This window comes from Scardinius erythrophthalmus (genome assembly GCF_964197995.2).
Source record: "Scardinius erythrophthalmus genome assembly, chromosome: 9".
In the NCBI taxonomy this organism is placed as follows: Eukaryota; Metazoa; Chordata; class Actinopteri; order Cypriniformes; family Leuciscidae; genus Scardinius; species Scardinius erythrophthalmus.
This window is the reverse complement of record NC_138229.1, coordinates 21,320,617-21,392,705: the sequence shown is the minus strand read 5'-3', so window position 1 is coordinate 21,392,705 and position 72,089 is coordinate 21,320,617. Positions and strand designations below refer to the sequence as shown.

The 72,089-nt window shown below is 36.9% G+C and overlaps 2 protein-coding genes across 2 annotated transcripts; one reads left to right on the top strand and one right to left on the bottom strand.

Moving 5' to 3' along the window:
* Positions 1–41,602: 41,602 nt before the first annotated feature.
* Positions 41,603–53,441, top strand: slc7a14a (solute carrier family 7 member 14a; the record flags this gene model as incomplete). The annotated part of the gene is made up of 7 exons (XM_081373484.1): positions 41,603–41,906; positions 43,562–43,798; positions 45,848–46,065; positions 46,190–46,336; positions 47,641–47,849; positions 51,110–51,987; positions 53,065–53,441. The coding sequence occupies 7 exons, from the start codon at positions 41,603–41,605 to the stop codon at positions 53,439–53,441; spliced, it is 2,370 nt and encodes a 789-aa protein (XP_081229610.1).
* Positions 53,442–58,479: 5,038 nt separating this feature from the next.
* cldn11a (claudin 11a) lies at positions 58,480–61,104 on the bottom strand. Its single transcript, XM_081374083.1, has 3 exons — positions 60,635–61,104; positions 59,911–60,075; positions 58,480–59,524 (listed from the first exon to the last, which is right to left on the bottom strand). Exons 1-3 carry the CDS (start codon positions 60,858–60,860, stop codon positions 59,268–59,270), a joined length of 648 nt encoding a protein of 215 aa, XP_081230209.1. The 5' UTR covers positions 60,861–61,104; the 3' UTR covers positions 58,480–59,267.
* Positions 61,105–72,089: the final 10,985 nt, after the last annotated feature.

Below are 72,089 nucleotides of genomic sequence, written 5' to 3'. Positions count from 1 at the left end.
ATGATCCTTCAGAAATCATTCTAATATGCAGTTTTGTGCTCAAAAAAACATACAAAACATGTATGATAGTTGGAAACGGTTGTGCTGCTTAAGCTTTTGTGGAAATCGTGATACGTTTTTCCCTGGATATTTTGATGAATAAAAAACCCCTCAAAAGAACAGCATTCATTTGAATTAAAAATCTTTTTGTTTGTTTATATATATATATACACACACACACACACACACACACACATGCATAACATATATACTGTCATTTTGATTTCACAATTTAATGCATTCTTGTTGAGAAGTTATTTCTTTTTAAAAATCTTACTGACCCCAAACTTTTGAAAGTGAATGTAGTGTGTACCTAATTAGATTTTCTTTCAATATCTATCTGAATTGTTATATCCCCTCATTAAAACTGTATAATTCCTAGCTTTGCATAGCTACAAATATACAATTTTGAATGGATTAGCAGTGTTTGTCTTTCCAGTGTTCCAATGAACAATTGACTCATAAAGAATCCCAGTTAACCAAAATTTGACACTGTCTTAAACATTGTGCCCAATAGCTGCCAACAGTCAGTTCTGTGGTATTTTGTTGACGTGCCAGCTTTGAAGGTTGAAACAAAAATGGCATTTTGCATGTCAGTCTGAAGTTAGCAAGCTTTTTAGCTTTCAATAATGTGCTTCTGATTATGATTTTTCTTGAAGATGCTTTGGCAGAGGCTTCAGTCAGCAACTTGGGTGTCCTGACTTTGATGCACTGCTTTATGTGATTTATTATTTTCACAAGTCTTATGACATTATATTTTTGCATTTCCCCTTTAAATTCCCTGAGTGGTCTCCTGTATTTTCATATTTATAAAATACTGTAGCCACTAGATGTCAGTAAAGCACAGTAAAACCACCACTCCAGATTTGCCCAACCTGCTTTTAATTAAGAAACTTACTTTTTTCCTTTTAGCTTTCCCCTTGTTTACATATGAGTCTGCTAACAGAAGCCCTGAGGCATTGCCAAATGGTTCCTATATAGAAATTATGTTCTGCTATACATTTCAGAGACGGATTGTGAATTGAAGTGCTCTGTTTACATTTCTCTGAAACAAGAACGTCATTCTAGGGGCCAGAATAAGATGTAGATTCAATGCAGATGTAGATGCCTTTCTGTCCATATGGTCTTATATGTACATATGTAAAACTAACATCCATTAGTTTTAATGATGCACAAATCCAGTGGTGAATCTTGTTGGTCCTCACATGTTCTGCTGCACATCGCTTCCAGATGCAGAAGAATTGGTCCTTTATTTCTTAGTCATTGTTTCATAGTGGGGAACATACAGAGCTGACAGCTGTTCTCACAAGTGAAGATGATCAAATTCAATATAGGAGTGTGTGGTTTCTTTCTTTAAAAAAAAAAGGGTATTATAATATCTTGAGATTTTGCTGTTTGTATCCATTATAGCAGGGACTTCAGATCTAAGGCATCTGCACTGTATGCTTAAACTGTCTGGTGCTCTAAATAGACTAAAATGATTTAGATCATCTTTTTTTTAACCAAACTTTTTCTCCATTTGTACCTTTTTCTACAAAGTTCAAACTAAAATGCATAAAAAGGTGCATCAGTTCTATAATCTTTAACATTTTTTTTAAATGAGAATGATCTAATTGTTGTTTGTCTTTAGTTTAGTTGTCTTTTTTCTTTTCTTTTTTTAAGCTAGTTATGACTTTAAGTGTCATTAAATTAATGGAGCAAGATTCCCTGATGTGTGTTCTGTTAGAGAATAACGCTGTCCTTGACCCCGCTCTCAAAACCACCTGCCATCTGAGGTCTGTTTACTTATGACCCATGATTTAAACTCGTCATCCTGAAGAGTGGAGGAGGTATTTTTCTTATACAGGAAACAAGGACATCTGAGTAAGACTACAAACTAAAGCAATAACAAAGCCCAGTTCCTCCTGTTACTGTATTTGCCTCTGAATTATGAGCCATCATTGTGCTCCTGTGAAGTTAGAGCTAATTCACCAGGCCCTAATCACCTCACCATGATCCCAGACCAGTGATAACCTCACAGCAATCAGGTACTGCAACAAATTTGGTTTGAGCCCAAAGCACACTAGATGCTGTGATTAGGCTACTATACTTGATGCTGGAGTTTGGTTGCATCCTGCAAGCAGCTGGTTTCCCAGATAGACAGATTCAGACTTTTAAATGTGGCCATTTCACTTATTCAGAATAGCATAGCCTACTCTTACTACTCATAAAGATATGGCAGAAATGTTATTGGAATACAGTAGTCAACATTTGAAGAGGATCAAAAAAAGTTCATCAAAGTTGTACTAAGACAAGAACGGGTATTGTTCAAAATTCATGTGTAACTTTGATGAAAGGTTTTGATCCACTTCAAATGTTTACTATACAGTAGCTGAATGACAGGGCCATTTTTTTTGTTTTGTTTGTTTTTGTGAAGGCCAGAGCGTCCCTGTTTTCATATACTGCGTGTTCGGAGTGGGTTTCGCGTACAACTGAGGGAACAGAAAACCCGGAGTGGAGCTGGAGCCGGATGATTACAGAACACTTTGTTCCACTCCACGCATTTGTGTTTTCTCCAGTCCCGGCTTTCGGCGCTTGTTGACGCGGGAAGTTTGCCGCTATGGCTTTTTTGGAACGTTTTTCATTCGTTGGCGGAGAAGATAGGAAGGAACTATCTGGCTACTGTGGCTATGTGTCTAACTTTTGACAGAAACGTAAGTTAACCCACCATAAATTAATTTACTGTTTATATAGGCCTAAATCAGGGGTGCCCAGTCCTGTTCCTGGAGGTCTACCCATTTGCAGAGTTCAGATCCAACCATGAATCAACACACTTGATTTTCAAGTGCTCCTCCTTGGACAGACAAACATGTAATCCCGTAAACTCAGGTTATTGGTCAATAAGTCTGTCGGGTCGCAAAAAAGAAACAGAAATATACATAACTTACTTTTTTGTTCATTAAAATTAGATTAAAAGTCATATTTGGAGGGATATTTATACATTCAAATGTTTGGGGCCAGTGCGATTTTTTGATTTTTTTTTTTTTAGAATGTAATACTTTAATATACATGGACGCATTAAACTGAACAAAATTGACGGAAGTCTATTTTTTTACATTGTTTAAAACATTTATATTTTAAATAGATGCTGTTCTTTTGAATGTTGTATTCATCCTGATGCAAGCAACAAAACTGCTTTTTAAAAATGTAAATGATACGTTTCTTGAACAGCAAATCAGCATTCAGAATGATTTCTGAAGAATCATGTGACTGGCGTAATGATGCATATAGAAAATAATTGTAATAATATTTCACAATAGTAGGCTACTGTTTTGGACTGCACTTTTGATCAAATAAATGCCTTGGTGAATGGATGTGTAGCCTGTGGGATAGCCTTAGGGATGTGCGTTATTGACAAAAAATGATATCTCGATATTTTGGGGGATTTTGTTGATAACAATAACTAGACAATATTTGCTGAGATTAATTTTGTGCTATATCCTTGGCTGGTTATAGCAATTGTTCTTGCTCAGAGACACACAATGGTTCTGCTCTGGATTTGTTTGAAACTATTTTTGTTGACGAAATTGTTTATTGAACTGTTGTATATAATCCATAACATTTACATTTGGAAAAACAAAACAGCACCCTCACTCTGATATTACTTGTGATATTAACATGATATAAATACAAGACAAAAACTCACACTGAGGCTTTTTTTACCCCCATTCTAACTGCATTCTAATAGGCCATACAGTGAAAGCATAAAGGCGTGTTACATTTTCGACGACCCATATTGCATACCTCTAGTATGTGATATAGTAAAAGACGGAGAAAGTAGAAACATTGAAAGGGTAGTAATGGATCATATCATGTCAGTAAGTCTTTGCATTACGTGTGTCCTGATATACAGCAAAGGGATATTGTTTTTAAACCTGTGCTTCTTTTGAAGTCATTACTCTTGATTTAAATGGGACCAAGGGAATCACAGTAGCCCACTCTGTTATATGAAAATGCCCCTTTTATTAAAACATAACTTACTGGAGGATTAAACTCATATCCTGTACATTCCTGTGGTATGCACACATTTAGTCATGTTCCTTTCACTTATCAGTGTGTCCTCATAACTGCTTATGGTTTCTTTGGAAAGGACGCTGCAGATGATGCTTGAGTAAGCACATTTCTAGGCTTTTTGCCACAATACTATACAGTATAATGTAAGACTTGGCACTTGTCTCCATATTCCACTTTGAGTAACAAGATTTTTGGGACACACTGGGTTTCAGAACTCTTTTAAATGTGTTTCCATTTCTCAGTGACTCATGTAGAGCACATCACTTTACCCAGTCTTTTAAAAGGACTCTGAAATACACACACACACACACACACACACACACACACACACACACACACGTTACAACAACACACACAAAACATGTAAGGGTCCTACATTATTAAAAATAAAGGTTCTGTATTGGCATTGATGGTTCCACGAAGAACCTTTAACATCACTGAGCTTTTCCGTTACACAAAATGTTCTTTATGGTGAAATAAAGGTTCTTTAGATTATTAAAATGTTCCTCACACTGAGAAAAAATGGTTCAATAAAAGACTCTTTGGGAAACCAAAAATGGTTATTACATGGCACCTCCGTTTTGAAACCTTTATTTTCAAGGATGTACTATATTCCCCGATCCTATATGTGCTGATTTCCATTCTGACCCCCAGTTGGCCAGTCTGTCTTGGGGTCAAGAGCAGTGGGTGTATGATCAACCAAGGAGTTCTTGAAAGAGAAAATATGTGGGAAATGGGAGGATGAGTGGATGGATCTGTTATAGATCTGATGGTGTTATTTAAAAGCTGAGGCCACTTGGTTTGCTTGGGGCGTTGTTCTTTTATCTGGACAGTGTGTGTGTCCATGTGGGGGTGAGGGGTGACATGTCCTCTGGGCTTGTAACAGACTTGACACTTCCCTCACCCCCTCATTAGGTTCCCTTTTGAAGTGCGCTACCAGGAAACATGAAAGGTGAAGCACCAGATGATAAGCATGACAGCTAAAAACAAGGTTGCTTTTTATATACGTGGGAGGCTGAGGCCACAAATTTGAACATATGTGATTTTTGTTTCATTTAAATGTGCAAAAGACTTTTATGACATTATAAACGTTAAAGAAAAGATTATACTTCTAGGTCATTAATCAAATAAGTACATCGACCTTGTGAACTTCTTCCATTGAATAGCCTATGTTCTTTGGATTACGTCAAATCATGCTGAAGAACATCCGGTTTAACACAAATTTCCCTTCTCCCTGTATGATTGTTGAATCTATATTTGTGAGGAAAATGGGAATGGCAAAACATCTATGCTCCACCCTGGAGAGGTATTCAAATTAATGAGAATCGGTGTTCCTAATTTTTTTGGGAAGACAGTTGAAGCAGTGAAAAAAGGTCCACTGCAAGGTCACGGCTTTGATATCTTAAAGGGGCATTCCACCCATTTGAACATTGTTTTTTATTTAAAGTGGGTCATATATGTAGTCGAAATGTCAAATAAATTTTGAATTTGGTGCCTTCGTGATCGAGGAAAGACAAAAAATAACTTCAGGACGCATTTGTATGAAAGACAACAACTCCCACAATGCACCACATTGCACAGCTCCGCAAGCCACTCCCACTAATCCAGAAAGCGCATATCTGCCTATAAGAGAAATCACTCTTCCGTCTACAAGGCTAGCTACCACCAGAGCTTGAAATTCATTTCACATTCACACAAAATGTCTAGTTAGTTAGCGAACTCATTAGTGCATTACTCTTCCTTTGTATTTCTTTCGAAAAGGTGAATTATTGCATGGTACCTGGATGTTCAGTCAGAACATATGCGGTGCGAAACTAGGATAGTTCTCAACACAAACGTCCGTGTCCTCGTCTGATTCAGAGATTTCGTCCAGGAGAAATTGTCATCGTTGAAATTCTTTGCCGCTGACGGACTCTATCTCTGTGTTCGTAGTTGCATCTTACAGTCTATGAGTTGCATAGTGAGATCACCGGCGCCACCAGTCCGCCCTAACTCGAGCCAGTCCGGGCTCCTCGTCCGCGGCAGGCAGGTCTTCTGCCTCGGCTGCTCTTCGCTATAATGCGGCTTGTAAAGGTAGCCACAAACACCTGATTCAAGCATCAGACTTCCGAAATCCTCTTCTTCTATATCATATTGAGCACTCTCCTCCGCTATTGTCATAACTGTACATCTGTCTCCACAGCGCCTGTTAGCTTAGCTTCAAACAAGATGGAGGATATTGCTTTCAGTTTCAGAGAGTAAAGTCCCACCCACTGATCTGTAATAGGTCTGTAGCGTGAGCGGTTCCCGCCCCTGGGAGAGATGAGGAACTAGTGCTTGTAGTCTCAACAGAAATCCCCCCTCTTACACTTCCTCCTACAATGACGCAAAATGACGATTTTTGCGTCATTGTAGGAGGAAGTGTAAGAGGTAAATAACAGATTCCTCCCGTCTCAGGGGAAAATGAGAGAGTGTTGCACGACCATTCAATAGTTTGACTGGGTTTCTAACAATGCAAAGCTTAATGCAAATGGGTGGAGTCTCCCTTTAAGATATTTAGTTTTCAAATGGTTTTCTGTAGTACGTGTAAAGTATGTTAAAAGAGTTTAAGCCTTGTTTGATATAATGCCCACCCGACCGAGCACAAGTATAATTGTTAACACACTGAGAACTGTTTTTCTTTTAAATACAACACTTATATAAAGGGCTTAATCAAATCAGTGTTATTTAAGTTGTATCTTCAAGACATTCTTAAAATCCTTTTTCTTCTCTCTGCTGTCTGTGCAGGTGTATAAACACCTCAGATGGCGAGAGGCTTTATTTGTCAGGATGTTCTGGACAGAATGATTTCATGGGCTGAGAGCGGCTCAGACTGGATCTCCAGCTGTATTCAACAGTAGTACAATGTGATCCTCGTGAACTCTAGTGCAGCTCCTGTTTGAAGAAGCCTCCAGGCATTTCCTGAGGAGGTGTGGTGTCGCTTTCCAAATGACATGATCGTATGTAACTGACCTACTCTCTGCTTGATTAAAATCCTCAAAACCCTGGGTTTTTTCTAATACAGTAAAAAAAAAAATTGTTTTGCTTAATTTTGGGACATTTTTTTTTAAAACTCCAAACAATTTCTGAGTTTTTTCCTTTCAAATTTGGTTTAAGTTTTAGTACTTTTGTTGTGCTTTTGCCATTTTTATTAGTCTTTTTTATATATAATTCGGTTTAGCTTTAATTTATTTTATGTTTTAATTTCAATAATTCTAGTACTTCAGCTTAAACTTTTATTTCAGTTAGTTGCCAAGGCAATTTTTTTTGTTTTTCATCTAATATTTATAAAAAATATTTTTAATCTTATTTCAGCTTTATTTCAATTAATGAAATCCATTTCTAAAATAGTTTTCGTTAACAATAACAACACTGAAACATGCACTTTTATGTGTAAAACTAATTTCACAAATGAAAATGAAGGATGCACCATATATTTGTGCCATTCTAATTATTGGCTGATATTTAGAATTTTTAAAAAGTTTCTTAAATTGCAGTTTTCTCTAAGTATCGACCAATATTAGGTACTTAATTGCACATGCTCATTTCCTCTATTTTGCCGTTATATCACGCTCAGTTAAAAGTTACTCTTTAAAAACAGTAATAGTTTAGTTACTCTGTTAAATGTAATCTTTAGCAAATCTAAGAACGAAAATCCATATTTCATACTGTACATTATATTGCTGTGATGCCTAAACTCACTTGTAGCTTTTGAAAGGATTGGCTGAATTTTTGTTTTATTTTATTATTATTTTTTATTTATTTGAACAAAGTAGTATGCTGGCTATCTTTCATTTATCAGTCATAATGAGAAAATAATTATTGCCTGAATTACAAATTTTTATATCTGTGAATCTATAAATATGGTCTTTATTCGGTCACTGCAAGAAGTATTTCTGAAGCACTGGTATATGCTTTCATAAGATGCCCTTCAAGCACATATGGCTCTGTGTGAATCAATAAGCATGGTTTCAGGGGGAAGAGAGAGGTATAGACAGAAGGGAATGATGGAAGCTTGTATGAAAACAGATGAGACAGAATTTCTCTAATAGCTTAAAGGAGGCTTTGAGCGTGGGTTTGGGCAACACCACTCCAGCACACAACCCCCTTATTCTCAAGCTTCTCATTCTAGGCGAACTGCACTAAAATAAGTGGTATTTTGTCTGTTTATCTTAATAAATCTGCTGCAAACAGGTGGTCCTGGGCGTGCGTACGCACAGATTTGTGTGGCAGAGAGCCCGGAGTACTGCAGGTATTTGGAAATCGAAGCAATTCTTGCCGCTCGCTATTCTCAAGTAAAGGATGTGGAAGTTGACTGGTGCTCTTTTATATATTAATGAGATTAATTAGGTGGTGTTTACAAGGTGGAGATCTGAAACCATTTAGCTGTGCACAATTTCAATTTGGGATTTGGGATGTTTTTTATACATACTATGTGTGGTTCTCTGAATCACACATATGCAGATTTGAGAAATGATCATAAGATCAAATGTAGGATGATTTCTATGCCACATTTTGTAATTGAGGCCCCTGGAGAGCAATAATAAGCCATGATTTCCTCAATTTCAGGTTTTACACAGAGTTATTTTGTGTCTGATAGACAGGCTGAAAACCATCAGCTGCTGAGACGCATTTGCTCAAAATATCACAGATTGATTTTGGTGTGAGAGGTCTCATCTTTTACTAATCCTGGATTTATAAAACACATTTCTACTGTTGCTTTCATAGGCTACTATTTGGAATGATCCCTATAGAGTGATAGTCTAAGCTGTGGTTTACTCACATGATGTGGTTTGGGCTGCTGTTTGCAAAAAAAGGTCAATAACAAGACTGAGTCAAAGTGAAAACACTACAGCAGCACAACTCCTACGTTTGGAAGCCGCTTAGACATGGGGAGGACAGATTTGTGAGTAGAAAGAGATAAAAGCTAGTTAAACAAGGTCACTTTCATCAAACGCTTACGTGAAGACTATCTCTGAGACTTTATATTGGCTTTTTCTCCATGAGACGTGTTTTTCTTTCATAATTTTATTATTTTCATGTTTACGGAATGATGGAGTGTGTGGAGAAAGTGCTGACAGGGTTGAACGTCTCCTGTGAATAGCTTGGAGTAATTCTCCATCTGAGAAAAAGAGAAAAAAAGAAAACCCATGAGAGTGATTAAACACGGAATATTTCAATGTTTTCTCAAATAAAACCTCTAATCTCTTTGAAGAGGGTCCAAGTTCAAACTATATCAGTAATTCTTACATTTGGCAGTGCTGTGAAATGCAGGTGAGGAATAGCTTGTAGCTTTCTAAGGGCATCTTGCGTAAGACTGCTTAAGTGTGGTATGTAAGACTATTTTTCTACTTTAAACTAGTTAGGACTGCCTTGCGAACTCTGTTTGGACTCAGACTGAATGAAATGTTCCTCATGGTGGCAAAATCAACCGCACATGTTAGGCTCTGTGCTTGTTTGAAGAGCCGAGTCGTGCAGAGTTAAGAAAATACCAGCTCCGGGATACTGTGTCACTAATAAGATTCGTGAGGTTTCATTTAAAATCATTCATTGTATTTATCCAGTTAATCAGGTCATTTTTAAAAGATTTAAGAAAGATATTGATTTGAAATGTCCTTTTTGTAATTTAATTGACGAGACTGTCTGTCATCTTTTTTTTGATTGTATTTGTACTCAATTGTTTTGGTGTGACTTTAAGATATTTTTTAAGGGGATTTCTGGAATTGACATTACTCTGGAGGATAAGACTATAATATTTTTCTACGATAAGCCTTTAGAAAAGAAAATTTGTTTTGTTCTTAATTTGTTTATTATTTTAGGGAAATATCACATTCATAAATGTCGATGGGCAAAAACTACACCTAGTTTTATACAATTTAAATTCGAGCTCTGTCAGTATCTTAAATCTTTGGAGGGTGTGAGGAACACCAAGGCAAAAAAGACTATAGACTATTGTAAAGCCTTGAAATGTTATCCTTTTTAAGACCTTTGTATTATTTTGTGGTTAGAGAAATGGATTTGATTTCAATACCCCTGTGTATATAGTTGTTTACTTTTGTTATATTGCTTTTTTATTTTATTTACTTGTATTATTATTAATATTGATATCTATATACTATATTTTTATATTTTTTATTTTATTTTATTTTGTATTTAATTGTTGTATGTTTTGTTACTGAATAAAGCATTTTAAAAAAAAAAAAAAAAAAAAGAAAATACCAGCTCCGGAATACAGTACACCCAGGTTGAAGGCCGCTGCTCTCGTGGGAGTGGTTCATATTTTTGCTTGGCCTTGACAGAACGTCATCGCTTTATCTGCGAAAGGTAATCGCCCCGGGAAGCGTCATGTTAACGGATCATCAGATACGTCGCTTATGATTACAGAAACAGAATGTGCCTAGCGGTTAAGCTTCACAGTGTGACGCTAAGAGATTTTCCCTGTGTATAAAGTGAGACACATGACTCTGTTTATTTGTGATTCAGAATGTAATACCCATCTTATTTAATGCCAAACATAAAATTCTACACATTTGTTTTCTGATGATAATCTGCTTATCTTTAAGTGGTTATTTGAGTGAAGTTATGGTTATTATTTTTCTAAACAAATGCGAAAATTTCGATTTAGTCAGCAATAAATCTTTTGTCAAAATTTGTGTTATTCATCTTATCGTGAACAAAATTATTAATCAAAGTGTCATAACTTGATCTTCTGGTGATGCATGTCTGACTTGTCCAATCTCCAATTTCACCCACTTAAACCCCACCCCTTTTTACAGTTACGCGTATAGATCAACAGCTGGTGGACAGAACCAAGGCCACACCTGAAATGTATTTCTTTTCTGATAATCAGTTTCACTTGCTACTTCCGTTTTATCGCCACTTTGGATAAACTATTAATCAGACTCTACTGGTATGTCTCACAGTTTTGTAGAAATGTATTCCTAGACAAAGCTACTTCCATTTCATCGCCACTTTAAACAAACTAGTGCAACTAGTGCCAGACAAACAGTGTCTGAATAACTCTGATAATTCAGACATACTTTCAGATGTTGTGTTTTAGGTTCACTTAACTTAAGAAAATGTCAATATGCTTTAGCCCAATGCCCCATGTTCTGTCATCATTTACTCACCCTCATTCCATTCCAAACTGTAGAACTGCCTATACTATGTGGAATATTAAAGAAAACATTTATCTGAAATATCTCTGAAAATCATATGGACCTGATGCCTTTTTATGTCTTTTTAAAGCTAACAGCTTTAGTCCCCATCCACTGTATTTGCACGGAAATGAACGACCAGCACAGTATTCGAAATCTCTTCTTTTTTTTTGTTCCACAGAAGAAAGAAAGATATACAGGTTTGGAACAACATGAGGGTGAATACATGGCAGAAGAGTTTTATAAGGGCCAGGATGAGACCATTTAACCAAATGGGCTTATGTCTACATCAAACGAATCTTCTTGGCATATCCGAGCAATTCAAGGGGATAAAACAACTTTTTCCACAGGGGCAAATGGATGCATCTCCTTCTAAGAAAGGTGTTTTGGAACAGAGGGAAAATAATGTTGTCTGCATGTTTGGCCTTGGAGGTGTTTTCATGCTACATGTGACATGTTTGCAATGAAGCTAATTTCTAAGTATATTTTCAGTCCCCAAAAATGCTTAATTCTAAGAACTATAGGAACCCTTTTTCTACACAGTACAGCAGGCACATTCTCTGGTGATTGGAAGTTTCCAGACACATCAAAAATGTTTTGAAATGATAAAGGATATCCTTCTCACTGCAGCAGCCTGTGCACACAAAAAGTGCTAAAGGTTGAGAATTGAGAGGGTGTTGAGCAACTACACTTCTTTTAGGTTTGAGCCAGGACATTGTTCCTAAAGCCTGAAAACAAAATAAAAAAGCAGTTCCAAGTAAGTTACAGAGCAGTGTGCTTCATATTAATAGTGTAGATAATGTTTAGTCATGGAAAAAGAGGCCAGCTGGAATATTCCGGACAGCTGCGGAATGAACTGACCAAACATCTCTCACTGTTCCTGCCGTTGTTGGGAACCTCATCACTGTCGACACTGAATAATAAACATCGGTCAAGCGTGAAAACAATCGGACCGTTTGCATCAGTATTTGTAAAACATCTTCAAGCATGGGAGTGTGGGAATATGAAACCTGGACTGCTAAAGGCTTTACGATAATTAGACTATTGTGTCATTTCATTTTTTGCCACATATTTGCCTCTTTTCTGATCTTTCATGAAGGTTTCATGTCTGACTCATGCAGCACAGCAGAAAGAAAGATGAGTGAGTGAGAGATTGAGGGCTGAAATCCCCTAATTGAATTAGAAACGTCAGGAATTCTTTGATTGGGGTGAAATCCCTCCTGACCCTGGGGTACTGCTCCGAACAGATGTGTTTGAATGAGGCTTTTGAACAGGACGTCCCAATGGAATCTGCCTTTATTCTCTCAATTACCTCCATCTAATTCTTTATGACAGAAGTTGCAGTCTTCACCTTCCTTAATAAGAATAAATGTGTCATGCTTAAGAATTTTATTTGTATGGTAGCTTAAGGAGAACTGATGGGTGCGCTTGAAAAGATTTTGTTAAACAAACACTATATTAGACTATATAAAAATTATATTAGAGTAAATATTAATCTAGAGTAATATTAATTATTATATACCTATGGTAAACAAAATCACAATTTTTCGTTTTACTTTTTGTTGTTTTTTGGTTTTGTTGTACTGCATTATCACATTCAGCTCCTTTTCAAAGAAATGTTTGTCCTTTTTTGGTACTTTTTGTGACTGTTACTTTTTTGTGTAACATGTTGAATTATGTGTTTCTATTTATCTGTTGCTGTTTTGTGGCAGAATTTGAATTGGGTTTTTTTTTTTGAACTTTTGTTGTTGTTGTAGGTCTAAGGTGCAGGCAGGGGTGGGTAACTTTGGCCCTCGAGATTCAGTTTCCTGCCGAGATTACCTCCAACCCTGATCAAACTCACATGCCTGTAGTTTTCTAGTAATCCTGAAGACCTTGATTAGCTTGTTCAGGTGTGTTTGATTAGGGTTGGAGCAAAACTCAGCAGGAAAGCAGATCTCGAGGGCCAGTTACCCACCCCTAGCCTGGTCTAAGGTCACCGAATCACCAAGCAGTGGATACATTCGCTGCAAAAAAACTTTCCTCTTGGTTGTTGAATGCTCTTTGAAAACTAAGAGCTCTAAAACATGGCTGACATTTCTAAGATGGTTTGTGTGTCTGATGTTCATCATTTGTTGATATGTGTTGTCGCCTGGCGGGAAGTGTCATTCCATACTACTCTAAAACATGCTTTTCTACAGTACTTGTGAGACAAGCAAGGGGGGGCTAGGACGCCCTATAATGCTGAAGTGCAATAAATATGTAAGATCTAGACCGAGCTCCCCAGCAGACCTGCATATTCTGGCCCCATTCCCCGATTCCACTGTTTTCCCTCTCCGCTGGTCATCTCTACTGAAACATGCAGAGCGGGCAGATCAAAGCCGCTCCTCCTGGAGGCCTAAAGATGGAGATATATCGAGTTTTCTCTCGCGAAACACAAACCCTTTCAACTGCTGTTTTGCTCCAGTGGTGTTATGATCTTTGTAACTGAATGATCAAAGTAGCAAACCTTTTCGGGATTTTTTTTTCAGCGGTAGCTCAGCTTTGCGTCGGACTCCTCACGCGTCACTGGTGTGCGGCGCGCCATCACCGCTATGTGTATTTTTAGAAGGAATGTTAGTTTGGAACATTCTGTTGGCATAGGCGTTTATCCATCTGCACGATGGTCCAGTGCCCACCCTCTCAATTTTCCGCCCTTTGATTCACCACGTCCCACTCTAATGTGCACCAGCTGTGAAACCTGTGCTTGTTTTGCACTTGAAATGAACAGCGTTCTTATGTTCCTACCTAGAGATTTGTATCTACTCAGGGCTTTGTGTTCTGTGCACCCGGGCTGGAGAAATGGCACCGTGTGTAATTGAGATTTTCCTTTCTAAGAAAACACACACATGGTTTTACACATTATGCAACACTGTTGTTTGGGGAACCTGTCAGTCAAATCACCTAAGTGTATGTTATTAGTGTAAATCAAGGCTTTAAATGCTCTGAAAGAAAACGTTGACCTCCTGGGTCCCAGCAATTGTTTTTTTTTTCCCTTGTGTGTGTATTTCTCTGAGACTAATAAGTGCTGGTGAATCTTAAAAATGACATCCAGGGCTTTTTTGAAGGATATTTTAGAATTTTGATCATAACCATTATTTTGCTTGGTAAACACCTCAGCAAAATTACTGTGAATTTTCAAAGCAGGACATGAGTATTTATTTATTATATACACACACACACACTTTTTTGTCTCAGGAGGATGAGTGTATGATTAATATTATTGATCGAGTTAGTGTTAGATGTTATAATTTGTGAAGGCTTGTGTAGGCATCTCCAAGATGACAAGAAACAACACGAGGTCAGGAACTAGTATTGTGCTTTGATTAAATAGGGGCCCCGGGTAAGATAATAATGTGATAGATTTTTTGCAATTTTGACTGGGGTGGAGTGTTTCTCCTCTTCTGCGACTGATCTGCCGGATGACATGAATATGACCCATATGTGGGGCCTGTGGAAGTGCAAGGCTATGTCACAACCTGTATTCGGAAAGCTCCGGCCATTCGTGGGGGGGGGAAGAACAACTCAACTAACAATGTCCTTGGGGAAAAAACCCTTTGATTGTCAAATCAATTTAATATTTTAACATGCTTTGTTTAGTAACTCTTAAAAGACAGAATGGATTTATAATCTTTTTTTTTCCTTTTTTTATTTGAATTACTCATCTGTTAATTTCTGCAGCCTGTAAGTGTAAGATCAGACTTGCAAGATCAGACATTTTACTCGTATGACCATTTACAAATGCCTTTAATCAGTGCTAATCCAAAATATGGAAGAGATAAGTCTAGCAGAGATCAAATCAAGCCAAATCAGCTATTTGTCTACACACCAGAATAATGACATTAATTTGGATTAAAACAATCAGATATTTTTAGTAATCTTTAGTTATTTTTTTTTTTACAAATCATTAAATCTGTCGAGTTATATTCCTAATCTTTGCCGCCTTCTGGGCAGGAAGTGCCCTGTCTATCCTGAAAGGTTGTGACCTGACTGGCGAGTGCTGAATGCACACAGACAGCCTTAAGCAATTTTTTTCAGACCATAAACTGTTCTCAGGACTGGTAGGCTGGCATTAGTACAGTGCCTAAATTGACATAAATTGTAGGTTTCAGTCGTGTTTATAGACTTTAGCATAACTGGTGCTGTTTAAGACTCTATTCAACATCCTGAATCAATTCATTCTAAAATACTCTCTTGTTGTACTCCCACATTTTGTGTGGGTGATTGTTACAAAACATTAGATGAGTCTTAGGAGAGGAAAAGTACTAAATGTGTACGCAGGTGCATTAACATTTACAAGTCATCTCATATTTTCATATGGAAAATAGTTGTATGCAATGGCATTATTCAGACCATAGAATAAAGTTTTATCTATCTATCTATCTATCTATCTATCTATCTATCTATCTATCTATCTATCTATCTATCTATCTATCTATCTATCTATCTATCTATCTATCTATCTATCTATCTATCTATCTATCTATCTATCTATCTATCTATCTATCTATCTATCTATCTATCTATCTATCTATCTATTATTGGCTATTGGTTATCCCTGTGACATAACACATTCTCACACAGTTCTCCCTTGCTTGAGATTGTTGCCATGTACACAGACACTCAAATGTTTTGCATTTGTAGGCTGTTATCCTCATGTTCAGCAGCATGGGAGTGTTTTTCCTGGTGTGCAGCCACATTTCTCCCACTAATTTTCCCAGCACTCCCAGCATAGATGTCGTTCGCATTTCGCACAGGCGCTCCACCTGCTTCACCCCACCACTTTGGCCTGCATGGACATTCAGATCTGTCTAGGTGATTTCATGTCAGTGCACATTCATTGTCACATAGATCAAGTGCAGTAGCCTACATGAGTTTTTTTTTTTTTCTCAGCAGAAAGGTGTGGACTGAGCTCTGGTGAAACTCATTTATGTACAATGACTCACATTCATTCAACCATTGATCGTGTCATTTTCACTGAAGATCTGTTTACAAGATTTAATTACACAGAATTACGCAAAATTATGAACATGTCAATCTCTATTTAAAAAATTCTGAGATTGTAAACAAACAATTCTCCATTTAGGAGAAACTATTTAAAAGTAGTATCACAGATAAATTAGCCACTTTTGTTTCAGTAGAGTGACGGTAGGTTTTTCTTCTTCTTCAAAATAAGATTTTCTAGCAACTATAAGTGGCTTAGCACACATCATTGCTTTGTCATTTTATTTGCGTATTTACAGCCAAGTCAAACAAAGTGTTGTCCACTCCTAATCTTTTCTCTGATATATAACATTGAGTTGAGTTCCTTGGGTTAAAAATCTTTGTTCACATACAGCTCTAAATAAATAAAAATAAAAATTAAAAATGTGTTTTTAAAAAGAACTTAATACTTTTGTTCAGCACTGACAGACTAAACTGATCAAAAATGACAATAGGTACATTTATAGTGTTACAGTTTTTTTTTTTTTTTTTTTTTTTTTTTTTAAATAAATGCTGCTCTTTTGAACTTTCTATTCATAAATGAATCCGGAAAATATATATCACGGTTTCCACAGAAATATTAAGCAGCACAACTGTTTTCAATATTGATAATAATAAGTAATGTTTCTTGAGCAGAAAAGCAGCATATTAGAATGATTTCTGAAGGATCATGTGACACTGAAGACTGGAGTAATGATGCTGAAAATTCAGCTTTACCATCACAGGAATAAATTACATAATATTTCAGTTTTTTATTTTTTTTATCTACTGTATTCTTAATCAAATAAATGTAGCCTTGAATGTAGCCATATGTGTGATATTTATGTATTGGACTACATAGTTTCAATGTTGTTGACTATGTTTTATTAGTATTTTATGTAGTATTTTATGAGGAAAACTGTTTTTGCATGTTCAATTGACAGCACCTTTCCGCCATTTTGAAATAGCAGTCTGGCTCTCTCTCACTCCGTCTGCAGCAAATGATGTGTAGCTGGATAAAAGAGATGAAGTGCCTCGTACATCAGAGAGCTTAAAGAACAAAAGAACATTTGGGTAAATGGAGGTAGAGGGCTAATTTATCTTTCTTATGGCACATTCATTCAGACTATGAGTCCAACACTGTCAACACTAGTTCACATGCTCAGAAATTGGTACATGATGTTCCATGAGAAGATGAATAATATTCTTCTAAATGTGGTAAGAAAGCATTGTGTGTGGTTGTTTATACCGGTTGCCTCATTCTGATTGGATTGTGCCTTCAGTGCAGTGTTTTCAGTCGATCCTCCAGCACGCAGGGACGAGATGTTTGAAACATGATCTCTGATAATGCATGATAGAACAATGGGCGTTTACTTTGTGAAATGTGACGCTAATGAGTCCTAAACAAGGCAAGCCTACATGCTGATTTCTAGACAATGCAGACCATTGTTACTTTTAAATATGCAAATGTGAGATTTTTATTTGAGTCTTCTGTGAATCTCTGAAGAGTGCAATCGAATGTCTGTTTTATTTGCTCATATCACAGGGGCTGTTGTTTTTGCCTGTGGTCAGCCTTCTGTATTTCTGGGAGAAAATAAATAAATAAAAGTCATCTGTTTCCACACAAGTGGATTTGACCACCTGGAGTTTAAGATGTGACTTACTATTGTAATATGTTTAACAGAAAGGACTCTATGTTCTCTGTAAGAATTTGCTATCTGCTGTGTGTGTGTTGTGTGTGTGTTGTGTGTGTTGTGTGTGTTGTGTGTGTGTGTGTGTGTGTGTGTGTGTGAGTGTGTGTGTGTGTGTGTGTGTGTGTGTGTGTGTGTGTGTGTGTGTGTGTGTGTGTGTGTGTGTGTGTGTGTGTGTGTGCGCGTGCGTGCGCGTACGTGTGTGTGTGTTTGCTTGTGTGTGTGTGCGTATGTGTGTCAGGGTTCAACAATAAGGATGGTCTGTTTGCCTGGAGCCAGTGTGAGAGAATTTTGGGGCAGTTTACTGTAAAAAAAGGTCCTGTTAAATTTACAGTAGAAGATGCCAGCTGTGATTGCACAAGATAGTGCACAGGGAAATAAACGCAAAAGATTATCTCTCAGGGTAACACACATCATGACACTCACATAATGCAATAAACATTATATTAAATAACGTAAAATGTAACTGAATACCTTAATGTACTGTAAAAGTGATAATAAAACAATTACAAAATTTCAGTAAGGAACGGTAACTTAGGTAGCCTATTTACTGTAGAATATTTACAGCATTTTTCTCTGATAATTACACAGTTTTTTAGAGTGTACTGTTATTTGCCATATTGGACCAACATCGTTTTTTATTATGTAGCCTACATGAATTTTTATGCCTTGTAAATGACTTTTTTTTTTCTGTGGCATTTGTGTTTTTTTGTGGGGGTTTTGCCTACATTTGAGGAGCCAATTCCCTGTAAATAGAAAAACCTGAAATCACCTTCATGTGTTGCACAATGTCTTAATATGCAAAATGGTTTCTGTTCTGTGAGGAAAGTCTCTCTCTCTCTCTCTCTCTCTCTCTCTCTCTCTCTCTCTCTCTCTCTCTCTCTCTCTCTCTCTCTCTCTCTCTCTCTCTCTCTCTCTCTCTCTCTCTGTGTGTGTGTGTTTGAATGTGAGTTTATGCATATTCATGAGTCAGTTTCAGTCACAATACCTCACCCACAATAGCAGCTATGTCATATCACCTCTAGAAAAGCTCCCTATAGTAAAACAGCCTGCAATGGCGTTCCTTCATCTGCAACAGTGGTTTTATTTAATGAAACATCGTGTACCCTCTTTGTGCGGTTCATCGCGATCAAGGCTTTGCGCCTTCAGTTCTTTTAAAGGAATAAAACAATAGAGTAGACTCAATTTCAAGGCCTCAATAAGAAGCAGATGTTTTTGCAGCCAGGTCTCTTCATCACTGTAACACACTCTCTGGCAGCCTGCTATGTTTTCATCCCTCTCTCCAGCCTCCACAGCCTTGTTCCCATCCTCCTTGTCTCTCGTGCTGACATTACAGCCCTTTGTGCTGGCCTTGCTCTGGATCTACTCCCTTCATCAGGATGATGACAAGGGCTGTATCGTTGATTCAAACAATGAGCAATTCATGATAGGGGCTAAAGAGGTCCACATGTCTCCAACAAAGCTTCTCACCGCGCAAGAAGTCAGGCGTTATGTAACGTGGCTCACGCATGTCTGAAGATATGTTCGCTGTGTTTGGAGGATTCTTTGTACAGTTTTACAAGTTCAAGGTCCATCGTTGCTCAATTAACTGTCCTCAGTGTGCTTATTGTTTGCTGTGATGAATGACTGTCATATGGATGGATCAAATCTTGTATTTATTCCACAAAAGGCAGATTAAAGTCTTCGGGCTCTGCGCCTCACTCTGTTATCAGCTTTTACATTACTTTTAGTTTAGGTCTTTTTAGCTTCTGTAGCTTTACTTGCTAAACCAGCACTTCAAGACCCAGATTTAATATAGGACATTAAGTGGCAACCAAACACATTAAGTGTTTTTTTTTTTATAATATGAGAAATGTCACAATTGTGACCCTGGATCACAAAACCAGTCTTAAGTTGCACGGGTATATTTGTGGCAATAGCCAACAAAACATTGTATGGTTCAAAATTATAGATTTTTCTTTTATGCCAAAAATCATTAGGATATTAAGTAAAGATCATGTTCCATGAAGATATTTTGTAAATTTCCCACCTTAAATATATAAAATATTTATTTTTGTGAATGGGTGCAGCACTATCGCCAATAGAAATGGACAACTTTAAAGGCGATTTTCTCAATATTTAGATTTTTTCTGTACCCTCAGATTCCAGATTTTCAAATAGTTGTATCTCGGCCAAATATTGTCCTATAAACCATACATCAATGGAAAGATTATGTATTCAGCTTTCAGATGATGTATAAATCTCAATTTAAAAAAAAAAATTACCCATAAGACTGGTTTTGTGGTCCAGGGTCACAATTGATTATCATGCAAAAGTAAACAAAAAATGTCCTAAAAATGTAACATTTATTCATTGATGAATGATACTGGGTTAAAATTACTATGAACAAATCATGTTAATTTTCAGTGGATGTGATCCATTTTAATGCAGTGAGGTTCAAAATACGTGTAAAGCATTTATTAATCTTTGTTAATGTTGATTTGAACATCACTAAAGATTATTCAAATTAAAAGTTGTGTCTGTTAATATTATTTAATGGACTTGAGCTTACATGAACTAACAATGAATAGTTATATTGTTATTTAACTTTAAAAAAGATTAATAAATATGGTAACAGATATATTGTTCATTGCTAGTTCATGTGAGTTAATGCATGAACTAATATTAACTAATGGAACCTTATTGCAAAGTGTTAAAAAAAAAAAAATGCTGGTATATGCACAGGTCATATTTTTTTTAATTAAAGGAGAACTCCGGTCAATTTTAACATTGAGCTCATTTTTTTGTACATTTGGAGTGCTGTCAATACAGAGAACAACGACAAAAATCGGTGTTGCCTACACCGAGTTATTCTATTTTTAAAATTTGCACCCTATTGACTTCAATGGGGCAAGTAGTAAGCCTGCTTTTTAGCCTCTTAACATCCTTTAAGTGTCATTACAAGTGCACAGAAAATGTGAGTGATTCCTTCCGAGTGAACACGGGTGAATCTGACTGCAGTAGATGTTAGAGATATTAATAAAAATGAAGTTAATTCAGCCAGCGCTCATACCTCTGTTTACATCCTGTTTTCGGTGGAAGGCCATAGTAATCGATTGTCGAGTTCACGCGCATAGGTTTAGTGCCTATGATCACGCGCGTGAACTCGACAATCGATTACTATGGCCTTCCACCGAAAACAGGATGTAAACAGAGGTATGAGCGCTGGCTGAATTAACTTCATTTTTATTAATATCTCTAACATCTACTGCAGTCAGATTCACCCGTGTTCACTCGGAAGGAATCACTCACATTTTCTGTGCACTTGTAATGACACTTAAAGGATGTTAAGAGGCTAAAAAGCAGGCTTACTACTTGCCCCATTGAAGTCAATAGGGTGCAAATTTTAAAAATAGAATAACTCGGTGTAGGCAACACCGATTTTTGTCGTTGTTCTCTGTATTGACAGCACTCCAAATGTACAAAAAAATGAGCTCAATGTTAAAATTGACCGGAGTTCTCCTTTAATGTTGTCTGGGTTTTCAGGGATGTCATTAGATGCCATGCCTTTGACATCCACAACAAACGATAAGAACAAAAATCTCCTCCCTTGTAAAAGCCTTTTAATTCCGCTATCATAACTGTGCACAGTTATATGTATAGCTGCAGTTTATTATGCATTTGTCATCGTTTCTCCCTGCAGTCTTCAACCATTCCTGCAACCCAGTGGTGTTTAACTACAGATAACCCCTCACTAGAGTCCTCTAGTTTAAAACAACTCCCAGTAAGGCCTAAGAGGAAAAAATGAGATAGCCAAAGCAACACATTTTTTTCTGATGGTATGATACGCCCATTTCTCACTCCCACTGTCTCTCGCTCTCTAGATCCCTTTCTTTCTCTTTACCTCTTTTTCTGTTCCTCTATTTCTGTCATCAAATCTATGGTGGTGTTGTAAGTCTTTCACAACCTCTATGATCTTGCATTCTTACGGTTTTGTTTGCACTATATTGTTTTTCCTCACATGGCAATTAGAAAAAGTGATACTCAGTTCCTTTTCCTGTGATTATCAGCACTTCTCCACATTATTAACGTTCCAATGGTGTGTTTATTTTCATTTCATCTTTTGAACAAGGCAAGGAAATATCACTTCTCCTTCCAGCCGTTGAGATGTCAATCTTCGATCATGAGTCTCACCATCTGACATCAGGCTCTATGAACAACTAACACATAAGATCCGTGCAAGGAGGTACCTGAAAAAGCTATCTGCTAGCATTCCCATTCATCTCAAGGGGAGTTGCTTGGAAGTTTTTGACCCAATCAACTATCCTATAAATGTCACTCAAAACCAAAAAAAAAAAAAATCAATTTATGGTCAAATTTTATCAACTTAACGTTGGTCATCAAACATAAACTAACTTGTGTATTTGTTTGAGCAAACTGAAAAGGTTTTATAGTTACTTCTATAAGCCAGCAGCCATATCACCCTGTAGCCCAAGATTGGTTGCCCACAGAAGCTAAGCTGAGTTGAGTCTGGTTAGTACTTGGATGGGAGACCTCCAAACTAGGTTGCTGCTGGAAAGGGTGCTAGTGAGGCCAGCAGGGGGCGCTCTCCCTGTGGTCTGTGTGGGTCCTAACCCCCCAGTATAGTGATGGGGACACTATACTGTTACAAGCTCCGTCCTTCGGATGAGAGATTAAACCGAGGTCCTGACTTTCTGCGGTCATTAAAAATCCCATGGCACTTCTTGTAAAGAGTAGGGGTGTAACCCCGGTGTCCTGGCCAAATTCCCTCCATTGGCCCTTATACAGTCACGGCCTCCTAATAATCCCCATCCATTGAATTGGCTCTATCACTCTCTTTCCTCTCCACCTATATCTGGTGTGTGGTGAAGTGGATGATTCACACTGGTGGTGCTTGAGGAAAGACCCCTGACATGATTGTAAAGTGCTTTGGGTCGACAGAAGTACATATGAAATGCCTCATTCATTCATTCATTCATTCTATAAATCAAAACAAGTATACGCTCAGTGGAAGAAATTTCACCAAGGGGAACACTAATCGCTCTAATGGTGGCTTCAAATACTCAAAAACACTACACAGAGCTAAAACATCTTTTATTCTAATATTTATTTTATCATAAGTGGCAGCAGCCAGTTAGTCGGACCCTCACCATTATAAATTCTTGCTGTTTAATAATATTTTAAGTTTCTCATCATACTAAATGACCTTATAAAATAATAAAAAAAAATTTTTTTTTTTTTTTTTACAGTGTATACATCATAAAGTTGGTTATTGTTTCGGGTCGCCATTTGATGTCCAATGTAAAATCAGCAAAAACTAGAACCTCTTTACTATAATATAATGAAATATTTGAGATTGTGTGTCTCTTGCAATTGTTTTTATTTTATCTGAATATGCAGCTTTTTAGGCCCAGATGGTGCGCAGTTACAAATGGATCTGTGTGGAGAAAAAACCCTGCATGTGTTTTGATATGAAAGGTCACATCTCAGGTTGTTTCAGGCCTGAGGATGAGGCAGTAACATGAGGACAGTAGCTGGTGGGCACTGTGGAGTTCAGATACAGCTGGAGGAGGTTCAGGACCCAACTTGAAGAAGAGGTGCACGTCTCTGGCCATAGAAAGCCAGCTGTGCTAACACAAACATATGCTGCAGAATAAAGCAGATTCAGATTGCAGGTGGTCACGACTCACAAGAGGATGGGCTTGGCTAGTCTAATGATACCCAGCCATTTAAAGAGACTCTGTGGCAGTGGGTTTTTACTGTGAAAGCAATGAAAGGCACAATAGGGATAGTCATGAAAAATGTTTGTGATGAGCAGATGATAAGCCCTGAGCAAAGTTGATGCTGCTGAGGTCAACCTAAATATTCACCATTTTTAATGCAAGACAGATCATGTTTGAGCTGAAAGTGAAAGTGTTTCCATATGTGACCAGTTATTCACAGATCTAATATAAGATTCTGTCTCACACCGGCAGTAATCCACATTAGAAATGAAATGTTGAACTTTGAAAATCGCTGTGTAAACAGATATTTAATGTCCAGTCGTCAGGGTTAACAGGCAGGATTTACCTTCCTCTTTAGGGTTATGTTTATTTTTGCTCAAAAGAGTCATTAAACATCCATTGTCTCCTTCAGTTTAATTGTTTCCTCTGTTAGGCTGAAGAAAACGATCCATGTAAACTTCACAATAAGGGATGAATAATGGACATGCTGGGTCTTGTTAGCAAGACCTTATTAAATGGAAATCTCTTTCCCCTCTCTATCCTCTCTCTTTTCTTTTAAATCTCTCTTTGTCTCTTATAAGCTGACTATTTATATAATTTAATAGTGGTTACTGCTATCAGACAGCTGCCCATACTCTCCTGCAGACTAACATGCTTCCTCAGACTCAGTATTCATGACACCAACATGGCAAAAAATGCTCTGGTAAAATAATGATTCGCAGCTCGGACACTGTTGTTTTTATGTCGTTTTCTCTGTCTGTTTCTCTCTCTCTCTCTTTCTTTCTATTTTTTTTTCCCGCATGCAGCAGTGACCTTTCATACCAGATATAATTGGCAACATGTTTGGAGCTCATTCAAGGACAGCACTGAGATTATTCTCAAAGCACAGAACACACTATCTGACCTGTGCTTTCAATTCTCTATGCCACATGATTTTCAAATAATAGACCAATTAAAATAAAGGCTAAAAAATCTCGGAATCTTTGCTTAGTGTGTAATGACTTTGGGAGTATTATTTAGTGTTCACTGACAAAAAGAGGAAAATTCACTGTTGAAGTGGTTTGTTGCTGTGTGTGAGAAGCATGTGTTCAATATTGTCATATTGCTTACATTTATGTTTGGGAGAGGCTGGTGTTAACATTACCTGAGTTTACTTAGCTAGTTTAATTTCCTGTTTGACCAGTGCAGTGTTTATAGACGGCAGGTGCTGCTGATGTTTTTGTTGTTGTAACTCTGTTCTCTTTGTTCCAATATGATAGCAGTCCAAAAACAGAAATGATCAACCAATACTTTAAACACTTTTTTCTTTTCTTTTCTTTTCTTTTCTTTTCTTTTCTTTTCTTTTCTTTTCTTTTCTTTTCTTTTCTTTTCTTTTCTTTTTTCAGAATATATTTGAATATGTTATTATTATTATCTTCCTAAAGTATTTTAGTAACGCTTGGTATTATTTTCATTTGGGTAAGATGCTTTAATTTGAATTTCCTGAACTGTGCAAAAGTTATCAACCCCTATTTACAAACACACACTTTTTAACAATGCGAAAACAAGCAGATGTTAAGTCTCCTTTAGTTCTATATCCAAGAAAATATTCTATTTCTGTCATTAAACTCTTTAACTAATACTAATTCTATTTCATTGTTGTCATAATACCTTCATATGAGCATTGCAATCTGTGCAATTTCTGTGCAAGAATTATTAAAGACAGAGAAAGAAAGAAATCAAAGAAAAAAACTTTCATGTAAAGCACCTGGTGCTGGACATTACATACTGTAACTTAGTTGAAGAATCTCTTTTGTCTTAATGGGGAACAAAGTCATATTTTATATATAAAAGAGTAGCAGTGAATTGTGGTTCAAAGCGCAGAGCACGTGATTTGTACATAATTCACATTGTCCTTCCATGGATGTTCAAGTAATACTGTGTATGGAATGAGTTATATAGTAAGAGGTTTTCCATGTTTCCGCCAATCCTGCCATCTTTAATGACACAATAAATCTTCACAACCATAATATTGTGAATATTAAATGCAAAAGTCTGACAAATGAGGTCTGGCTAAATGAATTCTAAATAGGTATTGCATTATTTGAGAGTAGGAGAAACGTGGTGGTTTGGATGGGTTGGGGATTTAGACACAAACATAATGGAGCGTTCAGTCCAGTTGATGGGTTATGCCATGTGGACGGCAGATGAAAGTGTCTGTAGGAGGGAATCAGAACTGGCCTGAGCCCAAAATTAAATCTGCTTGGACAGCTGTGTAGGTATAAACAGGAATTTACTATACAAGATACTTTTTAGACCTATTGGCCTAGTACAGTCTTAATTACAGTGAATTTTGCTTCTACAACAAACGAGTTTTTAAATGTTACTGCATATTGGCTGTTGAATGCACAATCCACTGGCCAGTGCTTTCACAACAGGGATCATTTTCCTAATATACGGTATCTACAGAGTATGATTCTTTCAGATTACATTTTCTACTGTGTGTGTGTGTCCTCAGTAATTCTAAGTTCTAATAAAAGGGCTGAAGTTTCATGCATATAATCACTATCTCTTTTTGAGGTGAGTCGACTTCTGTTCCCACAGCAACTACAATTCCATCAATGCGCTGCTGCTAGCATTACTATGGAAACCGCATTGAGATTATCAGGGTATGCCAAAGAATTGAAAGCAATTAAAACAAAGAACAAAAGAGTCAAAATAGAGGAGAAAGGTTGTGAAATCAAGATTTTAAAGTCAGACTTTGCTTATGTGCTTCTCTGTCTACTGCCTTTGAAGTCTGATCCTGTTTTGGCAGGGATCATGGGTAATATTCCCTATATCATAGTCAGTCAAACAATAGGCCTGCAACATCTTTCATAATGACACCAAGGCATGCAAGACAAATAAAAAAGGTAAATAAACAAAATTTAGAGCATTTACCTTAAAATTGTACTGAAAAAATGACAAAAATGGTGAATTAATAGATAACACACACACACACACACACACACACACACACACACACACACACACACACACATAAAGTGAATACAGAGTTCAAATATGTGACCCTGGACCACAAAACCAGTCTTATGGGTAATGTTTTTTTTAAATTGAGATTTATACAACATCTGAAAGCTGAATACATAATCTTTCCATTGATGTACGGTTTGTTAGGATAGGACAATATTTGGCCGAGATACAACTATTTGAAAATCTGGAATCTGAGGGCCCAGAAAATTTGAAATATTGAGAAAATCGCCTTTAAAGTTGTCCATTTCTATTGGCGATAGTGCTGCACCCATTCACAAAAATAAATGTTTTATATATTTAAGGTGGGAAATTTACAAAATATCTTCATGGAACATGATCTTTACTTAATATCCTAATGATTTTTGGCATAAAAGAAAAATCTATAATTTTGACCCATACAATGTTTTGTTGGCCATTGCCACAAATATACCCGTGCAACAAAAGACTGGTTTTGTGATCCAGGGTCACATATATATATAGCATTTATTCTGTGGCTTTGTATGTTCTTTTTTAGCATAGAAATGTGTTCTGCTAGTGTGGATGTGATTGGGTGTGTTTATTCACATTTCTGATGATTTGGTTGAAAGAACAATTTCCTCTGTGTAATTCCATTTGTTTACATTAATTTTGTAGCAGACAGTCCTATTTGAGCAAGTTTACATTTTGGTAATTATTCTGCCACATAAGTACACCTAGAGGCTTTCAGTGTGTCAACACACAGTAATCAGCCACGCACAATTAAACGCCTTCATCAAAACATTTCCACTTTCCAAAGCCACTTCCCTCATAAAAGCTACCTCTCTGAACCAATTTTCTGCTCATCCAGCTCAGAGCATTTTTCTTACAATCTGCTCTTTAAAGGTATCAAAGAAAAAAGACCTGAAACATCAGTCATTAGTAAATGCTTTTATTTTTAAAAGACACCATTCAGGACTTTTATAGTTATATAATGATACTGTGTTATCTAAATCCTCTATTCCAGAGTCATACTGTCTAAATCTTCATTTTTGCATATTAGTAATGCACTGTAAGTGTATTAATTGGCTGATGTATATCGATCAAAGAATGGGAGGTATCATCGTCTTTCAGACTATCCTGGCAATTACAGTGTTTCCATTAATTAGCCCTCCTTATAATCCCCCCCCCCCATCCCACTTCAGTCTGGATGACTTTAGTGCCAGATGGTGCCCTGCTTTACTGATTGGAGTTTGGCCCTCCCACTGGATGACTGATGAAAAAAAGAAAGAACAAAAGATCCAATCACAGCAGACTCGTCGAACTCCCTCTTGACACCGAGAGAGAAACAGCGCGAGGCTCTTTTCCATAGAGATCCTCAGTGAAACAGGCTTCAGAAAGACAGATAAAAGGAGAAGGAAAACAGTTCAAGCAACAGAGCTTAAAAGTGTTTGCAACCTTTGTTCACTCCAAAAGCTTCTTTTTGAATCTTTTTGTTCCTAGACTGCTTCTTCTGTATCCCTGAAGCTCCTCGTGACAGAAGTTATAATGTAATAGTTGTAGTTGTAATTGGTGTCTATAAGTTGAGGTGGATGAATTTGTGGTTTGGTAAATGAATGCAGTAGCAAATTCCTGGCTAATGCTAATAACAAGTGGTAACCAGCAAGAACTACTTAAGTCTGCTGCAGGAGAATGTAAAAGTGGGAATGCAGCATGAAATCATCAGGAACATTTTATTACATTGTAATGGATTTCATAGAGACAGGCTAATGTGTCCACCTGTAGATGAGATCTTATTTACTGTAACTGGGGAACTGCACTCTCCCCAGCCACTCAATAAGAGACTGATAAGACAATTATAATAGAGTGCAATTATACTTGTAGAATGAATCATAATTACCAAGAACCTCATAATATTCCATTCTGTATTATTATGGACAGCCACTAATTGTTTCAACAGTAATGTGCTGCAGGCGGTGTAGTGCAATCAGCTCTTTATTACTGTCCTCCGTTGTAGTCTGTCCTGTGTGAAAGAAAATAAATAAAGATGTGCAATATATGGTGCAGTATTGTTTATTTTATGATATTTAGCGTCATCATTGTGTTTGTGTGTGCGTGTGTGTATATATATGAAGAGTTCAGATGCAAAAGCCTCTAAGTGCCATCTGAAATTTTCTTCTAGAATGATCATTTTTATAAAGCTTGTATATTTAAGTCAAGTAATTTCACTTAAATGACAATTAATAGATAATTTCCATTGCCATTTAGGTGAAATTACTGAACTTAAATATACGAGCTTGATAAAAATGATCATTCTAGAAGAAAATTTCAGATGGCACTTAGAGGCTTTTGCATCTGAACTCTTCATATATATATAATGAAATATTGAATATTTGATTGTACATTATATTTGAATATACATTTTTCATCATTTTGTTATAGCTGACAGAATGTTTAATATTGGTGCATCCCCCCAAAATAATCAATCCAAACTTGTAAAAGATTAAACACACCAAAGACAATCTGTAGAAATCAAGTCAATAGTAACAAAACTTCTTTAGACATGCATGTAAAGTTTCCATTGTGGTTTCTCTCAATAATGCCCATCCTACTTTTGGCTAGGAAAGGATCTGCACTCTCGCCATGGCTTTATCACCCTTTTGAAAGGTCAGTCATTTCTCCTGATTGGTCCATCCCCCGCTTGCATGCATAGTCAGGGTTCTTCTTGTTCTTCATCACGGGAGGCTTGGCATTAAAATCCTTTGGTGCAGGCGTGCCTGGCTCCATCTGAGCAATCAGGGCTACCCACTAATGATAATGAGCGGGATACAGGGTCTCGCTCATGAGGCGAGTCTGCACCTCAAAGAGAAGCAGGACCACGGGTGACATCTGAACGCTGCCAATTAGCAGCCAGTCCGTAATGCTCAGTTCAGCTTCCTCCACATGAAACTCTGAGCTTGGAAAATGACAGTTCATTTGGATGTTATTGATTTTGTGAAATTGACACTCATGTGAGAGAGGAGGCTGTCACAAGCAAAAAGAGGAAGGTGGAAGATATTTTCTGTCAATGCATCTGTTGATCTGATTGACATTTTCATAATCTTGTTGTACAACAATCTGTGTACACATTAGAAAAGTTGATTCCATAATAATTTGCACAAGCATACAACACATCTAGAGCTGTATCAAACTGACATAGGTGTTTTAATAAGAAAAGCTTCGCCCCAAAAATTGTGAGATGCCCTCAGCCCTTATAACATTCGACAATCAGGCTGATAGCATAGATTTAACCCTCTGGTGCTCTTCAGTTAATTTTGACCTAAACATGTTTTTTGTTGTTGTTTTTTTACTTTATCGATTCGGAATGGTACGAAACTTGATAAAGGTTTTGGCAGTTGCTAATGACATGATTCGAACAGGTTAAATTGTCCTGAAAAAAAATAGTCCCACTTGTGCTCCTTGTGGTCAAAAATGACCTCATTGGAAATTAATGGGAGACGAATTTCATCTAGTGGAAACTTTTGGTACTGCAGCCAAACAAAATTTTACTGAAAGCTAATTTTTTGAGATATCAGGCTCAAATTTTTAACACAACTTGTTTAGATTTATGGCTTTGATTTTGATCACATTTTTCATAACAATAAACATACAATTCGGTAACTTTTTTAAGTTCACTTTTTTAAAACTTTCTTCACTTCAGCAATAATCTGCCATGTTTCGTATTTGAAAAGAGATCAAACTTAAAGGTATAGCTGAGGATCTTTCCGAATTTTAGATAAGACCCGACCTCTCCACTTTTTTTGAAAAGTTTGATTGATTCACCAGAATGATTGACAATTAGGAGGACCAATAGTTTAGGTTACCCACCAGGAAGTAAAACATCCTCCGCTATACCTATACGTCTGTGCTCTAAAGCATTCAAGATTTATGACAGTTTAAGTTGGAAATTAAATTTTCAGGTCTATGCTCAAAAAGTGAATAAATGGATTATAAATACAGCATAAATATAATTTAGTACCATAAAATCCCTTAAAAATACAAAAATATTAAATAAAAAACATTATCGAACTAAAATATAGTACATTAATTTAATTGAAATAATAATAAAAAATTTGTCATTTTTGACCGACACGCGAAGAGCACCAGAGGGTTAAGTTGGAAATTTAATTTTCAGGTCTATGCTCAAAATGTGCATAAATAGATTATAACTACAGTGTAAATATAATTTAGTACCATAAAATCCCCTAAAAATATTAAATAAAAAACATTATTGAACTAAAACATAATACAATCATTTCATTGAAATTATAAAGAAAGGTTATTTTTGACTGCCATGCGAAGAGCACCAGTGACTCCCCCACACCAATATTCTCTGCCGAGAAAGACTCATCACATACACATGGCTTGAGAACTGAGGGGGATTTGACATTTTCACCAGGAAAAAAATGAGCAAGAGCAAAAGTAAGATCTGAAACTGTGACCCATCACATTCGTTCAGAGGCCATGTGTTTGTAGGCCATGTCATGTATGTATGTTGCTACACTGCATTTCTGAGCATTATCCTGGTTTCCTGTGTTTTAATTTTTTTATTCTCTGTCCATATTCTGGATTACCCCTTTTCGCCTGTGTTTTCTGCCCTGTTGCATGTTTGCCGTGTGTTTGACCCTTTGCCTGCTGTATGGATTAATATTCTGCAGTTTTGTCGTCTGCTACTTTAAATACTTTAAAGCAGGATGGATGGTTGGCTTTTTTTGGTACAGTTGTGGGATTATTAGGATAAATGTCATTTATGTATTTGTTTACTATGTTTATTATGTTATTGTTTCTTATAACATTTTGAAATAAAATGTTTAAAGCTAAATGCAGGTTTTGTAGCTGACAAATATGAACATATTAAATCAAATTTTGAAATACATAAGCCTACCTCAAAAATACTTAGAGACGTTGAAACAAAATGTTACAACATTAGGTCTATGTTCTTTGGTAAATCTTATACACAAACTATCACGCATGTTCATCATCTACGTCACTTTTCATCTCCCGGATTTTGCAGCTTTTCAATGGATGCAGCGAGCGTGCTTCCTGTTTCCTTCCCATCATGCTTTTGATGGAGGAATGATGACGGATCATTAGTTTTGCCTGTCGCAAAAAGGGCTCGATGCTCTCACGCAATGATATCATAACGTCATTGACGTAGACGGCGATAATAAATAATAAATTTGCTCGCTTATCACGTGGAGGCAGCGTCTGAATAATTTAACCCCTGCGTTACTACGCGAGCGTACGTCCCTTTTTGCAGCATCAGTGAAGTATCCCTCCCTACGACGACCTTAATCCTTGCAATGATGATTTTTTCGCCTGCTGCTTTGAGGTAATGATAAATCATTGTTAATGTATAATGAGCATTATATGATACGCAAACGGAAATGCACCCTGCTCGGGATCCACCTGCCTTTGGACTACGCCACCGTATCGCGCCGCTGTGAGCCGCAGCACCGCACATCAGCATCGGCACAGCTGGACAGCGGCAGCAGCCTGGAAGGTAAGTGTTGACCAAACCAGGACACTGGGTCAGGATGTACACCAGACCCCATTCAGCCCAAATCAGAATCACATATGAGCAAATGACAGTTTACAGGCGCAAAAACACAATCTGTGTGAAAAAAACAAACAAACGATTTTTTAATATTCAGTTTATTTTTCTGGTTTAAAAGCGGACAGGGATTAAATTAATGCTATTTTCTTGCGATAACTGCGATATGTTATCGCAATTAACTTTTTAACCGATGTTGACTCATTAGTGATTGAATTAAAACACCCACGTTGATGTTTTAAAAAAAAAAACGAGAAGAAAAGAAACATTTTGTTTTGGCATCAGCTGGTTGTGTTTCACGGGAGGGGCGGTGTGAGATCACTATCAAGTGAATGTCTCCATTTCAATAACATGCTTTTTATGCAACAGAAAGGGAAAAGGCTTGTATTTATTATTAATGACTGGGTTTTTTAGATAAGCAATGACCTCTTTTGATTACACCGCCTGTGAATGTGTCTATAGCGGAGCTCTAGGCAGTGAAACGAGGTTAATCTCCAATGACATGATGGGAGTTACTCATGGATGCTCTTTGTTTATAACCGGGCGTGTAAAACACAACGGCGCTGACCATGGTGCTGAAATATACACGTCCTGATTTATACAACATTAAGTTTCTTTTAGTATAATATTAGACGACTACTTAAAAAATAGTTGGTGAGGATACTTCAACCTGCCTAATCGAAAGACATGTGATCTCTATCTTCCTTTGTTGCAATTAGTTGTATAGAGATTCATGTTTTCCACCTCCAGAAGTGGTCGATTGCTTGTGAACTATTTTAATCACGGAAATGATTGCCACTCCGGTTGTTCCATTATATTAGGTTATTAGGTCTCTGCTGCTGTTATTGAATAATCAATCTTTATGTATTTGTTGGTGTTATTGATTATGTTTTTTTTATTGAGCTTATTTATTCTGATTTATTGAGTCGTGTTTTATTACACTGCACCCCAACATATTTTTATGTACTGTATTATACTAAATCATATTAATTTTACGCTCAAATGTCATGTCACAAGGCCAAGTGTAAGTATTAATACACTTTAAACAACATGATATGGAACAATTAACACATTATTGTGGATAATTGATACCAGAAATAATAATAATTTCTTTTTTCAATAAAAGATAATCATAATGCAGTGAATTCTGGGAAATGTTTCTTATTTATTGTAAAAGTACAATTATATAATAAGGTAATTCTTATGTTTTTACTTATTTTACAATAATTTTTACTGTATTTTACTGCAAAATTACATGTATTGTCCTGTTTAATTCAATTTATATTTTTGCTATACAGTATATGGTAAAGTAACTTACAGTTTAAAACTTTTTTAACACTAGAAATTTGTACTTTTTACTGTTTTTTTACAGTGTAGCTTTGACAAATTTACACTTTAGTGGACATTAAAGATTCTTCAAAAGTTATGTATCATGTATGAATGCATTTGATGTGTTTTGGCTCCTGAAAAGCCACACTCATGAGTTTATGGGTATGACTTGCTTTTTTCTCAATGGGCCGTGCTTGCTCCCATTAAGCTCATGCCACTGTTGTGATGTCACTCGTACTGTTTGCGCACATGCTGTAATACAATTACAGGTTTTCCGTCAATTAGAACCACCCGCAGAACTGCATCTGGCATGAGACATAATGCAGTCTGGACAGCTGCGGGAGACTACACATAAATAAATACTCATTTCATTATAAAACCCCAAATGCATTCTTTAAAGTGCAGTATTTGTAGAGTAAATTGCCTGGCAACAATTTAGGAACCATTTTGTTCTGTACAAAAGTAAAGCGGTAATGTTTGTATGTTTTAGATTTTGTTATTGTACGCATCACCCAGTGTCTTATAGGAGTGTTTGTCATTCATTTACACCTTCTGACTGATTAACACCATATTGTTGCTATGTCAAACAGTTAGCGAGATCATGCAGCAAAAACAGTAGTTTTGTATGGAGTGCTGTATTGAAATGTTTGGTTTAATTTGGTTCTGACTGTGCCCTGATACTAAGAGATGTGTGTTTTACTGAGGGAGAGATGGCAATAAATCTGATGGCCTGAAATGGTGTTAGTGTTCGTGCCAGGCAGATTCACTCCGCTCAGCAGCCAGTTTATGTAACAGTGCAGTGCCCTAGAGGAGGAGGGGGAGGAGAGGAGAGAAGGGAAAGCAAGAAGAAGGGAGGAGCTGCACTATACTGCCCTGAGGAAAGCTCTGACTGTGTGTGGGTGAAGACAGGTGTTATCAAAGTTGGGAGTTTCTACATTTAGTCTTCTGTTTGTGCGTATTTGTTTTTTGGGTGAAGTGTGAGGTGATTTTAAGGTGATGCTTAAAGGTTAAATGTGTTTCTTCATGCCAAAAAGAAAGTTCAGAGCAAGTCAGATCAGGTGGAATTGAATGGAGCATCATTACGCTGTACATAAGTGGGTTAGTTTCTTTCTATGTTGTGTAGAATGAGAGTATTTCGATTTTTGGGTGCTCAGTTTAAGGTCAGTAAGATTTTGTTTAATTCATTTATATTTTTTATTCAGTAAGGATGCATTACATTGAACAAACGTGACAGTAAAGACATGGTTTACACAAACATATTAAACAGAAAAGTTTCTTGAGCAGCAAATCATCATGTTAGAATGATTTCTGACACTGAATACTGGAGTAATGATGCTGAAAATTCACAGGAATAAATTCAAATAGAAAACAGGTATTTTAAATTGTAATATTTCACAATATTACTGTTTTTACTGATCCAATAAATGGTAAAAACAGCCTTCATAGGCATAAAGATTTTTTTTAAACTTTTGAATGCCAGTATATCATTATTTCTCTATTTCTTATCTTTCATTTGATGCTGATTCCCGTTTTAGACTCTAAACAGACCCATTAAATTATTTAAATTATACTATTATTTAAAGTAAATTATTTTCAGTTAAGCTTTTCGAAATGTTTGACTGATAATAAGAATTGAAACATTCTATATTAGGCATGCTTCCAGCTGAATATGCTTGATATGCATAATTCAGTTACATTTAAGACAAGTGTCTGTAATCTCAGCAACAAGGACTGGTATCCTAATACTGGAATTTTAAAACAGTAAATCAACTCTTTTGAGGACAGCCTGTTGAACAATCTCTCTGTCTTTCACTGTGCCAGGGTGTATATTGGCAGGGCTGTGCAATTAAGAAATGTAGTCTGAATCCCTCTATGTAATTTGAGCAATGCAGTTCATACCATTTCTACACACCATCTGCTGCAGCCGTAGCTCTGCTGTGTTTTGCTGTATCTTGTACTCTAAGGTTAAAGTATAACGCAGCAGAACAGTGGGATGGAAGATTTCCATCTCTCATTCTGAATACAGGCAACAGCAGTGTCAAACAAGGTGAGACTTGTAATTTAACAAGAGAATTATGTAGTGTGAAAGCAGGTGAGTAGTTGGGGTGTCAGGTTCTCATCTGGAATTGTGGGTTCAAATATAGCAGTCTCTTATCTGTCATTGTTATAATATCCCTGATTTAAAATAAAACTCGAGAAAGGAAAGCTTGCCAAGATTGCCTGAAACTGTAAGATTTAAAGTTTGAAGGTTCTTGGCTTTATGTTGTCTGAATTGGCTACATCAAAATCTTATAGCATGAAAGCTATATTTGGACATTAGCACTGAAAACAGCTCTATATAAAATACGTTTCACCCAATAACAGAGCGCACGTTGTATTTCTTATGTCTAGACGGTGACGGTGTATTGGAGCTAAATAAAAATGTCCTGAATTTTTTATCAGGATGTGCATAGACCAGGTCCCAAAGTTTTATTTAGGGTTTAGTGATGGCGTATGTGTTTTCAAATGAAATGTAACTGCAAATACTATCAGATGATTTACCATCAATTGGAAACTGAACAAAAAAGTAATAATTTTATTACATTGTACAGGTTGTACAGTGATTAGAAGCATTTCTATGATGCCTTTTTTATTCCTCAGATATGAATAAGAGCAAGTGGGCAGGTTTGTATCAGATAGTTCTGTTCAGATGCACATTGGCAACGGTTCAATCAATCAGACCTCCTCGACAAAAGCTGTAGAATACGCCCACTCTCTTTTCCCACACAATGATCTCACAATGGAAATCAATTCTTCTTCCGTTGCCTGCAGATGGCCAAACACTTTCCATCACTTCCCCCAACCGGAACCCTTACCAATCACACCGCACAATTACCCAATTATCCTGATTCCTAAATGACAGCCATGACTGATTTAGGGGAACTTGACCTCCACCTGTTTGGTTTGTGTTTTCTGGCTCTTATATATATGCTTTTCTTGTCATATACACTACCATTCAAAAAAAGCTTTTTGAAAAGAAATTAATACTTTTATTCAGCAAGGATGCAGTAAATTGATCAAAAGTGACATTAAAAAACATTTGTTGTTACAAAAGATTTTTTTTTTTACTTTCTGTTCATCAAAGTATGTAATACTTTGTAAGGCCAATGCACTACACACGGAACATGCATGTAGTCGTCACTCACAAAACTTGTGAGTTATCATTTAACTACATTTTTTTATTACTCACTTTAGGTGGACATAAGCCCAAATTAAGCACATACATTGTAAGTATCATCTAATAAATATTAGAATGGGGGAATGTTAGAAACTCATTCTTAGTTCTTAAATGAGAACTCCGGTCAATTTTAACATTGAGCTAATTTTTTTGTAAATTTGGAGTGGGGTCAATACAGAGAACAACGACAAAAATCGGTGTTGCCTACACCGTGTTATCCTCTTTTTAAAATTTGCACCCTGTTGACTTCAATGGGGCAATATTTAAACCTGCTTTTATCCTCTTAACATCCTTGATGTGTCATTACAAGTGCACAGCTAATGTGAGTGATTCCTTCAGAGTGAACACGGGTGAATCTGACTGCAGTAGATGTGAAAGATATTAATAAAAATGATGTTATTTCAGCCAGCGCACATACCTGTATTTACATCCTGTTTTCGGTCGAAGTCCATAGTAATCGATTGTCGAGTTCACGCGCATTGGTTTAGTACCTATGATCACGCGCGTGAACTCGACGATTGATTACTATGGACTTCGACCGTAAACAGGATGTAAATACAGGTATGTGCGCTGGCTGAATAAACATCATTTTTATCCCTATCTTTCACATCTATTGCAGTCAGATTGACTCGCGTTCACTCCGAAGGAATCACTCACATGACCTGTGCACTTGTAATGACACATCAATGACGTTAAGAGGCTAAAAGCAGGTTTAAATATTGCCCCATTGAAGTCAACAGGGTGCAAATTTTAAAAAGAGGATAACACGGTGTAGGCAACACCGATTTTTGTCGTTGTTCTCTGTATTGACAGCACTCCAAATTTACAAAAAAATGAGCTCAATGTTAAAATTGACCGGAGTTCTCCTTTAAGAATTTACATATCTGAATATATGATAAATATATGAATTTATATGTCATATAGTCAGTCATATATATATATTTATACATATTTTTACATATAAATACAAACCATATGTATTTGGCAAAAGTATTGTGCCTTGTGCTATGCTTTTCTGCTCGCATGCATTTTTTATGTTACCGTTAATGCATAAAATACATGTGGAAGGAGAGCTGTGTAAAGTAGGATCTTTATGTCATTATCTTGTCTATTTGAATAATATCAATGCTCTGTGTTGGACTGCAGGCCACTGTTTATACATGTGTGTGTGTTATAAGGTCATTGGCAAGGTTTGAATACTCTTCTAGCTCCCTAAAGGGACGAACAGCATCAGTGTAATGTTACTGTTTAGCTTTAAACTGCGCAATGTGGACTGACATGTGAACCTTAAATAGCCGTTACTTTTACATTTTGCTGGACATCTCCTTAGTTTTAGCTTGAAACCACAATCCATCCATCATACATTTAAGTCATTTATAAGCTAAGATCGGTAGAGCAGACAGACCCAGTCTTTGTAAACCTGTGGCGAATCATTATCCTGGTCAGGAGTGATGTGCTTGAGTCACTGTGATGGACACACTTCACTGCGATCTCTCACTGTCTTCCTGCACACAGTTAGACATGCGATGAAGGAGAGAGAGTATCATTACAGCTGAGAGAAACCATTAAAATCCTTCAAAGTGACAGGATTGACGAGTTAAATTGGAAGGAACTGGGCTAGTGGTGAAAGAGACGAGGAAAGGACTATGAAATGATGTGTTGGTAAAACGAAAAAGGGTTAAGAGAGAAAAGATCAGAGGAGAAAGAATGTCACAGGGCTCCAGACTAACTTTTTTTATTAGGAGCGCTGTAGCCCCTGACTTAAAATTTTAGGAGCGCAAGCAGAAAATTTAGGGGCACACCTTCACATTTTCCCCCTAAATAACTATTACAGACAAATGCTTTGATAATAAATAGATTAAGCGTACAGAAATTATGGTGCAGTTTTATTTTAAGATCACAGGGCTCCAGACTAACATCTGAGGGCCACGGCTCTTAAGTTCTACAGAAAGTATTTGGTAGCACTGTGGGATGACAAAGCACTGAGCTAAATTTGAGGTGTATAGATAAAGTTAAATTTAATTATTATCCTTCATAATGTCTTAATATTATTTCAAAAGCAAAATGAGTGACAAAATAGATATTAGGGAGTGAAAATAGCCAATAAGCACCCTCAGCAGCTGTTTACAATGGTAATTTAGTCTTCTTTAAAAAAAAAATAAGTGTGAGTTTTCCTACTTCTTGAAACTTTCAGTTTTATAAATAGAGACAATCTTTAAAGGATGAACAAAAATGTTTTGGTCGACACATAAAAAAAAAATATTTTAATAGGATATAGTTTTGAAGTGCTGTAAAAAGATGTGTAGGCTACTTTCATAACCACAGTATACCATAGTTATAGTTATGTCTGGTTCAGAATACGCAATTTTTTTGTCTGTTACTACAGTCAATGTATCAGATTACACGATTTCGAGTCTCGACTCCTAAAAATCTTGTCATGTCCTGGACAAGAAACATTGTCAGACTACACATTGCTTTACGACCAGTCATCTCGAGCCGTCTCACACACATATTCACTCGCACATGTACACACGCACGCACACACTCTCTCACTCTCTCTCGCTCGCTCGCTCACTCACTCACTCGCGCGCGGGCGCACACACACACACACTCATTCACTCGGAACCCTTCATGGAGGACCGTTAAAAAATGAATTGTCGTGATGTCGTAAACAAAGCATCGCAGACGCGACGTCGGTTGTCGCCCACTATGAACGAGATGAAATTTACTGGTCGCACATGTGCGACTGGATGTAAAATTTAATCTCAAATTTTGGTCGCAAAATGCGACCATTTGGTCGCAGTCTGGAGCCCTGTGTCAGATAGGAAATGAAACCGATGAAAGCAGGAATGAACAGGCTGGGTTTTGTTCTTTGTCTGTTCCTATTTGGCTGCACACCAAGGCTCATCATCACATTTTATTGGTGTTCAACATGGGTCTTGATGTTATCTCTAGCTTCTTCCTATCAAGAGGCCCTCAAGATGTCAAATCAACAAACTCTAACAAAACGCCTTTACATTTAGTGCCACCTGCAAAACGCTTATTTTTCATATTTATTTAATCTTTTTGAACTGCTTTATCAGGATGGACTGAAATTAAATGAGTCATGAAATATCACTACAGCTAGCAGGCACTCATGAAAGTGCATTTATAAAGAAGGTCTCTTATTTGAATGATGGACACAGATGCCATAAACAGTTGTGAAAATCTGATGATGATAATAATATGCTAATTTTCTGTTCTGTTTCAAATCTAAGAACTGCCTTGAATCGACTGAGACATATTGTTAGCATGTAAATGATTTGCTTGATGATTTCTCTGAGAAAGTGTCATTTAGCCAGACAGATATACCCATTACTGAGTTCTTATCTGCTTTTTTTGTGACCCACAATGGCAGCGAAATATTGCGCTACATGTTTTACGTTGTAGAAAGCATTCATTCATCTGTTAAACTAAGCTAACAGGCCTTTCTTTTACAAACATCAGTGAATAGCTGATGGGAAGAAGGGGCTCTTGCCTCATGCATTAGTATTTAATCAGGCGGTATAAATGGAACTCTTGTGAATATGGCAGCACATTTCCTTAAGGCTAGCATGAAAATGCCTTTACCACGACAAATGTTTTATCAGTCAACAGCCTTAGATTTGCTTCAAAATGCAATTGAAACACACTTGAACAACAGCAAATGCATCTCTTTGGGAGAATTCACAGGATGATACCCCAGTGGTTTTGTGTTAGAAATAAAAAATCAGGCAGGTGCAAAATGCATAATTTTGTAGGTAGTTGTAATATACATTTTTCATATAAGAAATTTCTCTTGCTCTATTAAAATAATTGATTCTTTTTGTTAAAGACTTTGTCTAGTTTTTCAGAGTGCGAACCATCTACAGTCTCTTCTATATTTTATTGGTTTTCACACACCTGGACTTACAACTAGCCTTCATCTGAGCGCAACAATATTTCCTTGTCATATAAGAAATGTATAACATAGCACAATATTTCACAGCTAGTGAAAAAGATATATTAGATATATGAATATTTAAAATTATATGAATGTTATTATTTAATAATGCATGTACAGATATGATAATATATCTATATGTTTTATTATTAAATATTCATATTTTTTATTTAGTACTGTATATACTTTCCATTCAAAAATTTGGGATTTGTACGATTATGTTTCTGAAAGAAGTACCTTATTCTCACCCAGGATGCAATTATTTGATCAAAAATATTGTAAAAAAATGTAAAATTGTGAAATATTTATACAATTTAAAGTGTTTTCTAATTTAATATATTTTAAATTGTATTTTATTCCTGTGATGGTAAAGCTGAATTTTCAGCATCATTACTCCAGTCTTCAGTGTCACATGATCCTTCAGAAATCATTCAGATATCCTGATATGCTGCTCAAGAAAGATTTCTGATTATTATTAATGTTAAAAACAGTTGTGCTGCTCAATACTTCTGTTGTAACTGGGATATATGTTTTTTTTCCAGATATCTTTGACTTTGAAAGTAAAAAAAAAAAAAAAAAACTTTTATTACAGTATAAGGAAAGCATAAGTAAGCATGACTGTCAAGAATAATGATTGATCACTCTATAATTGTCATCTCATTTTGTTCACAGCGTTGCTTCACCTTCACCCTCACTGGTCATGTGGAAACATCTAGTAATGATGCTCCTCTGAAAGACAGTGAACATCTCAGCTGGTTTCTGTGTGACCCCCTATACTGCAAGGCCATCTCCCAAAGCTTCTTTAGACCCTCCATTCTCCTCAGAGTATCAGCCCCATATCTTGAAGCCCTTTGATCCATAACCTGGCTCCAGGATGAGTGGGCTCTTTGCCAAACTGGACCCACGGCGGATTCAGTGGGGGGCCACCTGGTTTGCCTTCCAGTCCCGCGTTCTGCGCACGAAGCCGGTGGAGTCCATGCTGGAGAGCTCAGGTGGCACGGGGGCTCACGGCACCAAACTCGCCCGCGTTCTCTCCACCGTGGACCTTGTGTCTCTGGGAGTGGGAAGCTGTGTAGGCACGGGCATGTACGTGGTTTCTGGACTGGTGGCTAAGGAAATGGCGGGTCCTGGGGTCATTGTGTCTTTCATCATCGCTGCCGTGGCATCCATCCTGTCAGGTGAGTGCCGCCCCGACTTCCTGTTCCAGTCAATCTGACACAAAAGAGAAAAACACAGAAAAAAAGGTCTGTCATATTCCTACGTGGTCTAGGTAGTGTTATTGTACTATGGGTAACATCATTTTTTTATTCACTGATCCTGAGTCAGGCTTAAGCTGAGTGAACACATGTATAACTTTATGCCTCCTGACGTGTGGTGATGACTCATGGTGAACTGGCTCATTAGGTTTACAGGTTGGAGCTGTGCACTGCATGCAGCAACCAAAATAGAGTTGGGGGGGAAAATCCATTTAGTTTTCCCTGTGGAGACCAACATAAAGAACCCAAAAATGAAAGGGAAGTGGAAAATGAAATGAATATTTTTTTTCCTGTATGCAGCTGACCCTTCTACCCATGCAAACAGAAACAGAGTTTAATATTGAAACCACTTATATTGACACCCTTGGTAAATATTAGCTAAACAAGCCATGAAAAAAATCTTTGCTTTTTATCGTCTTTGTCTTTCATTCAAAATATTCATAACTTCCATATGTGCCACAGATGATATGCACTGTTTAAAGGTTTGGGTTCTCTAAGATTTTTTGAAATAAGTATCATAAGTTCACCAAGGCTGCATTTATTTGATCAAAAATAAAGTAATATTGTGAAATATTATTACAATTTAAAATAACTGTTTTCTATTTTAATATATTTTAAAATGTATCCTATGATGGTAAAGCTGAATTTTCAGCCTCATTACTCCAGTCTTCAGTGTCACATGATGCTTCAGAAATAATTCTAATATGCTGATTTGCTGCTCAAGAAACATTTCTAATTATTATCAATATTGAACATAGTTGTGCTGTTTAATATTTTGTGGAAACTGCAAATTTTTTTATTTATTTTTTTGTATTCTTTGCTTAATAGAAATGAAAAAAAAAATAATAGCATTTATTTTAAATATAAATCTTTTGTAACATTATACAAAAATTATTTTTGATCAATTTAATGCATCTTTGCTGAATAAATGAATTAATTTCTCTAAAAAATTTCATGCAGACCCCAAACTTGTGAACGGCAGTGTATTCCATCACTTGTATGTATTTGGGGGGACAAATGAACACAAATCCTATTAGCAGGCCTGTCCAAGAAGTCAATATGAAATTGAAATGAACCCTATTTACTTTGCTAATGCATGTTTCTGGTTTTATTGTGATTGATTCATCTGTTACAAAGAAAAAAACAACAACAACACTGGCTCCATTCTGGTATGAAACCATCCATCCAATGATTTCTCAGTAAATAAATTCAAGTGCCGTCCTATATTTGATCACGTTTCATTCAGAAATACATTACATTATGTCAGCTTCACAGGTTATGTACTTCTCTATAGCACTGATGTTAGAAAGTACATATTGGTTCTGAATGGAAAAACAGATAATCCTTATCTTTTTCCACTATAGTGGGGTTTACAGGGATCCAGCCGGTAAAGAGTGATTTTACTCCTGTTATCTGGCCCTCTGGGATTCTATGTGTTTGACATTTGAGAATTGATCTGACACTCCAGCCCAAAAAAAATCAATGATTCCATCTCAGCAACCAGTTAGAGACTTTCATGCTTTTATTGATAACCTTCGGGAGTACAGGTGTTACAGTAATCATTGTTATCTCCACAGGAGTGTGCTATGCTGAATTTGGTGTGCGTGTGCCTAAAACCACAGGATCGGCCTATACTTATAGCTATGTGACGGTGGGCGAATTTGTGGCTTTTTTCATTGGCTGGAATCTGATTTTGGAGTATCTGATTGGTACAGCAGCAGGAGCCAGTGCCCTCAGCAGCATGTTTGACTCGCTGGCCAATCACAGCATCAGTGGCTTCATGATCAAACATGTAGGAACACTTAATGGCCTGGGTGAGTGACATGAACTTTAGACACTGTTATGTTTATGTTTAGAAAATAATCATCAATGTCTGGGACCCGCATTAATCTCAATTCTGCAACAAGGAAACCTTTATTTGACATAAAAAACATGACAGCCTACTACTATTAAATCCGGTTGATTTTATGTCACTGAATGTTGCAGAATGAACTGAACTGAACTGACACACTAATAGTCTTGACACACTCCCACAGTTATTACAACAGAAGTTACAGTAGGCTCAATTTATCAGTAGATTGGAGTTAATGGTGCTGCAGAAAAGAAAAGGGACATTGGCAGTCAATAGTCTGGTGACAATGACAATTTTAAGAAAGCTTGTAAAAAAAACAGCATCTTCTCTCTCAGCTTCTGTGTTACACTGTGAAACAACTGCTCCAATTACACTTCTGAAGAGGAAAAATAAGCACTTTTATAGGTTGGGCATTTGCTATTAAAATTAGCTTATAATTTTTTTTCAAAGCAGATATGATTTGAAGCAAATTCTAGATCTTGACATTTTCTCAGTTTACTAAATATGCATGTGAAAATGCTTTTTCTATGTGTCTTGATTGCTGATTATGAAATAACTTGATTATGCACTTTAATGAATAGTACCTTTTAGAAAATGTTTATTCTGTCAGGACTACTATCGGCAAAGATGATTTTCATTTAGCATACAGTTTGGATTGGCGGTATGGTTCTGTTCTGGGCAAGAACTCTTGGAGAGCAGCAATAACCACCCTTAGGGTAAACCTAACAGAACCAACATAAATGTATTTCTGATATTAATGTTGTGTAGAATATGATTCAAGAAAAATGAGTCTGATTCGAAAAGGAATATCAGAAGGCCAAGTCCTGACTAGATGAGAGGAGAAGGATGGGGGAGGGTAATCAGCTCCTGATCAACACGATAAAGCTGCTGATAATTCTGAATGGATCTTATAGAGATGCTGTGATAGGGATCGTATTCATATAGGTATATGACGTCCTAGACGTGGATCAGCTGAGAGTCAGCTGACTGACGCGACCTGCCAGAACTAACGCTACACCTGATTATTGTTTTGCACATAATATTGCAATATTTTTTTAATAGTTGGTTTCAGTACAGTAATAAAAACGAATTATTTATTGTTATTTTATATCAAATACTTTTTCCTCACATTGTACAATGGGTCTTTATACATCAAAATTTATAGCTGCCTTTATATTTTCGGAAGTGGGTCCCTCACAATGGGACATTTTGGGGTCATTGGCGTCAAAACCCCTAACCTACAACAACTTTGTTGAGTTCTCAAAAAGACACACCATCTACCGTCAATCCTCAGACTACAGATGGAGGAATGAAATAAGGGTATTTGGGAAATCTAGAAAGGATGATATTTGCTTTCTGCTCAGCGTGTTTGGTTTGCAGACAGACATTACATATAGACTATTGTGTCTGACCCAGACAAAACATGGCATTTGTGCCAAAATACATAATCTTACTCGGCCAACAGCAGTAAAATCTCTTCTTTTTCTTTAACCAACCCCTTTCTCTAAGAGTCTAATATTCCTCCATCTGTGTCTCTCTGCACACATTATGGTTCATAGTCATTTCCGCTTAAGGCCTTGTTAGTATGTTGAATATTTTTAGAAATACGTGATTTATTCATGACTGCATTGAGGGGTCAACAGAGGACTGTCTGTTGTCATGTTGTGAAAAACAACTGTCTAAACTCAATACTGTCATCTATCTATCTATCTATCTATCTATCTATCTATCTATCTATCTATCTATCTATCTATCTATCTATCTATCTATCTATCTATCTATCTATCTATCTTATCTATCTATCTATCTATCTATCTATCTATCTATCTATTCTAGTATCTAGTATTCAAACTACTTGCCCGAATAACCATAAAACTTCAATGCTTTTTAAGCTTGTTGAACCTTTCGTACAATATTTTGTAATGCCAACATCAAAATTGGCTCAACACATTCCTTTTTTGTTATGTTTCAAAATCCATGTGATGTGAATTCCTCCTTTATCACCTCTCAGGTAAAGGGGAGCAGTCGTATCCAGACTTCTTGGCTCTGGTCATAGCTATCCTGGTCACAGTAATAGTTGCTCTGGGTGTGAAGAATTCCGTCGGGTTCAACAACGTGCTGAATGTCATCAATCTGGTGGTGTGGGTGTTCATAATGATTGCAGGCCTGTTCTTCGTCAGTGTAAGCAACTGGGACGAGGGACGATTCCTGCCTTATGGCTGGTCAGGGGTAAAGTACATTTCAAATCAATTATTGAAGTTCAATCCGTTAGTGCAGTTAGTGACTCTCAGCATAAACAATAAAGAGAAAATTGCATTGTCTTGTAGCTATAATCAACCACTCTGTCCAACAGGTCATGCAGGGTGCAGCCACTTGCTTCTATGCCTTTATTGGGTTTGACATCATAGCCACCACGGGAGAAGAAGCCAAGAGTCCCAACACATCCATCCCCTATGCCATCACTGCCTCTCTGGTCACCTGCCTCACTGCCTATGTCTCTGTGAGTATATACTGTAGCATTAACCATTTGTACACTCATTTTGGGTTCATACGCAATACACTAAATCTGAGACTACGTTGAAAATTTCATTTAAACCTGAAAATTGTACATGTTTCTATCATTTGGCTGCTTTGATTGTCCAGTTAACACTCAAGTTTGTTCATTTTCATCGTTAATAATTGAGTGTGATGCTGACTTGTGTCAAGTGATAAAGGTTTTATTAAGTTTGGTATATCATTCACAGTCTATTTATTTATACTTAAACTTCTCCATTTAAGAATATAAATGATGCATGTCGAAAGATCATCTACTGTAGCATAACTTTGTTCCTTTCTTTGCGTTCACAGACAGTCATTGATTATTCTCTTCATGCAGCATGTCTGAATATATTAAAAGCTCTCCAGCTTTATCACCCTGCTATGCTGTCTGTCTGTAGGAGGTTGTCATAGAAACGCAATGGGTGTTAACACACCGACAGACCTCTTTCCTGTATAAAACAATATTCTATACGTTTTATTTCTATTTTCTCTGTTTTCTGCTATCTGATCTTCTTTTATTCTGTATCTGTCTCCAATTTTTCTCACGTCTGTTTTGGTTTTAGCTGAAACAAAATTGCCTTTACTAAAATGGCTCTTCATTTTCACACCTACAGGACTGTCTGATGAGAAGCGAACTTGTTAATTAGCAGCGTTCACCCCTCCAGATCTCGTTTTGTTGTCGCAGAGGCTAATTTTAGCCCCAGGCACTTTGGTTCTCTGTGTCTGTGTCTGTGTTTGTGTGCATATGTGTGTGTGTTTCTGTTGCATTTTCTGAAATGCATTAAATGTGTCATAATGTATCATGATCTTTTGATACAAAAGAGTCCATTGTACTATGAAAACAGATTGTAACTTTAAGAACCCAGTGCTTTCTACCCAGCAAAAATAGACGGCAAAAACAACTTGTTCTGTACTTTTGCAACTTTATAACGTCAGATATTTGAAAACATAAACATTCCAATGATGCCATTAGGTGTTCAGAAAGTTTAGGATAAATTCTATTAATCCCAGTTCTATTAGACTTTTTATTCAGAAAAGTCTGTCAAACCTTGTACTGTTTCTGGCTCCTTTGCATATCCTTCCAAGGTTCCAAAAATTGGAAGATAATTGTTATTTTTAACAATGTTCCTGATCATTTCAGTCTGATCCTAACAGTTTGAATGACACATTTATGATGGGTGCGTTTCTTAAAGCACAGCAGAAAAAAAAAAAACCTGTTTAATTGTAAGGTCAATGAATCACACTCTGTTTCTTCCTCTCTCACAGGTGAGTGTGATCCTCACCCTGATGGTCCCTTACACTGAAATTGACACAGACGCTCCTCTGATGGAAATGTTTTCTCTACATGGCTTCCAAACTGCCAAATACATAGTGGCCATCGGCTCCATTGCAGGACTGACAGTCAGTTTGTTGGGCTCTCTTTTCCCACTGCCGAGAGTCATCTACGCCATGGCAGGAGATGGTTTGCTCTTCAGGTACTATAAAACTAAATAACAAAAGACTAACTGCAAGGTCAAGTAATGATTCACGATGATCTTTAATGAGTATGTCTCCATTATTGCAAATGATTAAAATGGCCTTTAAATATCATTCTCTGCTGGAGAAATAGGCTCCTGTCATGCAGTTTCAAAAGAAATGCCCTGACATTTAAAATCAAAGCCTGTATAATGGATATGTGGTAAGACTTTGATAAAAATGAATGTTTGGATGTTTCACCCTGTTTACACATAGTATTAACGTCAGTACACCCGTCACAGGTGTTCAAAAGTTGTCAGACAAGAGACTGTCATTTACACTTGGAAGTAAGATCTCTCAAAGCGTCTCAAATGCAGCTCATGTCAACACAGATTTCAAAGGGAGGGTCCCCTTTAAAAAGCATGAAAAAGTATTTAAAAATTCTAAAAGACTACAAATACATCCACGTTTTAATCTCACTGCAAATGTGATCTTTTGAGCAGAAACCCTTTTTTAGTGGAATACCTGTAAATGAATTTCAACTGTGCTTCACATAATGCCGCCACTACAATTCGAAAGTTTTGGGTCGAAAAGATCTTTGAATGATTTTGAAATAAGTCTGTTATGCTCGCCATGGCTGCAATCAGTTGATCATAAATTCAGTAGAAACAGTAACATTTAATTTATTACTGTAATGGCAAAGCTAAATTTTTAGCAGCCATTACTCCAGTCTGATTTGGTGCTCAAGAAATATTTCAAATAATATTTCAAATCAGGATTCATTGATGAATAGAAAGTTCAAAAGAACAACATTTATTTGAAATAGAATTGTTTTGTAACATCATAAATGTATTTACTCTCACTTTACAGTTTTTCTCAGTCGCTTTGGTGCATTTCTCACATCACTATTTACATTTGCACAACAGTTAGTTCAACCTCCACAACATTTAGTCATTTGTGCACATCATAGTAGCAGTTTCTCATTCCTTCCAACAAATTGCAAAAGCTTTTGGACATGCATCAATTGCTTTCATACAACTCTCTGCTGTTTTATAACATTATCATTTGCTTATGTCATGTTAGTCAAAATTAACTATACTTGTGAATGCTGAATAGTCATTCCATATAAAACTAATAGTCCTCATTTCATTGCTTGAGTCATTACATACAAAAATGTTGAACTAGCTGTCAAAATTTGTCATTTAAAAAAAAAAAAAATCCTGAAAAAGTCTCCTAAATTGAACAATTTGCAATTGAGCAAGAGATGATATTCGCTGTGATGTAGATTACTGTAAATTATGTGACCAGACAGAGAGGAACGTCTGGATGTGCATGAATGATTACAGTACCATGTATGTTGTATGTTCAGTTCCAATATGTTCTGCAATATTGTGTACAGTTGTGCACAGCTCTACCCAAAGGGAGTTTATGTTTGTTGTAAATAATGGTGTATTTTTTCTTTTGCACAATGCTGTGAACAAATTAGAATTGCAAAGAGCATATGCAGTAAAAATGTGAAACATACATATTCAGTGTCTTGTACTCAGTTACCTCATAAATACAGTAATGTGTAACTTTACTGTATTTTTCAAATGGCTGTGCAAATAGTATATAGTGCTGTCTTGAGCATTTTCAGGTAGTATCACCAAGATCTGACTTTTATCATTGGAAAACATTTACAGAGTAAACTGTCATAATGAAAACACGACAAAGCCATTTGACTATCTTGTTCATAAACGATGGTGTCAGGACTTTTTATTTTGATGACACTGACACTTTCATTGACATAAATACTTGCTTTTGATGAGTGAGCTTTCCATTTTGAGCAAGTGACACGCTTTTGCAGGTTATCAACTAGGTTTTGCAGTTTGTACTAATTGTTTTGAGAACTGCATTAACTGTTGTGCAAATGTAAATAGTGTTATGAGAAATGCACCAAAGCGACTGAGAAAAACTGTAAATCCATTTAGTGCATCCTTGCTGAATAAAATTATTTGTTTCTTAAAAAAAATCTTACTGACCCTAAATTTCGAACGGTACTCTATAAATGCACTTTTCCAAAATGTTTAATCAGACAGTAATTTTCTAGCCACACATATCTACCAAAATATAAAACTTTCGTTTTAGTACATCTCGGGCCCTATCTTGCACCCAGCGCAATTGACTTTGTACACCGACGCATGTATCATTCCTATTTTGCACCCGCGCAAAGCGCGCTTTTCCCTCCACAGATGCACGTCGCTAAACTAGGGAATGAACTTGCGCTCCCTGGTCGGTTCAGCGCAAACAAGGAGGCGTGTTCCGGCGCAAACGTTCCTTCATGCTATTTTGCAGGTTTAGAAAACAATTGCGCCACTAACCAGGAAAAAATTGTTTAAAGTCAGTGGCGCGTTGCGCATGTTATTCATATGCTATTTTAAGGGCGCATGCTTGGCCATAATCAATGTAGCGTGTGCACAACGCGCATACACTTTGATTCTCTCATCTACACAGAAGCAGCAGTTTTCATTTTTGCAAATCATACATTATTACGATAGATAGATAGATAGATAGATAGATAGATAGATAGATAGATAGATAGATAGATAGATAGAAAGATAGATAGATAGATAGATAGATAGATAGATAGAAAGATAGATAGATAGATAGATAGATAGATAGATAGATAGATAGATAGATAGATAGATAGATAGATAGATAGATAGATAGATAGATAGATAGATAGATAGATAGATAGACAATTTATTATAAAAGCATACATCTAGCTTACACATTTACCCAAATTATCATACGCCTGTTTAACCGAAGTTAATTTGGGTGGGTTTCTCCATTTCAATGTAACTTCTCTCTTTTACGTCCCTGACGAGAGCGTTGCTCTCCTTGGCTGTGAACCGCTCCTGGCGCGCGCCTGGCAAATCCGCCGTTATGATAGGAATCCGCTTTAGAACAAGCGCACCTGCTCTTAAAGGGAATGTGAGATGACACTCTGATTGGTTTATTTCACGTTACGCCCAAACCACACCTATGAATAATGAAGCTCTTCAGACCAACCCATTTAGATTTGCGCCGGACTCAAGAGTCATTTATCCCGCCGGGAAAATAGCAACAGCGCCAAGACCCGCCCACAAAGTTACTTGCGCTTTGCACTTTGACACTTGCTTTTCAGATCGTTAAAATAGGGCCCATAGTCTTTTTAGGTGTCAGGACCCCATTTGCTCCTGTATATAGCTCTTGTGATTGGAGGACTGAAGGTGTCATGTGCACACTCTGTATGTTTCAGGTTCCTGGCTAATGTGAGCACGTACACAGAGACTCCTGCAGTGGCCTGTGTGGTGTCGGGGTTCCTCTCTGCTCTCTTGGCTTTGCTCGTCAGTCTGAGGGACCTGATCGAGATGATGTCCATCGGCACTCTGCTAGCCTACACGCTAGTGTCGGTGTGTGTGCTTCTGCTCCGTTACCAGCCTGAAGGAGACATCCACGGATTCGTCAACTTCCTCTCCGAGCAGAACTCCAAACGGAAGGAGGGAGTGCTGGCCGAGTGCGAGAAGGAAGCCTGCTCGCCGGTCAGTGAGGGTGATGATTATGGAGGAGCTGCCACAAACACCTGCGGAGCCAAGAACCTGCCGTCTCTGGGAGACAACGAGATGCTGATTGGTAAGCCTGACAAGTCCACCTACACTGCCAGTCACCCCAACTACGGCACCGTGGACATGTCCTCAGGCATTGAGTCAGATGAGACGGACAGTGTGTACCTTCTGAAGCTGAAGAAGCTGCTGGGGCCTCGCTATTACACCATGCGCATTCGGCTCGGCCTGCCGGGCAAGATGGACCGGCCCACTGTGGCCACCGGCCGGGTCGTCACTCGCTGCGTCATTCTGCTCTTCATCCTCATCTTCTGCTTCTGCTCCCTTATCATCTTCGGGTCAGGTCAGATCGCTGATGGCCAGTGGTGGGCCGTGCTGCTGCTGGTGCTGCTGCTGCTGGTCATCACGCTTTTGGTCTTCATCATCATTCAGCAGCCGGAGAACCCCAAGCGCCTGCCCTACATGGCTCCCTGCGTTCCCTTTGTCCCGGCCTCTGCCATGCTTGTAAACGTTTACCTCATGCTCAAGCTCTCCACCATCACATGGATCCGTTTTGGCGTATGGTGCTTCGTGGGTGAGTTTCAACGTTATTTTAAATTGGCTTGTCGATACAGGCAGCATCTTATTGACATGGGTCATTCCTGATATGCAGGACGGTTTCATATATACCATTCAAAGGTTTGGGGTCAGTAACCGAAGCTTTATTCAGCTTCATCAAAAGTGACTGTAAAGACATTTATAATGCTACAGAAGATTTCTTTTCCAAATAATTTCAGAATCCTGAAAAAATTTATCTTGGTTTCCATAAAAATATTACCGGTAATCAGCACAACTGTTTTCAACATTGATAATAATAGGAAATGTTTTTTAAGCACTAAATAAGCATTAAAATAATTTCTGAAGGATCACAGGAATAAATTACATTTTAAAATATATTAAAATACAAAACATTTATTTTAAATTGTAATAATATTTCACATTACAGTTTTTACTGTTTTTTAATCAGATAAATGCAGCCTTTTGGTGAGCATAATATACTTATTTCAAAAACATTTTTTTAAAAATCCCATACTTTTGAACAGTAGTGTAGTTTGAATGACCATGGACTGAATTTTATAGATTTCTAAATAATATAATAAATTGGCAAATTAATGAAAAATATTGCAAGTGATTCTTTTTTTCCCCTTTAGCCTAATTGAATTTTTTTTTAACTAAGATTTAAATATGGTTTTAATGGTGATCAGTGTATTGTTTTTGTGTTCTAAATATATTTTATGTAAAAAATATATATATTTTAAATATATGTTTTCAAATTGTATTTTTTTTGCCATTGTGTAAATAATAAAGTTATGATTAACTAAGTTTAATTTCAAGCATATTTCTGAAAGTATAGTAAACCCTTTTTTGAAGAAATTCTTCCAAATGAAATGACAACACAATCATTGATTTTACAATAAAATTTACAGTTCTAAACTATTGCATGACAGGAATGACCCACATGCTCTAATGTCTCCACTGTCAATCATTTGCTGTGTTTTTTATGTTTCTTTTGTCAATGAAGTGAGGGAAAACACTGATCAATTAGATTTGTGCATTAGCTTATGTACGCGTGTGCACTGTTTGTGTTGTCTCTGTGTGTTCGTCTCTGCAGGTGTTTTGATCTACTTTGGCTATGGCATGTGGAACAGCACCCTAGAGATCACGGCGCGAGAGGAGGAAGCCCATGCTAGCACATACCAGCGCTATGACGTGGGCGTGGATGACAACTTTGCCGTGGATGACGATCTATACCCTTCTGGAGATGGAGGGCCATACCAAAGCTTGGGCTCCCATGAGGGCAGAGGTGGGCACCAGAAACAGCAACACCAGGAGCAGAGCGAGCCTCAGCCTGACGGCCTGGACAGGGTGGACAACCACAGGACCTCCTCTTCCTCCTCACACAGCAGGGCCAAAAGCAAAGCTGGCAAACCTAGTCTGGGCTTTGAGGCGCTGGTGGTCGACGACGATTTGGACGATCCTTTGGAATGAGAATGTAATCTGAATGTACTCGTCTGCCAACAACTGCAGAACCCTTGGGCTAGATTGTTATGTCTTTGCAATGAGTTTTTATTTGACTTCTATTCCTTCATTTGCAGCCCTTTTTTTTACCACATTGGATAATGAATGGATTTAGGATGGGATTTAACATTTAGAAGGCTTTTGATCTTTCTTTTTTTGACCATATAGCACCTAACATTTCTTTCTTTTTTGTTTTTAAATTATTTTACAGTTTAAAATTAATTCTCATTATAATCGTTTTACTGAACTCTTCAGCACTTAAATATGTACAAGCTAATGTTTCTCTTGAAAGCAACAGTCCCTCCGACCAAATTACAGTAACTAGCATGAAATGTATTATCTGGCATGCAGTTTATTACTGCCCTGCTATCACAGTCCCACAGTTTTTCCCAATACAAGCATCTTTCAGCTGTCAGGACGATGTCCGTTCACAGATCACTTCCACTCTATTAGCCTCGACACTGTCTTTATATGGGGTCGATATAAAACCAGCTGAAGAATTCCCATGCGAAGCCCTTAAAACACTTAAAGCGATTTGCACACTTTAGCTATTCAGTAAGCAGCTGTTTTTCTTAATCAATTTTATTACCGCATACAAAAAAGGTTAGTTTGAGAAGCAAAGATAGATGATAAGATGAGGAATGATATGATAAATAGTTAGGCCCCACAGAATCAAAGGCCTCATTCTCTTCCGCTCAAACATCTAGCCCAAGTGAGGTTTGGACCGTAGGTTTTCACAAATAGTAATTGGACTTTGCTTGCAATAGTGCCTTCATCTGTCAGTGTGTGCTTTAAATATGGCCATCAAGATGTCCATGCTTGTTTGTTTGTCATTTCTGTTGATGTCGACATATCCATGGGTTTGTTTTCCCGCTGAAGGTGCCTCTCAGCTGTCACATGTCACAACCGACCATCCATTCATCCTATGTGCCAGTGACTCCGCTTCATCCTTGCAAGCAGGCCGCTCTGTGTAAATACCCACGGTGTGACCACAGTACGATTTGTGTCTCTCGGCTGGTCAGTGTGTCCGTTGAAAAAAAAAAGGAGATGTGATTTAGGAAAACAGAGGGTAAGGAAGGGGAATTTGCATGTGGTGGAGAGCATTGTGAATTTTTTATCTGGATGTGCTCTTCTGCTGTTCCCTCCTCCCATAATTCATGTGGCGTTTAACCAATCTGTCCAGACCAACTCTATCTGTGCTACAGCTCTGCCAGCCGAAAACAAAAAAACAACCAAGCCAGGCCTCAAATCCATACGTGTGGAAGACACACTGAGCACATCATGCCATATTGCTTTAAATGTGTCTTTCCTCTTGTGTTTGTGACGGATATTTCGAAACGTTAAAAAACAACTAAAGATTGAGTTGCCATAAATGATTCGCAGTCCCATTAGCTCTCACAGCGTATAGAGCTTCATTTTGGGGCCTGGGTTGGTTTTGTTCCTTGCATTTGGTCTATGATGTGATTCTTGTCGCCGTGGCATTTTGCTGAATGTATAGCATGTTCAGACGTATGGGGCCCAGAGTAAAACTATGTTTGTGAGTATTTGCATGTGTGGTGACCGTCGAAAGACTTGATGTAACTCTGAAATGTAGCATTCTGAGAGACGAGGGTAGCAGCCTGCCCACCGTACACCCCTCGAACCCTCCTCGTCCTGAGTGGCCTCTGTTTACAAAGCAAGCCAAAGTCTGCATCCTTCGTTTACTGTATCAGACAAAAGACACAATTTTACTTCTGTAGAGTAGAACACCATATAACAGTGTGGAGATGTGAGATATCGAAGATAAGTATTTTTTTACAGGCATTTCATACCTTCAGGTTCTCTGTCAGGGTAGTGTAGCCACCGCCGACGGTGTTTTGTGGGTTCTCTTACGGTTCAGATGAACTTCTGAAGAAAAGTGGCGAAAGCATATATTTTTAATGGCCTCTTTCTAGACTAAAAAACATTACTGGAGACGTTTGGGTTTTGATTTAATATATTTAATTTAATGTTATAACATAAGAATAGGCTTAAGAAGGGCAAGGTTTTAAAGAGATAGTTAATTAAAAATAAAAATTTTGTCATCATTTATTTACCTCCTAACCTGTAAGATATTTAAAAAAAATGCCACAGTGTTTTTGTCCGTAGAATGGAAGACAATGGGGTCCAATGATGTTGTTTTGGACCCCATTGAAAAAAAATCATAAAAATATCTTATTTTGTGTTAAGCAGAAGTCATACATGTTTGGAGCGAAATGAGGATGAGTAAATGATGACAGAATTTTGGACAGATTACAGAAAGATTAGAATCTACATATAGAAATATTTTATTAAAAATCTATCTGGAAAAAAATACATCAAAAATGTTTCCACTGTTGCTTTTAAAGATAGCTACTATTTGTTATTCGTCTCTGAGAAAAGGTACAGTGTTTGTACTTTGTGATCTATCTTTCCTGCTATCATAGTTTGTTTGGTATTTGTTCAGGAAATGTGGAGATTGGCTTCCCTTGCAAATCTGATCTTTGTTTCTTCTGTATATTTTGGTATGAAGTGGATGTATTCTGGATTCAGTGATTTTTTTTAAAGAATCTATTTATTGTTTCTTCTACTTGTGGTTTTGCTCTCCCGTTGCACTGTGTAATGAGATGTTAATATTGCTTCCATGCAACAATGAAAGTCATTTATTGCAGATCAGATAAGCGTGACTCTTGGTTTTCCTTTCGCTTTAATGCTGTCTCACACAACCCCAAATCAGAAGTAATAAAAATCCTCACATGGGTGGCTTGTGTAAGCATTGCATTGCAGGCCCGCTCTCTTTCCTGTGGGGTGGAGCGGAGAGCCTAGAATAACAGCGATCCGAGGGTCGTACCTGAGCACAAAACAAACATGGTCATACTGGGATGGGGGCCGCTGGCTATGCAGAGGAATGAGATGAACAGATCAGGACGTACTGTTCCATTATCATTGCTGCAATGGTGGTCGATGTGGTACAATATGGTTTGGAGATCTCAAAACATGTTGTTGTGTTCAATTCATACAGTTCAGACTCTTCTGTCTGTATGGTGCAGACATCGACACAACCAGAAGCACACTCCTTTTGTGGGAGGGTCTTCATAAGTGTTATTCCTATGAGGCACTCATAGGACATCATTTGTGTCATCTCTCATCAGCCCGAATCAAATTTAAATGTGATGTCCTTATATTGTTTGTCATCATCTGTTTGGGAGGAAGCCTCCCCTTTTCCTGATGCAAAATATCCTGCTGCTAATCCTGGATGAGAGGAAGACAGTAAATATGTGATGCTGTGTGGTAAATGGTTTATATTTAAAACACATATTTAAAAAATATTATGCACTTTTAAGCTTATGCAATACCCAGTAGTTGCTTTAATACTCACACTACTTGCGTTGAAGATAATCCTTATGCAAAAGTTGATATCAACTCACTGCACAAATAATCAGACATTTCCTGTAAGACGCCATTCTGTGTTTTCAGAACATTCTGGAAACTGCAGATTTTTCTGGTCAGTTCAAGGTCAGTCTCATAATCAGTAACAATTTGTACTGGAGTATCAGGAAACAAATATAGTTTGTCATTTTTATGCTCAGTAGTATCAGTTTTCCTAGGAAAAAACAGACAAGCTAAAACTAGTGTATCAGGGTTGTTGTATTTCCACATTAGAAAATGATTACTTTAAATCATTTTGACTAGTAAATGAAGTTGACATGTTTGTTCAAATGGAGATACTTTCCTGAATTATACAAAGAACATTAAAGGGTCATGAAACGCCCCGTTTCAGTACAATCAGGTCTCGTCAGTTTTAAAAATTGCTCAAAATTGACCATGGAAATACACCACTGAGATATATAAGCACTGTAGTTCACGAAAATGTCACATCCTGCTGATGCTGACTTCAAATTACAAACCCGGCGTCATGAACAATCAGGTCCCCTCTCACAAATGGGTTGGCACTTTTTGTAATAGTATCTTGTATGCTATCAGTTCTCTGATTTTAGCACTACTGTAGCCTGCTGTATTGTACAACAGTTGATTTTATTAAATATATTTTAAATTAAATATATTAAAAGTGTAGCTTCACATTTTAGTATTTGTATGTTCTTAACAAATGATCAAATATGATAGATTTATAAAGCTAGCTGGCTAACAGGCTAGAGGTATGCTAAGCTAGAATGCTAAGCATTTAAAGAATGAGACATTTAATTTCACAGTATATAGCTTTGTGAAATCATAAGCAACATCATTTTAAAGGTAATTGCAGTCATATTCACATAGTTAAAACAACATTCCATGAGCCAAGTGTGTAGGTTTTCTAACACACTCAATGTGGCAAGCTAAGGCCTTTCAGCCAATGGAATCATTAGCCATTTATGCAGGGGGGACTCGTGTTCATGACACAGGATTGCTAAAATAGGCCAAAAATTCCTAAATGATCTACTTTCATCTTCAAATCATTTCTATTCTATTTCTACAGCATAATTTTAATTTTAAATATTAATTAAAAAAAATTGTTTCATGACTCTTTAAAAAGGAAATGCTAAACCTTTTTTTTCTCCAAGTTATAAACATAGGAATGAATGCTGGATTAACATCATGACATTTCAACTACCTGTTTCTTGCTAGTTCAGGTCAATTTCTGCTTTTTCTGTCTCTCCCTCTGCTTTTAGGTCTTCATTTGCAGCCATATTTGGAAGAGTAAAATACTGCAGGGACCAATGCAATTTTCCATTGAATTTCCTCCACCCCAAACTACCTCTTACCAAAGACTGAACGGTTAAGACCTACAAATAAGAAGCAATATTTGACATCTAAAATGCACCCTTCATAAATCATACTGTAGTGATAAAATTTGCTCAGTTTGATTCAGTTTTTTCACATAATGTACAAAAACATTCACATGTTGCTTGTATCCTCAGTATTCAGCCATTTTCGACTGTATGCCTAATGTGTAACAGGAAACATTCAGTTCAAGGACCCCAACCAGAAAACAAAAACGGAGACTCATCGCAACCAGAGTATAAATCTTCCTTTATGGCTGATTGCAACCATTAACCTTTAATCTGCCAGTCATGATTGCCCATCAGTCGTAATGGGACGAGCTTCTCGTTGGAGAAAGAGAAATCGATACACGTACATGTCTTGGGCTCCTGAACTGTATGTGTGTCTCGAGTGCTTTAAGTGAGAATGAATGAGAGGTTTAAGGATGATGCACTGCACCTGCCTGGGCATCTGACAGCAGACGCCATGTGTTTGACAATATACAGTCCTGCGGAAAGCAATTCGGTTCATTTTACCAGCAGGGTTTTATTTATAAAAAATGATATAACCTATAATCAAAAAACACTTTCACAGACATTTTCACATGGAAAACATTGTTTATTTAAAAAACAAAAAAACAAAAAAAAACTGCATACAAGTATTACAATAAATAATATTGCTAAATGGTTACTGCTTTGGTCCAATTTTGGTGCAATTTGGCTTGGCTATTCTGAAATAAATCAAAATGAAAAGATAGCTGTACAAACAGACTGAAATAAACTGAACGATTTAGAATAAAAGCAACATTGGTAATACTGTTAGTATCCCACTATAAACATAGGACTTAAAATGGCACATTGTAGACCCTTTGAACAATAAATCCTTCAGTGCAGTTACTTCTGGTCGACTAACCCTGCTGCTGAGTCAAAGGGTTAGAGTTCAGCTGTGCGATAACTATCCAAAGAGTCACCACTGTAGACAGACATAGTTGAAACAAGAAACAGTGGAGAAAGGGAAGAAAGAGGGTAGGAATCCCGGAGCTCACACGTGAGCACTTTTGGCGTGGTTAGTGGAGGGGGGGCCAGGATGGGTGGGGCCCTGTTTGGAGTAGTAGAATCTGTTGTTGTCAGTGTATGTGGCAGGGGTGTCCACTGAACAGCAGGTGATCATACAGCCTCCTAGCAAACAAAGTGCAGTTCCCACCCAGCCTGAATACAGGGAGAAGCCAAAGGACATCAGACCTTTCTCGTGATGGGCCCCGATGGGAAACCACACAGTGGAGACAATGCCACAAAAAGCTGAGGAAGAAAAGACACACTGTTAGCAAAAAAATATATAATTTTATTATTCTGGTTATATTTTGCATTAAGACAATAATGGCACAGATCCGGGCCACATCTGGTACACGTGGATTGAATGCGTACCAGATGTGGGCCGGATGTGGGCGCCACTACGTTGATGTCTGTGAGAGCTATAAGATACACTCAAAGGCTTAAACAACTGACTCTTACAGTTGATTACAGATTTAACTCATCCAATGATTAGAGTTGGTGATAAAATGGGTCCTCTGGGAGGAAGAGTGAGCAATCTATTTCTAAGTCCAATTACTAGAAATAATGCATTTTGCAATTTTTTTTTTCAGTGTAATATGATCTTAATTTAAGAAATACAAATACAGGCTTACCAGTCAGCAGTATTAGGACTCCACCGAACACTGATCGTTTGTTCTTGGCGCTTTCTGGTTCACTTCCGAGGTTAATACAGGACATGGACATGAGCACGAGCAATACAGCAGGCAATCCGAGAATCGATGCTGTGACCATTAGCGCTCGAGACGTCTGGATGTACGCTTAAAAAAAAAAAAACAGAATAATTAAATTCTCGAATTCATGGTAATAATAAAATTCAATTAATCATATTGTAATTTAATGATTTATATTATAAAATATATTTATAAACAAATAGTGGAGGAAAAAAAAAGTTGTTTCGTATAGGCTATGTCAAATATTTAGCCTAAATATAATTTATAGATAGGCTAATGAAAAAATACTATAGTTTTAATAGCTACATTGGCTACTATATGAATATTTAAAAATATAATCCGATTTAAAATTAAATAGGCCTACGTAGGCTACATTATAACGTAACCTATTAAAATTATCAAATAGCCTATTACATATTAATTTCATATTTGATAAGCTATATTTCATTTTATTTAATAACGTAAATAGTATGCTGCTTATGTATTAAATATTGGAAACTGAATTGTAATGGTTTTCATTGGATTTTGGTTTTCAAATGGTCTTTACTCCGACCAGAGAAAAAAAAAAAGAGAAAAAAATAATCCTAAAAGAAGCTAGAAAATTTCTGTTGTAATTACTGTTATTAATGAATTATTTCAGACGTACCTGGTAACTCGAGAATCTGCGTGAGTGTGATGCAGTGATACAGGGCAGTTGAGATCACACAGTCTGCCCACAAACCTTTGGCCTCCAGTTCATCCATCTTCTTACAGGTGTTCATGTTATATTTACAAGTAACTACCCATTCGTTAGTGGCAGTGGCGATGATAAGTCCAATCCAACCAAGAAAACTCATCACAAAACCCGTGAACTGTACGCAAGTATTTGCCATAGTGTTCAGTGTGCGCAAAAATTTGTCCAACAGAAGGAAAAGTCCTCTTGAAATAGATGATAATCAGATATTCTAAAGCCAGACAGGATACTTTCTCGGAATTTATATGTGGTAAAATCCAGATTTGTTAATCCATTGCGTAAAAATCATGATGAGTTGTAGATCCCTATGGAGCAAAGTAGACTATCCCAAGCTACTACAATGAGAGTACCGTTAGCAGAGCTTTTATAGTGGAACTAAAGACACAAAAGAACTTTCAGCCAATCACATGAGACACTTCCCAAGGTTACTCCTTATCACTTGTTTTTCACTCTCCTCTTTTCTACTTTCATGTCCATAGTCTGTAATGTTAAATAATGCTTAGGCTTATATAATGTGTAAAATTGACGAAATCAATAATAAGTACGGTAACTACCTATCTCAGAGTAATATTTGCTCAAGTGGCTTTGATAACAGTGCAGCACCTATGATTGAGTCAATCATTGCTGGATTTTTGTTATATGCTGCCCTCTGGCGGTTGAATTCTCAATTCATGTGCATCATTTAGTAATAAGAGGAACAACATTATAATTTAGCAGCCCTGTGGCTCAATAATAAAATGCAGAAATCACGTTAATTGCCAAGATACTTGAGAATACCTAACCCCATATTGCTAAACAGTTTTACATTTATTTTCAAATATACAAAAAACATGTATCAAGAAAATATATTGATAGGCCTAATAAATATATAACAAATATATATTTTAAATTGTGGTATATGAATTTCATCTAAAATGCATTTACAAAACATTTTCACAAGAATAAAAATCAGATGCTTTTTCAATCCGCTGTTTTTCTGTGTGTCTCTAAAATATAGCTACTTTAAAGGGGGATACACTGACATAAAAAATGTCCACACACATTTAGCCTATATGTGTATCTAACATGTAAATTGATCTATTTAAAATGTAAAAGATGAATATATATATTTTTATGTTAACAACTTGAAATATTGATGTATAGCTATTGGTTAATGTAGCCATGAAATGTTTACAGTTGGCCTCATTTCCTTATATGGAGCATAAAGTGGTAGGACCTGGCAGCTGTTGCAATGTGGTCAATGTAGGTGAGCTTTGAAATAGCTGCATTGACTGTGTGACCTCTGACGTAAAAATAAAGGACATCCTGGCTATAAAGGAATCCGAGCTCAGTCTTGTGTAAATCATCCAGAGACTCATATATCAGAGAGGCATGCAGATATTCCGTCTGAGATTCCAGATGCAGAAACATAGATGTAGAATATATAGATATATCAGAATAATATCAGAAAGTGTTCTGTGTTCTACGGAAGCGTATTGAGGAAAAAAATCTATTAATGAGTTAATTATCTCAGAATTACGATATAATTTTTCATGAATAAAATTTTTTTGCTCTGTTTTTCTGAATTAATGACTTAATTATCACAGAATTATGAGATCATTTTTCATAAAAAAATATTTTGTTCTGTTTTTCTGAATTAACGACCATTATCTCAGAATTCTGAGATAATTAAGTCATTAATTCAGAAAAACAGAGCAAATTTTTTTAAATGAAAAATGATCTCAGAATTCTGAGATAATTAAGTCGTTAATTCAGAAAAACAGAACAAAATATTTTTTTTATGAAAATGATCTCATAATTCTGAGATAATTAAGTCATTAATTCAGAAAAACAGAGCAAATATTTTTATTTCAAGAAAAAATTATCTCAGAATTCTGAGATAATTAAGTCATTAATTCAGAAAAACATAGCAAAACATTTTTATTCATGAAAAATGATCTCGTAATTCTGAGATAATTAACTCGTTAATTCAGAAAAACATAGCAAAAAAAAAATCATGAAAAAATTATCTTGTAATTCTGAGATAATTAACTCGTTAATTCAGAAAAACAGAGTAGATTTTTTTTCCTCAAGTGAATGCAATATGCTTCCGTAGTGTTCTGGTGTAGATGGTCAAAAATATGGGTCCAAATACTGAACCTTGAAGTACAGTAGTATTCCTGTGACGAAGGATGCAGTCTGTGGAGGGCGAGTTATCCAGTTGACTTGATAGGACCTGTTTTCCAGGTGGAGCACAAATCAAAGAGCTGACTCGATATCACTGCCAGCTTGGATGTTGACAGTTGAAAGCTGCAGATAAATCCAAAAGAATGAAGTTATGATGCTATGTATGACCTTGGTGCCTTGGTTGCTACAAAGAGAGAATATACTGTAGTTTCCCCTTTGTAGAACCACCCTAATTGAATTGGTTTTTCTGAAGCCTAAGGGCTTTTGTTAAAGAAAAGAAACATGATGCAGGTATTTGAAACGTGCCTGGTTCTTGATTTGTATTTTATAAATATAATTCCTCACTAGCGCTGCTGGAAAAATTCTTGAATCTTTTATATGTGACATTTGGTGATGTGCAGTACATTCTCTTGGGGCTTCTTCTTTGTAAAGAATGTGATATGCCATGCTGATACTTAAAAAGTATCATGCTCCACTTAACAATCATCCAACATTAAATAACAGATTATTATATACCATGACAACACGTATGTCTGCATAAGGTGAGAAATTAGTATGTCTCTCACTCCACTAGGGGGACTCGTCTGACGTCAAACGTCAAGGAGGCCTATAACACCTCCAGACAGTTATTATTAATAATAACAAGTATATATATATTTTTTTTTCAGTAAACGCACAACTATGAAGTAGTTCCAGGTCAAATTAGTTATAAGTTATTTCAAAGTTCCAGAGCCAGCCTACAACACCAAATTAACCAAAATCCATTGATCAAGCAGATATGAAAAATAACAAGATCAAATGAAAACAATTTCCTTGTATATATAAATAAAAGTGTCTTTTAAAAGTCTGCTAAATGCTTAAATGACAACCAAACCTTGACCTCTGCTTGTTTATGTTGACCTCTTCCAAATATTCTGAGCGTGTTCTAATCTAATCTTTAGTTTACACTTCATTCCTGCCAGATCGGCCTCATTGTTGTGGAGACGTTGCATAACCTGAATAACAATAGCAGTTTTACATTCATTTCAGGAGTCCTCCCACTCTTTGTCTAATCAGGAATGAATTAAGTGGATAACATCTGGTATTTCCTGCATTCATGGCTGTTCACTGAATATGTAGGACTTCTTTTGTTTACCTTATTAGACCCCTGCTTGCGGGTGTAATAAACTGTCAGAAACACTCTTGTTCCGCTATATCTGTCATTCAGTCGATCCTCGAGGGGCTGTAGGAATCACCTCACAAAGATCTCAGGCAATTCATCATTTGCTTCAGGAACATGGCAGCACTGGAATATGAAAATGAAGCTAATGAAATGGGTCCTGAGACTGGTCTGACAGTGCAAGATGATCAAAATGTACTGCATAAGTGAGTTGTGCTGTGTAAGCACTTAGGGTGACCCGGACATCTTTATATCACCCGAGGAGGAGACGTGATCAAATCATTAGGCTTTTATCTCTATCACTGAATTACATCCCTCATATCATGCCTTTATAGGGAGAGCAGGGTTGTGAGCAGCTGAGAGACATCAACAGCTTGCGAATATTCCTCTGGCAGATATAGGGACTAGTCTTCACTTCAGTCTTGATTGATTTTAGGGGCCATCAAAACTGCTAACTGCTGTTATTGACTTGACAATGACATGGGTTTTACCTCTGATGCAGTGTTTAAGTTCACCATCTTCATCAAGAGCATCTAAGTGCGCTAGAAAATGTCAACCATAAAGTGTCAATATCAAAAGCAGCATAACCAGTCATTGAGGAGATTTATTAAACAATCATCATCGCTCATAACGTTGATCTACTGTACGCTACTGGTAATTCATCTTATTTTACGTCGTGGAACACATTAGTTTAGCCTCTATTCAAATGAAATGGCATTTAGACACTAGGAGTCCTTCTATAAATAAATGTGTAATTTCATGCTCTGCCTCTCATTATATTCAAATGTATTCTCTTTTCTGAGTGATGGTGCACTAGCATTTGCTTAATGTGTCTGACCCTTTCCCTCCTGAAGGTTATCCGAATCTTTTTCATAAATTTTATCTGACTCTTTTGGCACACACATTCCATAGGCATATAAGCAACAATGGTGGACATTAATGTGTGTGTTTATTTATTAATTAATTTGGTAGCATAATTACATGCAGCTAACCCTAAACCAAACCCCAAATCTTAACCCTAAAGTTAGTACATGTAGTTAATTATTATTACACAGTACTTAAATTACACTGTAACATAGACACCTTAAAACAAAGTGTAACCATTTTGTTACAATAGCTACAGTATTTGAATTTTTGGGAACTTTCTCTACATTTCAAAGCATAATACTTAAATTCACTTCTTACATTGTCGTCTGATTTGTGAACAATTCATTCTTAAGATCAGATTTGATCAGATCAGATTCCTGAGCAGATTTTTTTGTGGTGAACCTGTTAATCGGATCACAAATACCACTGAACGATTCATTCACGAATTGGATTAATCCAGTCGAGTCATCACCAACCCACTGATCTTTGTTTCATGAGAGTTTTCATCTGGGGAAACTTTAACTTCACTAGGCTAAACACAAGCATAATAATATCTTTCTTTTACTCTACTTAAAAAACACAATCGTGAAGAAATTAAGAAGAAAACTGAAGAAACACGATAGCGATGTCTGATGTCATTCTTTCAGATTTTCAGTGAACCTGTTGAATCGGTTCTCAAATCGCTCTAAATGGTGCATTAGCAAATTGGACTGATCCAATAGCCATGTCAACAATTCAATGATACATCCTTTCAGTGCGAACGTTGGTTTAAAGCAGTGGTTCTCAATTCCAGCCCTCGTGACCCACTGCTCTGCACATTTTGTATGTCTCCATTATTTAACACACCTGAACCAGATCATCAGCTCATTAGGAGAGACTCCATGAACTGAACTGAGTGTGTCAGATAAGAGAGACATACAAAATGTGCAGAGCAGTTGGTCACAAGGACTGGAATTGAGAACCACTGGTTTAAAGGCACACTATGCAAGTTTCCGTTTTTGTCAAACAGCGACCCCTAGAGTCGCTGTGGAGTACTTGTATTTAACGTTACTGTCGTAAGGCCCGCCGGCCCAAAGTTGCAAGTGTGGTTTTTCGTCTCACAGGCGCTTGGGGGATGCGAGACGACCACCATTCAACCCGAAAAAAGTCATATAACTATTCCAATGACTCCGAAGCTGTTCGGTTAAGGTAAAAAAGTTACTTAGTGCACCTTTAACAAATTACTAAATTCGGTCAAGTCTAACTCAAAATGAGCAAAGAACCAGGAATATGGTCTTCAGAGTTTGCAGAGGATTTTACAGATGGCGTGAAAAGTAAGTTATCTACTTTACTATTATTTACTGTAAATAAAAACAATATTACACAACTAAGTTATATATGTGAACAAAATCTGCTTGCAAAAAGGTGAACTGTTTAAGCTTAATGCATAAAAATGCACTCAATGTGTCCACGTTAGGTAAGCCGCTGAAGCTACTGTTCCTAACTAGTAAACTCCTTCAGCCCAGCCCGATTCTCAAGATTCCATTGGTCATCTCAATCCCAGTGCTCAATGCTACAACAAGTGCTAACCCCTAAACCTACCCTACACCATAACCTTAACCAATGAAATTGACTGCAGGGTGGGATTTGTACATAATAGCGTGCTAAAGAAAATGGCAGTTCAGGAGATAAGCCGTTAATAAGATCATATGGAATGAGATTGCTGAGCCGGCCCGTCTGTAACTCCCCAACCGAACTTCACCAGACAATGGGACCCTTTTAGTTGCACCCAGTGTCACTACCCTCTTATACCCTGTAAATCTCGAGTCCCGGGATGCCCCCGTCGCTTAGAACAAATCAATAAAGTACAACTTTCCCACATGTAAAAATAACTTTTTATTTGACATAAAACAAAAACAGTGTAATTTACGAATTTATATTTTGAAATGTAAGTCAATGACAAAAGCCAGAACCAGTGGCACAAGTCTTTGCATGTGGATACCCCGCCCCCTTTTAGAGGTCCTTCCCACTTTTGGAGTTCACGCCCCACTTTGGACCCACTTTCTGCACCCATACCTACTTGGAGACTGAGGGTGTGATATTGTTTTCCCCTAAATCAGTTAAGCGCAAACTCCACCCTGCGGTTTCTAAAGATTTCATTGGTCATGTCAATCATTGTGATGATGCAACGCATACAAATACTAAACCCTAACTCTACCCACACCCTGACTCTAAATGAAACTGGCTGCAGAGCGGGATTTGCACTGAACAGGTTTGGGAAATCACTTGCTGAGGAAGTACATAGTAGTTGGTTGTAATGAAAGGGGTACAATTTGGCTGGTTAACAAGTAAGCCCCTGCTGTTAGATGTTGTAACTACACGTCTGGTTGAATCTTTCTCTATTGACAACCCTCTGCAAAGATTTCTCCTTCACTCCAAAACAAAATGTTTTAGACCTTTTAACAACATTTCACCTTTTTGTTTCCCTTTACTTGGCACCCAGTATTAGTAAAGAAATAATTTGGCATATTGATTTTCCCAGATTCACATTTACAACTCACAGCGGGCAGAGTAGCAGCCAGCTCCCAAACACATCATGATCGATGAGCAACACTAGTGGCTCCCACCAACCCGTGAAGAGGCATCTGAGCCCTAATGAACACTAACTACGATTCATTGCTAATGGAGGGCACAGTGGGCGTTTAGAGGCAGACCCCCAGGATGCACTTTGCAGCTTCCACCGTGGAGTCTATGAGCATTCATATGTGTGTTCATCATTCTCTCAAAGCCTCAGATTTACCGCTGTCATCCTCCACTGCATATTATGAAGCGATTTGTTTCGCTCAGCACACGAGACAACAAACCGCTGTGAATCTGCCATGGATAACTAAACAGTTATTCCAGGGTCTATATCCTCTTCTGCTTAACATTCACATGTGTATTATACATCTCTGCCAACAGGGAGTGGATAAAGAAATTGTCATAATTTTTTATTTGTAGGAAAATGTTTTGTTTGCAATTCATTGTTCTCACGTCTTCTACAGAGGCATTGTAATCAGAGAAGATCCTACCAGGATTTTACCGTGAAGGTTTGGTTTTCTGTTCACTTTGACAGGCGCAAAACAATTGCATCAGGTTCTCTGCGATAGCTCCCTAGTATCAGGTTTGTATCCGTAGTCGACAATACAGTAAGTCTGGTTCGAAATATTTTACTGTCAACCACTGAGACAGTAATCCTTGCTATGGGAACTCATACGAAGCCAAAGCCTATGGCACGATATGAAAGCAAGACGTGAGTTCATTTTGTCATAGTCAAACCTAAAACCATTACCCGCTTGTCAACACTGAAGTTATTCTCGGATCAAAGAAAAAAGAAAGTTACATCTTTCCTCAAGCATATCAATACGTCTGGAAAATCTTTCATGCTGCTCTGACGTCTATGTTGCTCTTATGGAGTTCCTCTTCCTGCTTCCTGTAACCGAAGGGTTGTTAAGAGATTTTATTATTTTAAGCAATATTCTTGTTTTAATATGGTCCATCAATATTTGATAATAATAACACAAGGCTCGAAGTCATTTAGAAAAGAAAGACTTAATATCAGTAAGTCCTGAGCTTCCTGTTGAAGGCGGACGGAAACACTGAGGTAAGAATAACTTTGAATGTCATTTCCTCACATTAGAGATTAAACCCAAATTACACTGCCTGCCTCCTTCCGCTGCTGCTCTGTATTATTAATTAACTTGTCTTGCCTGAAAACGCTGCCAACATGTGTATATTTCTCTCTGCTGATAACAATTGTTTCACTTGTAATGCAAGTGTATATTGTTATAAGTACACAAAAGGATGTTTTTCGTCTTGAAATTAAAAACAACTCAGAACGCTCATTGTAATGGTACATTCTGTCTTCTGCTGCATACATTGTGCCTCGCTGCCAGAGCTGTCCATGAGAGTTCATTAAGAATGTATTGAGATAACAATACATAGTAAAAAAATAAAAAAATAAAAATATTCCAACTGGGGTAAATACACACTTTCTGAACATATAAAATAATATTTGTTTTCTGTGACAGTTTGAGCCCATCCAAAAATGCGACAGGAACCCTATGAGTATTTAAATATATATATATATATATATATATATATATATATATATATATATATACAGTATATATATTTGTATGCATGCATTTGTATACATATATATATATATATATATATATATATATATATATATATATATATACATATATATTAGTGTTGCTAAAAAAAAAATCATTGAATTTATCATCTGGGATCATAAAGTATTTCAATTTATCTCCTGAGATCCATCTTCTCTAAAAAATTAATCTTTTTCGTAAAGACATAAATGAGCCAAACCCATTAAAAAGGTTACCAAACCTTTGGATTTACATTGTAAGTTTGACATTATACATCAATGACTTGGTATTATTATTGAGCATTTGACCGTCCTTGGCAGAGCAATCCCCTGACGCAGCACTCTGCTGAGGAATTGCTCCTCTCGATCTCTTCATCCATCCCTCACCACTGTCAGGAGCTTAAATCTACACCTCTCAGGTCTCACACAAACGCAGGAAGTCATTAAGCAACCCATATCAACAGCCTAATCACCAAAGGATTGGGAGACTGTGGCGTGGTGTGGGCAATGCCAAGCATAACAAACACTCTGCTTGGAAAAAAAAGGCTGCTGCATGTTAAGAATTCCTACTGAAACAACCTTGCTGAGGTATATGCAAACAATGTTTACCCCAAAGATGCAGTGACATTAAAGGGAACATCGAAATGTATTCATATACTTAAAGGTGCTTATTTTAGGAAGTCTGTGCATGCTTGTAACCTGTGCACTTGTTTAGCAAGCATGCGTAAGGCACCTAAAAAATCATTTTCACTGAAATGTCATCCACTGTCTTTCTTCTTGACTACCCTCTTTTGTCCTTCATTACAGGAGTATTTCACTTAAAACTTAACATTCTGCCATCATACCGCAAAAAGTTATATTAAATATATTTTTGTAAACAGCTTTATGAAATATATTACAATGCACTTATTCTGTACATACAGTACGTTTTACAGTGTACTTATATATTTAAAAATACCTGCATGTAATTACAGCTGTAATTAATCTCTGTAATTACATCTATAATCACTCTGTTGATCGTCACTTACCCCTTAACCAGCCCTTAAACCTACCCATACCACCAAACCTGTACCTAACCATACCTGTATTCCACCTCAAGAGCAGCAAGAGTGTTTTGCAATATAACTACATTGTACTTATTTTTAATTTTTTTGATGTAGGTACATAGTAGTTAAGGACACATAATGTAATGTGTAACAGTTGTTTTAAATAATAATAATATTTCACAATATTACTGTTTTACTATTTTTTTTTATCAAATAAATTCAGCCATGGTGAGCATAGTAGACTTTCAAAAACATAAAAAAAAATATTTTTGACCAGTAGTGTATTTTGGCCAATATGTGACCCTGGATCACAAAACCAGTCACAAGTCGCACGGTATATTTGTGACAATAGCCAACAATACATTGTATGGGTCAAAATTATCGATTTTTCTTTTATGCCAAAAATCATTAGGATATTAAGTAAAGATTATGTTCCATGAAGATATTTAGTAAATTTCCTTCTGTAAATATATAAAGTATTTATTTTTGTGAGTGAATGCAGCACAATCGTGAACATAAATGGACAACTTTAAATAGTTGTATCTCGGCCAAATATCGTCCTATCCCAACAAACCATACATCAATGGAACGCTTATTTATTCGGCTTTCATATGATGTATAAATCTCAATTTCATAAAATTGACACATGTGACTGGTTTTGTGGTCCAGGGTCACATATAAATATACTTTCTTCAGTGTAACATAAAAGAAGGCATAAAAGATTTATTTTGAAGAATGTCTTAGTTGCTTACAATGAACTGAGTGTTTTTGCATCCTTTTTGAAGCTTAAAAGGCCCACCCATTTACTGTAATTGTTTATTCCTTAGAAATGTCTACAAAGAAAATGATTACAAAATGATTTATCTTTGAGCTTTTCCTTTAATACAAGGTGTTAAATTAGAGTTCGTCAGTGCTGTTGATATTGCTTCTGAAAGGTTGGGATGAAGCTCGGGGTTCATTATGTGTCTGATTCCATGCCATCAGTTAAACTTGGCTATGATGCCAGATTTGGGTGACGAAGTTATTCACCAGCCTGATTCAAGTCATTTGAATTTCCCTTTGAATAAGCAGTTCAGATGATTTAGTGATAGTGCAGCAGAGACTGATGATATTTAAGGATGTAATAGACAAATGGATCATCTTGGGGCAGTAAAATACACGGAAACATTTGACTCGTGAAAATTTGAAGGACTTGTTTAATGTACTACTTGAACTTGGGCTTTGGGGAGAAGAGTGGTGATAGAAAAACAGCCCAGTGCTTTCTGCAGAGTTCTTGCTCTGGTCTCAGGGCATAGAGAAAGAGAGGTGATAGGCTCTCAAGATGTTTATGTGTTTAAAAATGACTCGATGAGATCCAACAAAATCTTTATGAGCCCCACTTCCAGTCCAGTGCCATCATAAAAAGTGGATGTTGCAAAATACATGATTGATTCCTTTTTATAGAACAGAATCCATTATTGAAATTACTTTGGTAAATTGGTGAATCTGTTCATTTGTAACATTTTGGCAGGTTCAGGTTGAAATAAAGTATTCATTCATTCAATTTGGCCCTGTGACCACATTGTACTCATTTAATTCTTCAGGCTCCTTAAATACTTTACCAAAACTATTTTTATATTTTTGTACTTTCATTAATGAAGCAGCATGGGTTCTTGGGACAATTCCAGATTTTATCAAGTGCATGAATTTATGAAACAGAAATAATGGGTGAGATTAATCAGGTTGTTCCTAATTTGATTTCAGAAAGCATTAGTGGGAGAAGAAAATCAAGATGGAGCAATACGGAGGCAGATATACCAGCCTTGTGATGTATCTGGCGGTTAATCATCATTAATAAGAAATGTAATCAGCTGTAGCAGTCCAACTTTATTAAATTTGCTGACCTAAAAGCATGAGATAGCATTGCTTGATTCATATTTTGTGGAGTTGTCCATTCCGTTTACATAGTAGGATAGTTTACATATGGTCATGTATCAATTTGTAATCAATTTGAAT

Bases quoted from the DNA above. Each gene is read 5' to 3' on its own strand.
- cldn11a (XM_081374083.1), bottom strand. From the start codon at position 60,860: ATGGCAAATACTTGCGTACAGTTCACGGGTTTTGTGATGAGTTTTCTT. The intron at 60,076-60,634 runs GTACGTCTGAAA...TTTTTTTTTAAG, and splicing joins GCAGATTCTCGAGTTACCAG to CGTACATCCAGACGTCTCGA. The intron at 59,525-59,910 runs GTAAGCCTGTAT...TTTCTTCCTCAG, and splicing joins AGTCCTAATACTGCTGACTG to CTTTTTGTGGCATTGTCTCC.